At 36.6% G+C, this 68,928-nt stretch overlaps 1 protein-coding gene and 1 non-coding gene across 2 annotated transcripts; one reads left to right on the top strand and one right to left on the bottom strand.

Annotated features, from left to right (window-relative positions):
- The first annotated feature begins 21,176 nt into the window (after positions 1-21,176).
- LOC140182176 (uncharacterized) lies at positions 21,177-50,452 on the top strand. The gene is made up of 4 exons (XM_072228304.1): positions 21,177-21,477; positions 21,585-22,090; positions 50,221-50,294; positions 50,410-50,452. Exons 1-4 carry the CDS (start codon positions 21,177-21,179, stop codon positions 50,450-50,452), a joined length of 924 nt encoding a protein of 307 aa, XP_072084405.1.
- Positions 29,098-29,205, bottom strand: LOC112781390 (small nucleolar RNA R71). The gene has a single exon (XR_003192168.1). It is a non-coding gene; the product is annotated as a small nucleolar RNA R71 (small nucleolar RNA).
- Positions 50,453-68,928: the final 18,476 nt, after the last annotated feature.

Genomic DNA, 68,928 nt, shown 5'->3' with positions numbered 1-68,928 from the left:
CAAAGTCGGTGTACCAGGCCCTCCTCCGTTCTGCCGTTATTGTCCGCAAGGCAGAACCGGTGCTGGCCCAAGTAGGGCTGCTAGACGGGAAGCTTCGCCAATCTCAGGCTGATGTTGGGAAGCTGAAAGAGAAGCTAGAGGCGGCAGAGACGGCTCATTTGAAAGCCATCAAAGACGCCGAGGATGCTGGGACTGAGCTCCTTCGTCTCTTTGAGGTTAAGACTTCGCTACTTACTCAACTAGTAGGCGAACAGAAGCGGGCTTCGGACACTGAGTTGCAGGCCGCCTCCCTGCTTGCCAAGGCAGAGGCTCTTCGGGTAGAGGTGCTAAAGCTGAAGAAAGACAAGGGGACGTTGCTAGAGGATGTTAAGGGCGCGATCTCGGCTACCGGGGAGATGATAAGGGCCCATGCTCTGGTCCTTTCTCTGGGTGTGAATGCATGCATGATGGGAGTGTTCAAGACCATCGAGGATTATCAGATTGTATATCTTGAGTGAATTTTCTTTGTAATTTTTCTTAAGTTTGTAGGCTGTTTCTTGGCATGACACTTTGTTTGTATGTAAGCCGTTTGTTCGGCCGCTACTTTTACTCGTTTATTTTGAAATTAATTAGGCCATTTTTTCAATTTTAAGAGTGTTTTATGGCCTCTTGGTGGGCCGTTTGTGTATTGCTGTCCTCTTGGTGGGCTGTGTTAGACACTTGCTCAGTTATAGATATCCGTGTATTTAGCCTCGGGGGTGATCAGTCCCCAGGGTTAGCCACGTTTGGTTCATGCAACCGGATATGGCAATGTGTTTGGAAGAAAAAAGGTGAATTTTATTTAAAGTGTGGGCCTCGTTAAAACCTCCCGGTGTAGGTAGGAAAGAGTACTCGGTAAAGAAACAATAAGACGGTAACAACTTAAAATGAAGAAAAAGATAAAAATAATAAAAAATAAAAAATGGAAAGAAAATGTGAACAACTTTGATCTCGACGTTTGGGAGGATGCTTCTACGTGTAGTAGCGCTGTAAGTTGGTGGCGTTCCAAGATCTTGGGAGTTTGGTCCTGTCTAATCGCTCGAGTTTGTACGCTCCTTTCTCGATTACCGCTTTGATCCAGTAGGGGCCCTCCCAGTTGGGTGTGAGCTTCCCTTCTCCGGGGGTGGGGGACGATGTCGTTTTGCCGTAAGACGAGTTCTCCTGCCCCAAAGTCCTGTCGCACCGTACTGCGATTGTATCTTAGGCTTATCCTCTGCTTTAGGGCTAGCTCCCATAGATATACTATACTCCTGACCTCGTCTGTGAGGTCTCACTCTGCTCCCTCATCGTGTCCTCCCACGGTTCTTCGTGGGCTGGGTTCCCCGACTTCTACCGGAATGATGGCTTCTAGGTCGTATGTTAGCCGAAAGATGGTCTTTCCGGTCGAGGTTTGGGGGGAGGTCCGGTACGACCAGAGGACGGATCTGAGCTCATTACCCCATAATCCTTTAGCCTCGTCAAGCCACTTCTTGATTCCTTTCACTATTATTTTGTTGGCCGCTTCTACTTGTCCATTTGTCTATGGATGCTTTACCGAACTGAACCATTAGGAGATGCTGAGTCCTTCCACGAATTCTTTGAACCGTTTGTCCATGAATTGGGTCCCGTTGTCCAAGATTACAATCTCTGGGATTCCAAATCGGGTTATAACGTGTCTCCAGAAGAACTTCCGGCATTGGGTGGCCGTGATGGAGGCCAAGGATTCGACCTCGATTCAATTAGTGTAGTAGTCGATGGCAATGATGAGGTATCGAAGCTGCCCGGGAGCCATGCAGAAGGGACCAACGAGGTCGATTTCCCGGGTTTCGAATGGCCGATTTATCGTTATGACGCTCAGTTGATGAGGGGTGACCTAGTGGAAGTCAGCGTGAATTTGGCACTTGTCGCAATTTTTGAGCAGTTAAAGGGAGTCTTTAATAATGGAAGGCCAAAATTACCCTGCTTGGATAACCTTCTGGGCCAGGGTATTTCCCCCCACATGGTGGCTGCAACATCCTTCATGAATTTCACGAAGTACGTAGTCCATGTCGCCAAATTCTATGCATTTAAAGAGGGGTTGTGAGAGTCCGCGCTCGTATAATTGTTCTGCTATTGTGTTGTAGTTTATGGGTTCCCACTATAAGCATTTTGCTTCCTTGGAATCCTCGGGTAATGTTCCGTTCGTGAGGTATTGGAGGATTGGGAAGGTCCAAGAGTGCTGGCTCATGATGGGGAGGTCGACTGAGGTCATGACCGAGACGAATGGTGTCCTAATGACCTCCTGGACTAGTGATCAGTTTCCCAGGACTGGTTTGGTACTTGCTAATTTCGAGAGTAAGTTAACCTTTGCATTCTGTTCCCTGGGAACGTGTTGGACGGTTACTTTGTCAAACTCGACCGTCAGTTCTTTCACCTTGGCTAGGTATTGCTTTAGCAGAGGGTCCCATTTTTGGTAGCCTCCGTTAATTTGGGAGCTGACCACCTGGGAGTCAGTGTAGACTTCTACCACTCTTGCACTGACTTCTTTGGCTAACGTCAGTCTGGCTAGGAGGACTTCATATTCGGCTTAATTGTTGGATATCGAAAACTCATACCGGATAGATTGTTTGATGATGATTCCATTTTCGTTTTCCAGTATTATTCCTGCACTTTCTGAGCTGGTGTTCAATGAGCCGTCCACATGGAGTTTCCAGGTTTCTGTGGGTTTGTTTTCTGGGGTCATTTCGGCTTTGAAGTTTGCCATAGCCTGGGCCTTAATGGCATTCTTGGCCTCGAATCTGATTTGGTATTGTGATAATTTGGCGGACCATGCGAGCATCCGTTCTGCAAGGTCTGGCTTCTTAAGTACTTGCCTAACTGCCTGGTCTATTTGGATTGTAATGGGGTAGGTCTGGAAGTATTGTCAGAGGCGTTGGGAGGCTGTAAGTAGTGCGAAGCCGAGCTTTTTGAGTCAGGAGTAGCGTGTTTCTGCACTCTGGAAGACCTTGCTTATGAAGTATATGAGACTTTGTACTTTTTGCTCGTCTTCTTGGATGAGCGCTGCAGCTAGTGCTTCCTCCGTTATGGACAAGTAAAGGTAAAGTGTCTCTCCCGTTATGGGTTTGGAGAGTATGGGGGTTCTGCCAACACTTTTTTAAAGTGTTGGAAGGCTTTCTCGCATGGATTCCCATTTAAAATTTATACACTTTTTCATGAGTTTGAAGAAAGGGATGGCCTTCTGAGCCGAGGCTCCGAGGAAGCGAGAAAGAGCGACTAATCAACCGGTCAGCCTTTGGACGTCCTTGAGACTTTCCGGGCTGCTCATCTCAAAAATGGCCTTATATTTTTTTGGGTTTGCCTCTACTCCCCGTAGAGTGATCATGAAGCCTAGGAACTTTTCGACTTCCATCCCAAAAGTGTACTTCATCGGGTTAAGGCCCCTTCAGTGCTTCCTTAAGGTGTCCTGTACGAGTTCAAGGTCATTGATGAGCTCCTCGCTGGTTTGGGTTTTGGCAAACATGTCATTGATGTAGATCTCCAACTTGGTTCCAGAGAGGTCTCTAAAGATTTTGGTGACGAACCTCTGGTAGGTGGCCCCGAGCAATACATGCCGTCGGGGGTTACAAAGGCGGTTTTCTTCTCGTCAGGCCGATACATAGGTATTTGAATGTACCCAGAGTAGGCGTGCATGAAGCTGAGGTATTGATGTCCCAAGGCGGTGTCGACTAGTCCATCAATGTTTGGTAGGGTAAAGTGTCTTTAGGACAGGCTTTTTTCACGTCCGTGTAATCAATGCACATTCGCCACTTGCTGTTTGCCTTCTTGACTAGTTCAACGTTGGCCAATCAGGTCGTGTAAGGAAGTTTTCGGATAAAACCTGCTTCGATCAGGACTTTGACTTGTTTTCTGACTTCGGATGCTCGGTCGGGTGACATTTTCCTTCTTCTTTGAGCCACTGGTTTGGCTTTTGGGTCTACGGCCAAATGGTGGGGGCATTAGATTAGGGTCTGTTGAGTTAAGAAATTAATTAACATAATTGATGATGACAAACATTAATTTTATTGGGCTAATTACCCAAATTCATTCACCAAAGAAGAAAGAAAGAGAAGGGTTAAGCAAAAAGGGGTTGAGGTCAAATCACCCAAATCAAACCATATCAAGCTAAATCAGAGGCTAAAGGTGATTCATTTCCTTTTATATGCATCTTACTTTCTCCCCTCCTTCTCCAACTCTCTGTTACTTCATTTTGAGATATATGAAAAAGTGATGTCTGAGACATACTGCTGTGAATCAAAGGCCAAGATTGTTTCTTGGGGATCAAGTAGTATCTCAAGGGCTCAGATGTGGGATTGCCATTGAAAACTTTTCTTCTTTGCTATTCTGAGTCTTTCGGTCAAGAAAAAGAGATCTTTTTCAAAATTCCATATTGGGGATTAATGGAATAAAGTGAACGGCTAAGTTGGTGAAGCACAAAGCTCGAGGGTTGACTTGGAAGAGAGCATCTCAGCAACATGCAAGGAGATACAAAAAGAAAAAAAATTTGTTTCTGGTGAAGCAAGGAGAGAGAACCAGGGTTTGAAGTTCGTATTCTAAGAAGTCTTCTCTGAGAGATTTCATTAACTTGGACAGTGCTTTCTATCAAAGGAGAATTCTGCCAGAATGAGAAACGAAATCAAAGTTAAGCAAATCTGGTTCATCGCATAGTAATAGAGGCTATTGAAGCATCAATCTCCTTCATGTTTTACAGATTGTAATTTCATTTTCAATGTATATATTTCTGTAATTTCTTGAGTGGTAAAAGGCTGAAAGAGAGAGCTTAAGAAAAATCCAAAGAGTGAAAGAGGCTGAATAATACACTTGAGTGAAAAGTCTAAAGTGATTTCAGATTTTTTAGGTTGTTTATTGTGTCTTGTATCTTGTACCTGTGAGGTACCCCTTTCTTAGTTGGGTAAGCACTAAGAGTGAAGAGTTAGGTATTAGCATAGCCAAGTCAAGTTGGGAAAGGATTGTGTCAATCCTGTGGAATTGGTGTATTTAATACTTTAACTATAGTGGAAATTCCATCACTGTTGTGGTGGAGACTGGACGTAGGTTGCAGTGCACAAGGCAACTGAACCAGGATACATGATGGTGTCAGCTTCTCTCTTCCATTCGCTGTTCTGTTTTCTGATATTCATGAGATAAAAAGAAATTGTCTCATAAATTTTCCGTTGCTGAGTTCAAACAGATTCAGATTGAAAGTTTGTGTTTAAAGAGTTAATTCATTAAATTAAAAGAAGGTCATAGATTCAATCCCCCTTCTCTAAGTCTTCTACAACCTTCAATTGGTATCAGAGCGCAGTTAACCCATACTGTTAATTTGGGCAGAGCACTAATGGAAACTCTCGCTTGTGACTGTGTCACCGAAGCAAGACTCTCCGCTCATTGGTGTGGGTGAATCGGTAGAGACGGTTGCCTGCTGGCTTGATATGTGCCAATGATGGGTGACATAATGGAGTGGCTATGATCAGTATCATTGGTATCAAGCGCCAAGATCTCAAGAATCAAGCTTCATTGCTTCGAGCAAAGGTCCAATAGAGAACAACTTGGGTACAACCACAGTTGCCTACACTCTAACTGAAGGCCAGTCAAACAATAGGCCTCCCTTGTTCAACGGGAAGAACTATGCCTACTAAAAAGAAAGGATGAGGATCTTCATCTAATCCATTGACTACAACATATGGAAGATTTTAGTAAGCGGCCCCAAGATTCCAACAAAAATAAGTGCTGATGGAGTGGTGACTCCAAAAGAAGAAACTGAATGGAATGACGACGACAAGAAGAAAGTGGAGCTGAATACCAAATCCATCAACCTTCTTCACTATGCTATCAGCTTTGAAGAGTACCGAAAGGTGTCTAGATACAAGACAGCCAAAGAAATCTGGGAGAAACTCCAGGTTACACACGAAGGGACTAAACAGGTCAAAGAAACAAGGATTGATATGCTGCGAAAGAATACGAGATGTTCAACATGAAGGATGGAGAAAGTATTGATGAAGTGTTTGAGAGATTCTCAATTATAATCAACAACCTCGATGCTATGGGTACAACCTACTCAGAACAAACCCTAGTGAGAAAACTACTTAGAAGCCTCACAAAGGAATGGGAAACAACAGCCACCGTCCTAGCCGAGAGTAACAACCTAAGTCCCATAACCTATGACGAGCTGAGAGAAAAACTCCTTGCCTATGAAGCCACACACACAAACCCAGACTAAAAAAAAAAGGGAATAGCCCTTAAGTCAAAAATAGAATCAAAAGAGAGTGAGTCTAGTGATGGTTTTTCAGATGATGAACTTGTATTTTTTGCTAGGAGATTTAGAAGGCTAATGAGGAACAAAGGCAAGTACAAGGGTTCAAGCTCAAAGGAATACAAGAAGGACTTGAGCAAGGTGATTTGTCATCATTGCAAGGAGGCTGGACATTTTAAGTTCAACTGTCTAAAGCTCAAGAAGGAAGAAAAAGGAAAGAAAGAAAAGAAAAGAGTACTCATGGTATCTTGGGAAGATCTTGAGAATGATTTGGATGAGGAAGAAGACTCCGAATGTGAAGCACAAATCTGCTTCATGGCTGGTGATGATCAACTTGATGAGGTAAATTACTATGACTTGTCCGTAGATGATTTACATGTTATAATTGATGATCTCACACAAAATTCTTCAAAACTGTTAGAAAAATACACTAAATGTAAATCTGAAAAAGAAATGTTGAAAGCTGAAAATGATTTTTTGAGAGAAAAGGTGAAGGAAACTGAATGTGCCTTGGATATTATTGAAGAAAACAGATTTCTAAAATCTGAACTTGAAAAACTAAAAGGAAAGCACATTGTGGATCCTTCTCAAGAGCTTATTGCTGAAAATGAAAGACTAAATGAAATGATTAAAAGATTGAATGGTGACTTAGCAAAATTTGCTCAAAGTTCTAGCAACTTGGACAAATTACTTGCAAGTCAAAGACCATTGTTTGAAAAATCTGGTTTATGATATGTGACAAATGATGATGCTGTTTTTGATAGATCTCCTACAATATTTCTGGCCTCTTCATCGAAAACTAAGTCCAACATGGACAAATCTGTTTTGGGACATGGTCCCTTATATGAAGAAAAATCTAGAAGTTCATTTTCAAATGAAAATGCTTTATCTTCAAGAATCGAAATTGTTTCTAACAAGTCGGGTTTAGGCTATGTTCTAACCAATGAGGTTACATTAAAAAAAACCAACATTTAACAATAGAACCTCTTCTTTTAAAAAGCCAAAATACATTCAACAATTCTGGTTGGAATGCTTTTGCAAAAAGGAACAATCATAACAAAAATTATTTTGTCAAAAGAAATGCACCTCTTCCAAAAACCAGAAAATTTCAGTCCTTTAATCATTTCCAGCATCATAACTTACCTCCTTTTCATCAACATGCATCAGAAAATCATTGTTTTAATTGTAAGAAATTTGGTCATTCATACTCACAATGCTTCATTAAAAAAAAGAATAGCAGGAAACCAAATTTACAATGTTGTCTGTGATTTCAATGTACTTAGGCAACCAAGGTGGATTAACTTCAAAAGATCCAAATTAATTTGGATACCTAAGATTACTTGAAGTTTTAATGCAGATTTTCCTAGCATCCAAGAACAAAAAGGATATATGGTACTTGGACAGTGGATGCTCAAGGCACATGACTGGAAGGTCAACTTTCTTCATCAAACTAAACAAGTATGATGGAGGCTTTGTGACCTTTGGAGATAATAGAAAAGGTAAAATTGTGGCTGTTGGAAAAGTAGGTAATAATCAATCTACTTTCATTGATGATGTCTTCTTGGTTAATGGTTTAAGGCATAACTTGTTAAGCATAAGTCAATTGTGTGATTTGGGCTATTTGGTAATTTTTAAAAGATTGGAATGCTGTGTTGTAAATGAAAAGACCAATGATATGTTGTTCATTGCTAAGCGTTGTGATAATGTATATGGACTTACCCTTGATGAATTAAAGAATCAAAATGTAGCTTGTTTTGATTCTAAAGAATTTGAAAAGTGGATATGGCACAAGAGATTGGGTCATGCTAGTATGTTTCAAATAAACAAGCTTGTCAAGAAAGGATTAGTAAGAGGTATTTCTTTGATAAGGTTTGACAAAGACATCACTTGTGATGCTTGTCAAATGGGAAAATAAACAAAGAGTTAATTTAAATCAAAGGAAGACATCTCTACTAAAAGACCACTTGAATTACTGCATATTGATTTATTTGGTCCAATAAGAACTCAAAGCTTAGGTGGTAAACATTATGGTTTAGTAATTTTGGATGACTACTCTAGGTTTGGTTGAGTTTTATTTCTTGCACACAAAAATGAAGCAATTTCGGCCTTTGAAATTTTTAGCAAGAAAGTTCAAAATAAAAAGGATTTAAAGATATCTTCTATAAGAAGTGATCATGGAACTGAATTTGAAAACCAATTATTTGAATCCTTTTTGTGAGGAATTTGGAATATCTCACAACTTCTCTTGTACAAGGACACCACAACAAAATGGTGTCGTGGAAAAAAGAAATAGAAGTATTCAAGAAATGACAAGAGCCATGCTTTGTGAGAGTAATATTCCAAAATTCCTTTGGGCTGAAGCGGTTAACACAGCTTGCCACATTTTGAATAGAACCATCATAAGAAAATTTTTGAAGAAAACCCCTTATGAACTTTGGAAAGGTTACCCTCCAAACTTAAACTACTTGCATATCTTTGGATGCAAATGTTTTGTTCTTAATAACAAAGATAATTTGGAAAAATTTGAACCAAAGGTATATGAATGCTTATTTGTAGGTTACTCCACAAATAGTAAAGCATATAGAGTTTATCATCAAGATACAAGGATAATTGAGGAGTCCATACATGTTACATTTTGTGACACTAACTTGGTTCAAAGTGTTTTTGAAGATTGTGATGCAGGAAATCAGGTTTAAAAGGATGATGAAAAGGCACAAAATCATGAAAATGAGAATTCTGAACAAATTGAATCAGAAACTGCACCTGCTGAAAATTCTGCAAGAGACAATTCTATTTTTTCTCATAAATCTGGAGAAAATCCTGAAACCACCAGTTTTTTTAATCCCTTAGTGATTGAATCTGCCTCCAAGTCCTCTAGACCTCGTGAATGGAGATTCTTAAAGAATTATCCTGAGGAATTTGCCATTGGGGACGTCTCACATGGTGTCAGAACTCGTTCCTCCACTAGAAAAGCAAATGAAGAAATAAACATTGCTTTTCTCTCTCAATTGGAGTCTCAAAACGTCAAGGAAGCCCTTGATAACCCTTCTTGGGTAAAGGCAATGGAGGATGAGTGATGAGCGGATATTTTATACGCTTTTTGGGGGTATTTTCATATAGTTTTTAGTAGGATCTAGCTACTTTTTAGTATATTTTTATTAGTTTTTATGCAAAATTTATATTTCTAGACTTTACTATGAGTTTGTGTATTTTTCTGTGATTTCAGGTATTTTCTGGCTGAAATTGAGGGACCTGAGCAAAAATCTGATTCAGAGGCTGAAAAAGGACTGCAGATGCTGTTGGATTCTGACCTCCCTGCACTCGAAATGAATTTTCTGGAGCTACAGAAGCCTAATTGACACACTCTCAATTGCGTTGAAAATTAGACATTTAGGGCTTTCTAGAAATATATAATAGTCCATACTTTGCCCAAGTTTTGACGACACAAATTGGTGTTTAACGCCAAGTCTTTACCCTTTGGCGTTAAACGCCAGAAACAGGTTGCAAACCAGAGTTAAATGCCAGAAACAGGCTACAACCTGGCGTTTAACTTCAAATAAAGTCTCTACACATGGAAGCTTCAATGCTCAGCCCAAGCACACACCAAGTGGGCCCCGGAAGTGGATTTTTTCTGCACTATCTATCTTAGTTTACTCAATTCCTCTAAACCTAGGTCACTAGCTTAGTATAAAAACTACTTTTAGAGATTTATTTTGCATCTCATGACATTTTTACACTTTACATTGTATTTCTAACGGCATGAGTCTCTAAACTCCATGGTTGGGGGTGAGGAGCTCTGCTGTGTCTCGATGAATTAATGCAATTACTTATGTTTTCTATTCAATCACGCTTGTTTCTGTTCTAAGATACTCGCTCATATTTAACCGTGATGAATGTGATGATCTGTGACACTCATCACCATTCTCAACCTATGAACGCGTGCCTGACAACCACTTCCGTTCTACCTTAGATTGAGTGTGTATCTCTTTGGTTCCTGGTTCACGAGTTTGATTGCCTCTCCTGACAACAGAGCATTCAAATCTGTGAGATCAGAGTCTTCATGGTATAAGCTAGACTCAATTGGCAGCATTCCTGAAACCCGAAAAGTTTAAACCTTGTCTGTGGTATTCCGAGTAGGATCCAGGAAGGGATGACTGTGACGAACTTCAAACTCATGAATGCTGGGCGCAGTGACAGTGTGCAAAAGGATCAATGGATCCTATTCCAACATTAGTGAGAACCGACAGATGATTAGCCATGTACATGGACCCTTTTCACTGAGAGGACGATTGGTAGCCATTGACAACGGTGATCCACCAACATACAACTTGCCATGGAAGGAGACCTGCGTGCGTGAAGGAGAAGACAGTAGGAAAGCAGAGATTCAGAAGACAGAGCATCTCCAGAACCTCAACCTGTTCTCCATTACTGAATCACAAGTAACCTTTATTTCATGGTTATTTAGTTTTCATAAACAAAAGTAATTTTTATCATTAATCTCCTGACTAAGATTTACAAGGTAACCATAGATTGCTTCAAGTCGACAATCTCCGTGGGATCGACCCTTACTCACGTAAGGTATTACTTGGACGACCCAGTGCACTTGCTGGTTAGTTGTGCAGAGTTGTGAAAAGTATGAATCACAATTTTGTGCACCAATGAGCTTCATGAGTTTGAGAAGAACCTAGTTTGGACATTAGTTTCAAAGCCAAGTGGAAAGAAAATAACAGGAACCAAATGGATATTTCGGAACAAGCTTGGTGAAGATGGAAGCATTGCTAGAAATAAAGCTAGATTGGTGGCGCAAGGATACGACCAAGAAGAGGGAATAGATTTTGATGAATTCTTTGCCCTTGTTGCCCGAATGGAAGCCATAAGACTTCTTCTAGCCTATGCTGCTCATTGTGGTTTCAAAATATATCAAATGGATGTGAAATATACATTCTTGAATGGTGTGATAGATAGAGAAGTGTATGTGGCACAACCACCTGGTTTTGAAAATAAGAAATTTCTTAACCATGTTTTTAAACTATCTAAAGCTCTCTATGGTTTAAGACAAGCTCATAGAGCTTGGTATGAGAGACTTAGCTCTTTTCTTTTGAAAAATGCTTTTCAAAGAGGCACCATTGACACTACTCTATTTATCAAGAACTCTAATGATTCTTTCATTCTAGTCCAAATCTATGTTGATGACATTATTTTGGATCAGCCAATGAATCCCTTTGTACTGAATTTGAAAAACTCATGACAAGTGAATTTGACATGAGCATGATGGGTGAACTTAATTTTTTTCTTGGACTTCAAATTAAGCAAATTAAAAATGGTATTTTTATTCATCAAGAGAAGTATGTCAAGGAACTAGTTAAGAAATTTGGTATGAAAAATGCCAAACCCATGGGAACTCCCATGCACCCCAATTCAAAATTATAAAAGGGAGAAACTGAGAAAGATGTAGATGAGACTAGGTATAGAGTAATGATTGGCTCTCTTATGTACTTAACTTCCGCTAGACCTGATATTGTGCAAAGTGTTGGAATGTGTTTAAGATTTCAATCAAAACCAAAAGAGTCACATCTTTCAGCAATAAAGAGGTTCATTAGATATGTTCATGGCACATCTAATTTTGGTTTATGGTATCCTAAGATTGATGATTTTTCTGTAGTTGGTTATTGTGATGCAGATTTTGCTGGTGATAGAGTTGATAGAAGGAGCACATCAGGCATATGTTGTTTCATTGGAAAATCTCTAAATATTTGGTCAAGTAAGAAGCAATCCACAGTAGCTTTATCCACTGCAGAGGCTGAGTATATAGCTGCTTCTTCTTGTTGTTCTCAGCTTATGTGGTTAAAAACACAGCTTGCTGATTATAAACTAAATGCCAAAAATATTCCCTTGTTTTGTGACAATATGAGTGCCATTAATATTTCAAAGAATCCAGTTTTGCACTCTAGAACTAAACATATTGAAGTGAGATTTCACTCAATAAGAGAACATGTTCAAAAAGGGGATATTAGCATTCAATTTGTTAAATCAGAAGAGCAATTAGTTGATATTTTCACTAAACTACTCGCTGAAGACAGATTTTGCATGCTTAGGACTAGTCTAGGGATTTTAAGTCATGATTCATTGTTTGAAAATTGCTTATGTGTTTGTTGAAGTTTTTGTCTCATAGGTTGGGATGATACAATTCTGGGCTTATGAAGAACCATCTCTCTAAACGGCGTTCTCTGGGCTTTATTGCATGTGCTAAATCATTTAGGCCAACCTTAAAATTCAGATTTTGGGTGGTCCAAATGTGTTTCCTTAAAATAAACCACCTCTGGGCCCAAATGAGTGTTACATCATCCATGTGTTTTATTCTCTTTTATTTTATTCTTTTTGTCCTTTAGTCAAAAGTTTTCAAATTTAAAATTAATTTTTGTTTTAGTTTTTTTATAAATAAAATCAAATCAATTTTTCTTTGTGATGTCAAGTCTTTTCAGTGTCAAGTCACAGTGATGCAGTTGCATGGGTACAAGAAACCTCCTTTATGGCAGTTACTAAACCTCTCTCCTCATAAATCATACCACTAACCCTTCGGTTCCTTCCCCACTACCATCAGTGCATCTCTTCCTTCAAAACCAGGGTTAAAATCAAAATGAGGAAGAAAGATGTTCATCAAAAACCTCCACGAGAAAACCTTCTCATATTCCCTTCGAAGCCAAAACCTTCTACTCGCTCCAGAGATCAAACGTTCACACCCTCACCTTCTCCTCCTACATCTCCTCCTCGCACTAACCTTATGGCGTGGACTAAGACCACACCAAGATATCTTTCCTCTGCCAACCCGACACCACCACCAAAGGAGCCTCCTTCAAAACCCAGTTCTTCGAAACCCAGTTCATTAAAAGGCAAACGCCCTGCTGCTGCTGAAGAACCTATCCCTGAGTCAACTCAACCTAAGCCTAGGTCTATTCCTACTCGTCCTCAAAGAGGTAAACTACGTATCTCTCTCAAATCTGTTAAGGAACCAGATATTGATCCCTTTGCACAAAAATCACACTTCATGGCCTCCCACTCAAACTATAACCCTCACAGATTTTGGTCTGCCATGAATAATGATTTTTATGAAGGAGTTATTCAGTACCGTACCCTGTGTCCCTCTTTTCTTGTTGATTTACCAAATCTGAAAAAGAAAGGTTTTTTTTTGTTGAAAATTTGGAATTTCTAGACTGGAATCATCTTTTTAACATTAAAAAGCCCATGTACCCCCTTTTAGTCAAAGAGTTTTATGCCAATATGACTTACCATAAGAATAGTATTCATTCTTATGTCAAAGGCCGAGACATTGTGTTAAACAATGAAACTATCAGTGATTTCTTAAAATACACTGATGTTGGGGCATGTGCCTATGCATCAGGTAAGTGGGAAGAAGGAGTTGGTATCTTTTTCAATGATGCTCTGGCTTATGTATATGAACACGTTTCTTTGATTGATGGCATCGCACCCACTCACAAGGCTCTGGGTTATAATCGTGCTTAGTTGCAGCGTATAGTGAATCATATCATACTTTCTCAAAGTGGTTCATATCAAAGGATATCTTACACTGACACTTTTATTTTTTATGGGATCCTCACTAAAACAGAAATCTCCTTTGCTTATTTAATGGTAAGATATATGTTTGATTCTGTTAGAAGTTAGAAAGATAAAGCCCTTCCCTATGGCATGTTCTTAACTTGTATCTTTAAACACTTTAGTGTTGATTTGTCTAATGAGTCATATGAGAATAGACACTCTTATCTAAAGGGAGGTGATTCAGTGAAACAGCAGAAAAAAAAGGGACTTACTCGTTCTGAGAGGGTGGTTCTAGATGATGATGATGATGACTTTATTCCTGAGGAATCTCCTCTTCCTTCTATCGAGGGTACTTCAGTCTTAACTGGACAAAAATCTGCCTTATTTGGGGTTGTTAAGGACGTGATACAAGAATTTTTTTTCCAGTCAAACCATATGATTGCTATGAGCAAAGAACATAGGAAGCTATCAAGCAAGCATGAGAACTTCCTTAGAAAATCAAGAGATAGAATGGCTATTTTCATGAAGTTCATTGATAATCTCCAACAGGATGAAGATGCTGCCACTGATGCTGAAGAAGAAGCTGATTCTGAGGAGGATGGTTTAGATGCCTGAAATTGTCTCATGTTGTTGCTGCCTTGTGTTCACTTTTGTCTCATGAAATTGTTGTCTTTTACTTTTGAACTACTCTATGTTTTATTCTGGATGACTGTAATACTTTTAACAACTGTTGCACTTAGTTTTAATTACCTACTGGTTTTGGACTTTGCACTAACATTTTGTTGCAGGTGTTATCTCTTTCGTTCTACCCTTGATGACAAAAGGGAGAGTAGTAGCATAGAATATAGAATATTTAGAGTTTTGAATTTTTGCTGCTGCTGCGATTTCTTTTAGCATGTGAATTTGAAACTGCTTTAAATGATCTGCTACTGTTCTACCTTTGTTAGCCCTAATGCTCTGTTTTGGTTAAGGTTTAAGCTGGATATTTGTCACTATTGATGATTTGTTATGATTCAGTTTTGGGCTAATCAAAACCCCTCAGTCATGTTTCTTGGGATGTTAAAATTGTTTGAAACCTGTTACTGCTTGCTGCATCCATGGATAATATATAGCATTTTATTTATTGTGTTCAAATAAGTATAAGCATACAGGAAAAAAGAGAAGAGCATAAATTTAGGGGGAGCATCTCTTGAAAAGGAAAGGGAGAGCAACACAAAATCAAGTGACATCACTCAAAGGGAAGTTCCTTAACTTTATTCAAATTCAATTCCTTTTGATTAATTTTTCTTTAATTATGTTTGTCATCAAGGGAGAGATTGTTGAGTTAAGAAATTAACTAACATAATGGATGATGACAAACATTAATTTTATTGGGCTAATTACCTAATTAGTTTTGATGATTTTGCTTAAAGTGTTGCAGGCCAAAATTCACCCTTGCAGCAGGCCAAAATAATTGAAATAAAAATCAGAAACCTCAAAGTGTGCAACATTCACAAAAGCGCCCAAATTAATTTAGAACAAAGAAATCAAATGGCTAAATGGACAAAGCCAACCCAAGCCCGAATTGATCCCTCATGCCAATCTCTCCAAAGTGCTTCCACCGAAAGCAATGTTCCTTTTTCATTTTCGGTTAGAACTCAGAGAAGAGAGAGAAAGCTTAGTTCCTAAGTTATTCACCAAAGAAGAAAGACAGAGAAGGGTTAAGCAAAAAGGGGTTAAGGTCTAATCACCCAAATCATACCATATGAAGCTAAATCAGAGGCTAATGATGATTCATTTCCTTTTACATGCATCTTACTTTCTTCCCTCCTTCTCAAACTCTCTGTTACTTCATTTTGAGATATATGAAAAAGTGATGTCTGAGACACACTGCTATGAATCAAAGGCCAAGATTTTTTCTTGGGAACCAAGTAGTATCTCAAAGACTCAGATGTGGGATTGCCATTGAAAACTTTTTTTCTTTGTTGTTCTGAGTCTTTCGGTCAAGAGAAAGAGATCTGTTTCAAAATTCTATATTGGAGATTAATGGAAGAAATTGAACGACTAAGTTGGTGAAGCACAAAGCTCGAGGGTTGACTTGGAAGAGAGCATCTCAATAACATACAGGGAGATACAAAAAGAAAAAAAATTGTTTCTGATGAAGCAAGGAGAGAGAACCAGGGTTTGAAGTTCATGTTACGAGAAGTCTTCTCTGTGAGAGTTTATCAACTTGGACAGTGCTTTCTATCAAAGGAACATTCCGCCAGAATGAGGAGGGAAATCAGAGTTAAGCAAATCTGGTTCATCGCATAGCAATAGAGGTTGTTGAAGCATCAATCTCCTTCATGTTTTACAGATTGTAATTTCATTTTCAATGTATATCTCTCTGTAATTTTTTGAGTGGTAAAAGGCTGAAAGAGAGAGCTTAAGAAAAAGCCAAAGAGTGAAAGAGGCTGAGTGATTTCTTACGGCTAGGACTTTGAGATCCTTTTTTAGTACTGATTTTGACTTTTCTGGCGTGTCCTTTCCAGTGATGATGTTTACGATTATGGTGGGTCGGTTTCCAGACTTTCTTGGGGTGCCTGTCGTATCGCCCTTTGGTTGTGTCCTTCGTATTCTGGTGATCTTTTTCTTTCAGCTCTCCTAGGTTCTCGGATGATTTTGGCGAACTCGGGGAGTTTGTCATCTCGGATGGCTTGTTCGAGGGCGTCCTTCAGGTTAAAGTAGTCTTGGGTTTTATGTTCGTATCCTTGGTGGTAATCACAGTATAGGCTTTTGTTGCCGCCTGTCCGTTCCTTCAGTTGTCATGCCTTCAAAAGGATGCCTCGTTTTGCTATTTGGTGGTAGATTGCTGTGATAGGAGTGGGTAGTGGGTGTAGTTCGTGAACTTCCTTACCCTGGGTGGTCAGTTGGGGGCAGCAGGTCTGGGGTGTTCTTTCGGGGTGTCTTTCGGTAGTAGGTTACTACGAGGTGCCATGTTGTCGTGCTATCATTTATTGGTGGCCATGACTTGGCTTACCTCTTTGTCATTTTTGTATTCTCTCGTGATGCTTTGGATTTCGTGCACGGTCCAGACTGGCTTGGTGGTGAGGCACTTTCGAAAGTCTTCATTCATGAGGCCATTGGTCAGACAAAGACTGGTCACTGAGTCCGTGAGTCCATCGACCGTTAGACACTCATCGTTGAACCTGTCGAGGTATTTTCTCGTAGATTCGTCTTGTCTTTGGGTGATTACGAGTAAACTGATTGGGTACTTTGCTTTGGTGATTCTGGTGGTGAACTAGGCCATAAACTTTTTGGAGACGTCGTCGAAAATGGCTATGGAACCGTTCGGGAGACCGTTGAACCATTTGATCGCAATGCCCGCTACGGTTACCAGAAAGGCCCTCCATCATATCGCATCGGCGGCTCCTTCCAGGTTCATCCTGGCCTCGAAGGCCGTTAGGTGTTCTTTGAGATCCTTGGTGCTATCATACTTCATGTCGATGGCTTTGTCAAAACCCTTAGGGAGTTTGGCTTTCAAGATTTTCTCGGTGAATGGGGTAGTTCCCATTATCACATGATCATTTCTTGTTCGCTTGGCCTCTTGATGGTGCCTTCAGTTATCCTCGTCGCATTGGCATTTCGGATCTCTAGATTCACTCCTATTGCACTGTTTCTCGTGTCGTTCATCGGGCGACCGGTCATTTATGGCCTCACGATGTGACCGGGTTCTAGAGGTTGCATGGCTTACGTGTTTGGGATGGTATCACTCCTTGGAAGTAACTCGGCTCTCGAGGTTTTGCACTCGAAGGCAGAACTTTTGGATTATCTGGATTTCTTTTTCTCCCAGGTCGTCGGGTGCTCAAGCTTCACTGGGCGGCCGATTGTCCTTCTTTGGTTGCCGTTAGACTAGGGTTGGTTGGCGGTGCACGATGCTTGTTATCCTCTCGTGGGTGGAAGGAATGCTATCCCAGAGCTTGGGTGTTGGGCTTCATGGATTTGAGTCGCGGTGATGGCTTGAGGATTGCTCCTCGAGATTCTTCGCCATGCCGTCACGATTTGGCAGTTCCCCACAGACGGCACCAATATACTAAAAGTCTCTGGTACAGGTTGTGAGATGGATCGGGAACTTGCTAATCGACGGTGTTGTCGGATTGTCTGATTAGAGTGACGGGGGGTGGGTACCTGCAAAGACACTCTGACACCCAAGTCAGAATGGATCTAAGAGTAATATGTGAGTGGAATAAATAATGTACCTGAGGGGGCCTCTGGCTCCCCTTTATATAGCTGGTGGTAGTTATCTCATTTTATCTTATCTGGCTAAGATAAGGGAGGTATTTGAATTCGAATGTTGGTTAGAGATTGGAAGGCCAATTTAGGCCATTAAAAGGAGGCCAAACCCCGGATAACCGGGTCGAATGCCGTTCTGGTGTGGGACACAAAAACCAGGTCCGTAACACATATAAGTATTATGATTATGATATGTAACAGTAAAAGATAGTTACTATATGATTATGGATTAAGTTTAAGAACTTGATATTTATTTGGAAAGTGAAAATGGAATGAGTTACCTTCTTACGAAAGAGTGTCATAGGTGTTGGTGGTGGTGGTATCCGTGGTGCAGAGGAAGTTACGGCGTTTGATAAGCTCCTCCTCCTCAAGACGATGGCGCTTAGCTCTAGCAGCAACCTTAATGTCGAACCTCTCACCGACGAGAAGGTCCCAGCAAAAGATCTAAGAGAGATTATTCATCATATCGTTGACTTCATCGGGTTTCATGTCAACAAGAGTCCTCAACGTGAACTCTAGCTCCGCCATCTTCCTCCCTTTAGTTTTTCTGCTCTAGATCAAAATAGTTTTTTGTGGTTTATTTCTCTTCTTTCGTGGTGACTTTTTTGTGGTGATAATAGTTCTTTTATATGGGTGTTATTATTTTGGTAGGATGGTTTTACAGGCCTGGAAGGAAGATCCTACGAGAAAAACTTGTTCATGGAAGTTTTTGCAAATTTGAAAAACATTAAGATTTATTCGAAGAATAAAAAAAAGATATCCTACTATAGCATAGTACATCTGTTAAATTTAGAAATGAAATATATTTTAATTCATTTATGTTTCTGCTTGTTAAGATTTTTTAAAATTGAATGTTGCGCTTCCTATCAGATATTGGTTTAACGTAGAGGATATTTATTTTTTTTAAAATATAAATCTTTTTTTTTGTGATCTATAAGTGTTGTTTGACATTTTTAAGAATAAAAATTTTATTTTCTCTAAAAGAAAAGGTTGCATACATTAACAAACTAGAATGATATTGGAAAAAGTGTAATAATAGTTTGTGTATTAAATATCAGTTTCAAGTGACTTTTATTAATATATAAAAATATACATTTTAAGATAAAAAAATGCTATGTTTAAAATTGAGTTTTACAACTCTTCGAAAACTTTACTAGAGTCTACACTCTACAGAACTTTATTATGCTTGTTTGCATGGGTCCGTATAAGCTACACGTTTTCCACTTGTGCAAAAACCCGCTTAAATAGCATTACAAGTTAAGTGATTAATTTACTAACGTGCCCTTGTTAATTCGAAATCCTAAAGACCTAGACCAACACATGTATGTAGGTTGGTTGTGTCCGTGAGGGGATCGTGTAAGCAATACACTATGAAAAATGTAAAATCATAAGGATCATGTAAGTTTGAGGACAATGAATTATAGAGAAGATACAAGATTATTAATCATGGTTGCGTTTGCTTAGAGAGATATAGACTGAAATATGGATATAATGGTATATATTTGTTGTTTATTTGTTGAGACACAAATTTTTTAAAAACATAATAGTAGACAAATACATACAAAATGCATGTTTTAGCGTTTTTTTTTAAATTGTGACACTGAGATACACTGTATAAAATACAAAATTTGACTCTTTTATCCTAACTATTTTTAAAATTACCCATTTTGTCTTATTTTTTTACTACTTTATGTTCCTCCCTTCTCCCTTTTTCCCTTCCCTCTTCTCTCTACCACTACTCTTCTCTCCTGTTTCTTCTATAGTTCTGAAAACCGAACTGAATTGGCCAATTCAATTGGGTTAACCAAAAACTAGCCACCAAGCCGGTCCGGTTAGGCCTATAAACCGTCTGGTAAAAATTGGTTACAGAACCAGTCGAATCGGCGGTTAACCAGTGAACTGACAAAACCGACAGATTTTTTGGAGGATTTCTGGTTTGAAAATAAACCCTCCAAAATTGTGCCATTTTATCTTTAGAAAAAAATGGGAAAACTGAAAACCATAAATCAATCCCTTTCATGTTTCATCCCCGTAACCCATCGTCACAAACTCATCTCCTCTCCTCTCTTCTCTGAAACTGAACCATAGAAGCCACTGCAGCCCCCAATCGTGCAGCCACCATAGCTCGCAGCCACTGCATCTCGCAGCCCCCACCGCGTCATTGTCATTGTCATCGCCGAGCCCGCCTTCTCTGTGTTCGCCGGTGTCGTGTCCTCTGTCGTCGTAGTCACTCGCCTTCCTCCCCGTCGCTAGTAAGCACTGATTAGCCATCTCCTCGGCGTCTGCTTGTTGGTTTAGTGTTTATGCATTTAGCAATTGATTTTGATAACACTTGTTATTTGTTAGTAATTGATTTGCTGATTAGCTGAATTTTCTGAGGTTATTGTTTGTTGGTTTAGTAATTGTTTACCGAAGTTATTGATTTATTTGTTATTTCTGGTTTTCTGTTCATGATTTTTTTGCTGAGGACATTGTTTGCTGGGTTAGTAATTGTTTGTTGAGGTTATTGATTTTTGCTGGTTTTGTAATTGTTTGTTGATGTTATTGATTTATTTCTTATTTCTGTTCATGATTTTTCTGCTGAGGTTATTGTTTACTGGTTTAGTAATTATTTGCTGAGGTTATTGATTTATTTGTTATTTCTGTTCATGATTTTTTTGCTGAGGTTATTGATTTATTTGTTATTTCTGTTCATAATTCTTTTCACAGATAAAACAATCACAAAGTAATCCATAGTCACAAGACAATGCTGTTCAAGAATCCTAAACTGGTTCTTCTAGAGGTAAATCTGATCCAGCTTGGCAATATTTTATAGTGAAGTATAAAAAAAATAACAAGACTCAATATACATGTATTTTCTGCTTGAATACTTACAATGGAGGGGGATATATAGAATGAAATATCACCTAGCAAAAATTCCTGGATAAATTAAAATTTGTAACAAAGTAACTGAAGATGTTGAACTTCAATTCAAAAGGCTCTTGGAGGAAAACAAAAAAATAAGGCCGAAAAAAGAAAATTTGCAAGTGATTGTTATGATGTAGAAATACATGCGCAAGAAGAGTCTGAATTGCCTAATCTTGTACAACCTCCAACTCCTGCAACAATGGGAGACAAAGAAAAGAGAAGAGCTATTGCTGCTACTCCAATTGGAAGTTATTTTAAGGGAAGGACTACGCTAGGCTCTCAACCAACTTTGAAAAGTGTCTTGGCCAGTAAACAAGTTGTGCACAAGGTTAAGTTGGGGCTTGTAAAATGGATCATTGATGCACGTATTCTATTCAATGCAATTCAATCACCTTACTTTCAACCTGCTTTGGACGGTATTGCTACAATTGGACCTAATTTCAAGGGACCGTCATATGGTGAAATGAGAGTTCATTTGTTGGCCGATCTTAAGAAAGAGTGTCAGTTGCTCGTTGAAAGCTATACGAGCTCATGGAAAAGCACTGGTTGTACACTGATGGCAGATGGCTGGACTGATCAAACGCAATGCATGTTAATTAATTTCTAGTTTATCGTCCTGCTGGTATGTCATTTGTTAAGTCTGTTGATGCTTCTGATATGATAAAAACTACCGATACCTTGTTTAAATTGTTTGCTGAGGTTATTGAGTGGGTTGAGTCTAGTAACATTGTGCATGTGGTTACTGATAATATTGCGAATTATGTATCTGCTGGAAAACTCATTCATAAAAAGTATCTAAACATTTTTTGGTCTTCTTGTGTCATTCATTGCATCGATCTTATTTTGAAAGACATAACAAGTATTCCTCACATAGCTGACCTTGCCTCTCGTGCTTCAAAAGTGACTATATTTGTTTACAATCATATGATTTTCTTGTCATGGCTTAGAAAAAGACCAAGTTGGAAAGAAATTATTCGACCAGGAGTTACACGTTTTGCCACTGTTTTCATTACTTTAAAAAGTATATATGATCATAAAGAAGATTTGCAAACATTGATGGTGGACAAATATTACACTTCTCATAAATTATCCAAGAGTGCCAATGGGAAGATGGTTAGCTCAATTATCTTGGATAGTAAGTTTTGGCAAGAATTTTTACTACTGTGAAAATTGTTGATCCTCTTATTAAGTTATTGAGGGTTGTTGATGCTGATGAGAAACCTTCTCAGAGATATGTGTATGAAGGTGATAAACCACTATTTTATGGTTTATCTTGTGCTTAATTGAGTGGTTTTTATTAAGTTTCTTCGCACTTATTCATACAATTTGCATGATTTTATAATCCCTTCCCGATTTTGTTCTATGGTTGAAAACTTGCTTCCTAAGCCTTTAAATTGTGTATTTTAATTCCCCTTATACCATTTGATGCCGTGATCTGTGTGTTAAGTATTTTCAGGCTTTATAGGGCAGGAATGGCTTAGAGGATGGAAAGGAAGCTTGCAAAAATGGAAGGAACACAAGAAACTAAGGAGACAATGAGCGAGAAGCGACGTGCACGCATGGCTCACGCGTGCGCGTGATTTGGAGATTTTCATGGCGACGCGTGCGTGCACCTGATGCGTACGCATGAGAAGCGAGATTGCACAGTGACACGTGCGTGTACCTGACGCGTACGCGTGACACACAAAGATGACCATTGATGCGTAGGCATGACTGACGCGTACGCGTGACATGCGCCATGTGCAGAAAACACAGAAGACGCTGGGGGCGATTTTGGGCTGAGTTTAGACCCAGTTTTTGGCCCAGAAACACAGACTAGAGCTAGGGGACAAGCAGAGACTCAATAGACATTCTCCTTCACATAGTTTTTAGTTTTAGTTTTGAATCTTAGAGAGAGAATACCACTTCCTCTAGGGATTCTTCACATTCATAGTTTTAGGATTTTTTGCTTTTGATTTGGATATTGAGAAGAGTTACTAGCTCCGTTGAAGTTTCTATTATTCTAGTTTGTTTTCTTATTCCCTTACTCTTTCAATTACTCATTAACCCTGTTCAGATAAGTATGTTAATGGTTTTGGAATTTATTAATGCAAAGAACTCTTTTTACCTTTAATTAATTTTCAGTTATTATTTTATTTAATTTATCATCTCTTCTTTTATTCCCTTTTTATCGTTTATGAAAATGGCATTCATATCAATGGAGTAGACTCCCAACTTGACTTGGGAGTTAATTAAAAGGAGACCCTTGAGTTGGAATACTCAAGTGTTGATTTTAATTGGAATTTGTTGGTCAATTCTCTAGTCACTAACGCTAATCCTTCCATAAGGAGAGGATTAGAACTTGTGAATAAGAGTTAGCTCAATTACTTGACTTTTCTTTATTCGGTAAGGGTTAACTAAGTAAAAACAACAACCTCTTACTATCACATTTGAGAAAGTCCAACAAGGATAGAACTTTCGATTAATCTTCTCTCCGTCAAGGCTTTTATTTTAATTATATAAATTCTCTCATTAATTTTCATTGCTTTTATTTATAATCATTTATTTTTCTGTTCTCCAACTTTAAAAATTCTCAGAAAATTCCTGACTAATAAAATAGCACTCTTTTGTCAACTCGTTGGAAGACGACTTGGGATATTTACTCCCAGTATTTTTATTCTTAACTTGTGACAACCCTTTTAAATTGATAAGCAGAATTTTCGTTGGTTAAGAACTGTACTTGCAACGCTGTTCTTAATATAAATTCTTAATCGGCAATTTTACGCACGTCAATTTTTGGCGCCGTTGCCGGGGAGTTGCAATAGTGTGCTAAATTATTGGTTGGTGTAAATATTTTTTATTTTATGTATTTGCATATTTTATTACCATGAGCTATATGTTTCTTTCATTGAATGACGAGTTCATTGCCTGATCCGAGCTTAGCCGCGTTTGATCCTGAAATTGAAAGAACTATTTCACGTATTAGGCAAGCTCAGTGTCAGTTAGCCTCTGAGGGTGGTGAAGTGGTTACTACCAATCCACCAGTCTCTTTTGAAGGCGAATTTGAAGCGCCATCTGAGGAAGAAATAAGCTCATCTTCTACTGATTTTATTGATTTACGTGCAGGTAATATGGCAGAGCCCAGAAGGATTACTCTCCAGGAGGCAGGAGCTCTAGACTTTACACTGCAACCGTATCAAGCGCATCACCCAAATCTGGCTGCAGATTTTGAACTGAAGACTGCGCTAATCAACTTACTACCCAAGTTTCATGGCTTACCTGCTCAAGAGCCTACCAAGCACCTCAGAGATTTTCAGACAGCCTGCTCAATTACTAGGCGTCATGGTGCAGATGAGACTATAATTTGGCTATATGCCTTCCCGTTCTCTCTTGAGGGAAAGGCAAGGGAGTGGTTCTACACTCAACCTGAAGAAGTTGTTACTAATTGGGATCTGCTCAGAAGGGAGTTCCTGGAAAAAATACTTTCCAGCTGAAGTTACAGACAGACTGAGGAAAAAAATTTCCTGCATTATCCAAGGTGAATCAGAGACTCTTTATGAGTATTGGGAATGCTTCAGGAATCTCCTAGTCTCATGTCCCCACCACAAGATTGACCAGATGGTGTTGATTAGCTACTTTACACAAGGCATGAAGCCTCAGGATAAGACTACATTAGATGCCGCGAGTAATGGTTCTCTGAAGAAGTACAAGACGGCGACAGAAGCTTGGCAACTGATCACCGATCTAGCTGAGTCAACCCAAAATGTCAGGCACAGGAACAACCATCCCAAGGCTATTGCGGAGGTTTCCTCTAGTAGTGAGACTGCTACTCTCACACAGACTCTGGAAGAGATGACCAACATACTGAAGCAGCTACAGCTAAATCAACAACAACCTTAGCCTCCCCCACAACAACAGTGTCAACAGTTGGTTCCTCAGAGAGTGTGCGAAATATGTGCCTATTATACTCATTACACTGATGAGTGTCCGCAGCTCCAACAAGAAGACAACACCTTGGCAGCTACTCATAATTTCTATGACCATCCTTATCAAGGATAATATCAACAAGGCGGTAATTATAACCAATGTGGGAACTACAATCAAGGTTGGCAAGATAACTCTAACCAAGGCTGGAGAGACAATTCCAACCAGGGGTGGAGAGATAATTCCAACCAAGGATGGAGGGACAACTACAACCGAGGAGGCATGGACAACAGTAAAAATCAGAGGTGGAACGACAATAACAACAACAGACAGTAGAACTAAAACCAGCCTTATAGAGCACTGATAAGCGGATAATTTATACACTTTTTGGCATTGCTTTTAGGTAGTTTTTAATATGTTTTAGTCACTTTTTATTATATTTTTATTAGTTTTTAAATAAAAATCACATTTCTGAACTTTACTATGAGTTTGTGTATTTTTCTATGATTTCAGGTATTTTCTGGCTGAAATTGAGGGACCTGAGCAAAAATCTGATTCAGAGGATGAAAAAGGACTACAGATGCTGTTGGATTCTGATCTCCCTGCACTCAAAGTGGATTTTCTGGAGCTACAGAAGCCCAATTAGAGCGCTCTTAATTGCGTTGGAAAGTAGACATCCTGGGCTTTTCATCAATATATAATAGTTTATACTTTGCCCGAGATTTGATGGCCCAAATTGGCGTTCCAAATCAGCATAAAAATTTTGGCGTCAAAACACCAGAACTGGCATAAAAGCTAGAGTTAAACGCCCAAACTGGCACCAAAGCTAGCGTTTAACTCCAAGAAAAGTCTCTACATGTGAAAGCTTCAATTCTCAACCCAAGCACACACCAAGCGGGCCCAGAAGTGGATTTCTGCATCATTTACTCATTTCTGTAAATCCTAGGCTACTAGTTCTCTATAAATAAGACCTTTCGCTATTGTATTTTCATCTATCAATCTTGGAATCTTTAGTTCATCTTTTGATCTCTTGATCACGTTTTGGGGACTGGCCTCATGGCCATGCCTAAACCTTTTGTTCTTATGTATTTTCAACGGTGGAGTTTCTACACCCCATAGATTAAGGTGTGGAGCTCTGCTGTTCCTCATGAATTAATGCAAAGTACTATTGTTTTTCTATTCAACTCAAGCCTATTTCTTCTCCAAGATATTCATTCGCACTCAAGAACATGATGAATGTGATGATTATGTGACACTCATCACCATTCTCACCTATGGACGTGTGCCTGACAACCACTTCCGTTCTACATGCAAATAAGCTTGAATGTGTATCTCTTGGGTTTCTAATCTAAGATTGGAGCCTTCGTGGTATAGGCTAGAATTATTGGCGGCCATTCCTGAGATCCGGAAAGTCTAAACCTTATCTGTGGTATTCCGAGTAGGATCTGGTAAGGGATGACTGTGACGAGCTTCAAACTCGCGAGTGTTAGGCATAGTAACAGACGCAAAAGGATCAATGGATCCTATTCCAATATGATCGAGAACCAACAGCTGATTAGCCGTGCGGTGACAACGCATTTGGACCATTTTCACTGAGAGGACGGGATGTAGCCATTGACAACGGTGATACCCAATATAAAGCTTGCCATGGAAAGGAGTATCAATGATTGGATGAAGACAATAGGAAAATAGAGGTTCAGAAGGAACAAAGCATCTTCATACGCTTATCTGAAATTCTCACCAATGAATTACATAAGTATCTCTATCTTATTTTATGTTTTGTTCATATTTTAATTATCTTAAACTTCATAATCATTTGAATCTGCCTGACTGAGATTTACAAGATGACCATAGCTTGCTTCAAGTCGACAATCTCCGTGGGATCGACCCTTACTCACGTAAGGTTTATTACTTGGACGACCCAGTGCACTTGCTGGTTAGTTGTGCGGAGTTGTGACAAAGAGTTGAGATTACAATTGTGCGTACCAAGTTGTTGGTGCCATTGAAGATCACAATTTTGTGCACCAAGTTTTTGGCGCCGTTGCCGGGAATTGTTCGAGTTCGGACAACTGACGGTTCATCTTGTTGCTCAGATTAGGTGATTTTATTTTAATTTTAAGCTTTTTGTTTTTATTCTTCTTATTTTCGAAAAAATTTTCAAAAAAATAAATTATTCTATGACTTCAGAGTTTTAAGAATGAATTCTAGAGTTTCAGATGATGCTTTTATCATCACATAAGCTAATTGATTCCCATCAATTTGGCTATTGTATGTAATGCCCTGCTGAAGCTTGGCTAGCCATGTCTAATCTTTTTAGATTGAAGCTTTAGACTAACATTGCATGATTCCTAGAATTCTGATTAAAAATTTTGAGTTTAATTATTTTCTCTTTTTCAAAATAATTTTTAAAAAATACAAAAAAATTTATAAAATCATAAAAACAAAAAAATTTTATGTTTCTTGTTTGAATCCAGTGTCAATTTTAAGTTTGGTGTCCTACATGTTTTATTTAATTTCTTGCAATTTTCGAATATAAGCATTATGTTCTTCATTAATCTTCAAGTTACTCTTGATGGTTTCCTTGCTCTGATCTTTAATTTCTCTTGTTTTGTGTGTTTTGTAATTTTTCATATGCATTCTCAATTTGTTAGTGTCTCTAATATAAAAATTTCTAAGTTTGGTGTCTTGCATGCATTGTTTATTTGATCTTAGTTTTCCATGATTAGTTGCATTTTGATTGTTCCTCATCATTAAAAATCCAAAAAAAATTTTAAAATTATATCTTTTCAAGTCAATAATACAGAGAATTGAAGATTCAGAACATGCAGCAGAGGAATTACAAGCGAAAAAGCTGGGCGTTCAAAATGCCCAGTGAGGAAGGAAAACTGGCGTGTTAAACGCTCAAAAAGGTAGTATTTTGGGCGTTAAACGCCAGAATGGTATCCATTCTGGCGTTTAACGCCAGGATGGCACAAGAGGGAAGATTTTGTTTTTAATTCAAATCTTTTTCAAATTTTTATAATTTTTCAAAATAAAATCTTTTTCAAATCATATATTTTCAATCATATCTTTTCAAAATCAAATCCTTTCCATTTTTTTACTATTTTCGAAAATTCTTGCTAACAATTAGAGATGTGATTCAAAAATTTCTTCCTTGTTAAGAAAGGTTCAATAATTGAATTTCAAAATCATATCTTTTAAATTTCTTGTTAGCCAAGATATTTATTTTAAAAATCAAATCTCTTTAATTGTTTTTCAATCATATCTTTCTAAAACCGTATTTTCTCAATCATATCTTCTCAACCACATCTTTTTCAAAAAAAAAATTGATTTTCAATCATATCTTTTTTATTTCTAATTTCAAAATCTTTTTCAAAATCACTTAACTACTTTCTCAATTTTAATTTTCGAAAATCATCAATCAATTTTTCAAAATTTCTTTAATTTTTTAAAAATCTTTTTAAATTTAATTTCAAAAATCCTTCTCCCTTCTCACATTTTTCTATTTAAGGGACTAACATTCCTCCTCAATGTGCAATTCGGAGTCCCTCTCTCTATAAGTTCGAATTCTCTCCTCTCTACCTCCTCCTTCTATTCTTCTTTTCCTCTGACATCTCAAGGAATCTCTATACTATAACATAGAGGATTCTATACTTTCTTCTTCTCTCTTTCATATGAGCAGGAGCAAGGACAAAAGCATTCTTGTTGAAGCTGATCCTGAACCTGAAAGGACCTTGAAGAGAAAGCTAAGAGAAGCTAAAGCACAACTCTCTGGAGAGGACCTAACAGAAATTTTCAAACAAGAAGAAGCCATGGCAGCCCAAAATAACAACAATGCCAACAATGCAAGGAAGGTGCTTGGTGACTTTACTGCACCTACTCCCGACTTCTATGGGAGAAGCATCTCTATCCTTGCCATTGGAGCAAACAACTTTGAGCTTAAGCCTCAATTAGTTTCTCTGATGCAACAGAATTGCAAGTTTCATGGACTTCCATTGGAAGATCCTCATCAGTTCTTGGATGAATTTTTGCAAATCTATGACACTGTCAAGACCAATGGGGTTAATCTCAAGGTCTACAGGCTTATGCTTTTTCCATTTGCTGTAAGAGACAGAGCTAGAATATGGTTGGATTCACAACCTAAGGAAAGCCTGAACTCTTGGGAAAAGATGGTCAGTGCTTTTCTGGCCAAATTCTTTCCACCTCAAAAATTGAGTAAGCTTAGAGTGGAAGTCCAGACCTTCAGACAGAAGGAAGGTGAATCCCTCTATGAAGCTTGGGAAAGATACAAGCAATTGATCAGAAGGTGTCCTTCTGACATGCTTTCAGAATAGAGCATCATAGGTATCTTCTATGATGGTCTATCTGAACTGTCCAAGATGTCATTGGACAGCTCTGCTGGAGGATCTCTTCATCTGAAGAAGACGCCTGTAGAAGCTCAGGAACTCATTGAAATTGTTGCAAATAACCAATTCATGTACACTTCTGAAAGGAATCCTATGAATAATGGGACAAATCAGAAGAAAGGAGTTCTTGAGATTGATACTCTGAATGCCATATTGGCTCAGAACAAAATATTGACTCAGCAAGTCAATATGATTTCTCAGAGTCTGTCTGGCATGCAAGCAGCAACAGGCAGTACCAAAGAAGCTTCATATGAAGAAGAAGCTTTATGATCCTGAGAACCCAGCAATGGAAGAGGTGAATTATATAGGAGAACCCTATGGAAACACCTATAATCCTTCATGGAGAAATCATCCAAATCTCTCATGGAAGGACCAAAAGAGGCCTCAACAAGGCTTCAACAACAGTAATGGTGGAAGAAATAGGTTTAGCAATAGCAAGCCTTTTCCATCATCTTCTCAGCAACAGACAGAGAATTTTAAGCAGAGCCAATCTGACTTAGCAACCATAATCTCTGATTTAACTAAGACCACTCAAAGTTTTATGACTGAAACAAGGTCCTCTATTAGAAATTTGGAGGCACAAATGGGTTAGCTGAGTAAGAGAATTACTGAAACTCCTCCTAGTACTCTCCGAAGCAATACAAAAGAGAACCCAAAGAGATAATGCAAGGCCATAAACACGTCCCACATGGCCAAATGCATAGAGGAGGGAAAGGCAGTGATTCCCACTGAGGAAGACCTCAATGGACGTCCACTGGCCTCCAAGGAGTTCCCTAATGAGGAACCATGGGAATCTGAGGCTCACACTGAGACCATAGAGATTCCATTGAATTTACTTCTGCCATTCATGAGCTCTGACGAGTACTCTTCCTCTGAAGAGGAAGAAGATGTTACTGAAGAGCAAGTTGCTAAGTACCTTGGAGCAATCATGAAGCTAAATGCCAAGTTATTTGGTAATGAGACTTGGGAGGATGAACCCCCTTGCTCACCAAAGAACTGGATGACTTGACTAGGCAGAGATTACCTCAGAAGAGACAGGATCCTGAAAAGTTCTCAATACCTTGTACCATAGGCACCATGACCTTTGAGAAGGCTCTGTGTGACCTGGGGTCAAGTATAAACCGCATGCCTCTCTCTGTGATGGAAAAGCTAGGGATCCTTGAGGTACAAGCTGTAAGAATCTCACTAGAGATGACAGACAATTCAAGAAAACAGGCTTATGGACTTGTAGAGGATGTCTTGGTAAAGGTTGAAGGCCACTACATCCCTGCTGATTTCATAATCCTAGACACTGAGAAGTGTATGGATGAATCAATCATCCTTGGCAGACCCTTCCTAGCCACAGCAAAAGTTGTGATTGATGTTGACAGAGGAGAATTGGTCCTTCACGTGAATGAGGACTCCCTTGTATTTAAAGCTCAAGGATCTCCCTCTGTAACCATGGAGAGAAAGCATGAAAAGCTTCTCTCAATGCAGAGTCAAATAGAGCCCCCACATTCAAACTCTAAATTTGGTATTGGGAGGCCATCATCATGCTCTGAGTATTTGTGAGGCTCCATGAGAGCCCACTGTCAAGCTATTGACATTAAAGAAGCGCTTGTTGGGAGGCAACCCAATTTTATTATATCTATTTATTTTCCATTGTTATTTTCTGTTTTCTGTAGGTTGATGATCATGTGAAGTCACAAAAATAACTGAAAAAGCAAAAATAGAATGAAAGACAGTATTAAAAATAGCACACCCTGGAAGAGAAGCTTGCTGGCGTTTAAACGCCAGTGAGGGTAGCAGAATGGGCGTTAAACGCCCAGTCTGGCACCATTCTGGGCGTTTAACGCCAGAAATGGGCACCAAGCTGGTGTTTAACACCAGAAATAGGCACAGAGCTGGCGTTAAACGCCAAAAAGGGGAGAAAAACTGGTGTTAAACGCCAGAATTGGGCGGCAACCTGGCGTTTAACGCCAGGATTGGCAATCAAGGGGGCATTTACATGCCAACATGGTGCAAGGATGAGAAATCCTTGACACCTCAGGATCTGTGGACCCCACAGGATCCCCACCTACCTCATCTCTCTCTCTTTTTCACACCTTCCCATAACACCCTTTCCCAAATACCCTTCACCAATCACCTCAATACCTCTTCCCCAAAAACCCCTCACCTATCAAATCCTACCCTCTTCTCCATAATCTCTTCACCAATCCACATCCATCCATCATAAAACCCCACCTACCTCACCATTCAAATTCAAACCACTTTCCCTCCCAAACCCACCCATACATGGCCGAACCCTACCCCTCTCTCCACCCCTATATAAACCAATCTTCACTCCTTCATTTTCACACATCATACACACTACTCACCCTCCTTGGCCGAACCACTAAATCCCCCTTCATCTCCTCTATCTCCTCTTCTTCTACTCTCTTCTTTCTTCTTTTGCTCGAGAACGAGCAAACCTTCAAAGTTTGGTGTGGGAAAAGCTAAAGCTTTTTGTTTTTCATAACCATTTATGGCACCAAAGGCCAGAGAAACCTCTAGAAAGAGGAAAGGGAAGGAAAAAGCTTCCACCTTCGAGTCATGGGAGATGGAGAGATTCATCTCAAGGGTGCATTAAGACCACTTCTATGAAGTTGTGGCAAAAAAGAAGGTGATCCCCGAGGTCCCCTTCAAGCTCAAAAATGGTGAATATCCAGAGATCCGACATAAGATTCGAAGAAGAGGTTGAGAAATTCTCACCAACCCCATTCAACAAGTCGGGATCTTAATGGTTCAAGAGTTCTATGCCAATGCATGGATCACCAAGAATCATGATCAAAGTGTGAACCCGGACCCAAAGAATTAGCTCACAATGGTCCGGGGGAAATACTTATATTTCAGTCCAAAAAATATAAGGTTGGCATTCAACTTGCCCATGATGTAAAGAGATGCACGCCCCTACACTAGAAGGGTCAATTTTGATCAAAGGTTGGACCAAGTCCTTATAGACATTTGTGAAGAGGGCGCTCAATGGAAGAGAGATTCAAGAGGGAAGCCGGTTCAACTAAGAAGGCATGACCTCAAGCCCGTGGCTAGGGGATGGTTGGAGTTCATCCAATGCTCAATCATTTCCACTAGCAAGCGGTCTGAAGTTACTATAGACTGGGCTATCATGATCCATAGCATCATGATTAGAGAGGAAGTAGAAGTTCATGAGGTTATATCCTAGAACTCTACAAGGTGGCGGACAAGTCCTCTACTTTGGCAAGATTAGCCTTCCCTCATCTCATTTGTCACCTCTACAATTCAGCTGGAATTGACATAGAGGAAGATATCCTCATTGAAGAGGACAAGCCCATTACTAAGAAAAGGATGGAGCAAACAAGAGAGCCCACTCATGGACCTCAACAAAAGCATGAGGAAATTCCTCATCATGAAATCCCTGAGATGCCTCAAGAGATGCATTTTCCTCCATAAAACTATTGGGAGCAAATCAACACCTCCCTAGGAGAATTGAGTACCAATATGGGACAACTAAGGGTGGAGCACCAAGAGCATTTCATCCTCCTTCATGAAATTAGAGAAGACCAAAGAGTCATGAGGGAGGAGCAACAAAGGCAAGGAAGAGACATTGAGGAGCTCAAACACTCCATAAGATCTTCAAGAGGAAGAACAAGCCGCCATCACTAAGGTGGACCCGTTCTTTAATTTCCTTGTTCTTATTTTTCTGTTTTTCAAAAATTATGCTTTATGTTTTATTTATATTTATGTCTTATTACATGATCATTAGTGTCTTAGTGTCTATGCCTTAAAGCTATGAATGTCCTATGAATCCATCACCTTTCTTAAATAAAAAAATATTTTAATTACAAAAGAACAAGAAGTACATGATTTTGAATTCATCCTTGAAATTAGTTTAATTATTTTGATGTGGTGATAATACTTTTTGTTTTCTGAATGAATGCTTGAACAGTGCATATGTATTTTGAATTTGTTGTTTATGAATGTTAAAATTGTTGGCTCTTGAAAGAATAAAGAAAAAGGAGAAATGTTATTGATAATCTGAAAAATCATAAAATTAATTCTTGAAGCAAGAAAAAGCAGTGAATACAAAAGCTTGCGGAAAAAAAAATTGGCGAAAAGAAAAAGAAAGAAAAAGAACATGCAAGCAGAAAAAGCCAATAACCCTTTAAACCAAAAGGCAAGGGTAAAATAAAAAGGATCCAAGGCTTTGAGCATCAGTGGATAGGAGGGCCTAAAGGAATAAAATCCTGGCCTAAGCGGCTAAACCAAGCTGTCCCTAACCATGTGCTTGTGGCGTGAGGGTGTCAAGTGAAAAGCTTGAGACTGAGCGGTTAAAGTCGTGGTCCAAAGCAAAAAGAGTGTGCTTAAGAGCTCTGGACAACTCTAATTGGGGACTCTAGCAAAGCTGAGTTATAATCTGAAAAGGTTCACCCAGTTATGTGTATGTGGCATTTATGTATCCGGTGGTAATACTGGAAAACAAAATGCTTAGGGTCACGGCCAAGACTCATAAAGTAGCTGTGTTCAAGAATCAACATACTAAACTAGGAGAATCAATAACACTATCTAAATTCTGAGTTCCTATAGATGCCAATCATTCTAAACTTCAAGGGATAAAGTGAGATGCCAAAACTGTTCAGAGGCAAAAAGCTACTAGTCCCGCTCATCTAATTGGAGCTAAGTTTTATTGATATTTTAGAATTTATTGTATATTCTCTTCTTTTTATCCTACTTTGTTTTTAGTTGCTTGGGGACAAGCAACAATTTAAGTTTGGTGTTGTGATGAGTGGATAATTTATACGCTTTTTGACATTATTTTTAGGTAGTTTTTAATATATTTTAGTCACATTTTATTATATTTTTATTAGTTTTTAAATAAAAATCACATTTCTGGACTTTACTATGAGTTTGTGTATTTTTCTGTGATTTCAGGTATTTTCTGGCTGAAATTGAGGGACCTGAGCAAAAATCTTATTCAGAGGCTGAAAAAGGACTGCAGATGCTGTTGGATTCTGACCTCCTTGCACTCGAAGTGGATTTTCTGGAGCTACAGAAGCCCAATTGGCGCTCTCAAAATTGCGTTGAAAAGTAGACATCCTGGGCTTTCCAGAAATATATAATAGTCCATACTTTGCCCAAGATTTGATGGCCCAAATCGGCATTCCATGTCAGTATAAAAATTCTCATGTCAAAACGCCAGAACTGGCATAAAAGCTGGAGTTAAATGGCCAAACTGGCATCAAAGCTGGCGTTTAACTCCAAGAAAAGTCTCTACATGTGAAAGCTTCAATTCTCAGCCCAAGCACACACCAAGTGGGCCCAGAAGTGGATTTCTGCATCATTTACTCATTTCTGTAAACCCTAGGCTACTAGTTCTCTATAAATAAGACCTTTTGCTATTGTATTTTCATCTATCAATCTTGGAATCTTTAGTTCATCTTTTGATCTCTTGATCACGTTTTGGGGACTGGCCTCATGGCCATGCCTGAACCTTTTTTTCTTATGTATTTTCAACGGTGGAGTTTCTACACCCCATAGATTAAGGTGTGGAGCTCTGTTGTTCCTCATGAATTAATGCAAAGTACTATTATTTTTCTATTCAACTCAAGCCTATTTCTTCTCCAAGATATTCATTCGCACTCAAGAACATGATGAATGTGATGATTATGTGACACTCATCACCATTCTCACCTATGGACGCGTGCCTGACAACCACTTCCGTTCTACATGCAAATAAGCTTGAATGTGTATCTCTTGGGTTTCTAATCTAAGATTGGAGCCTTCGTGGTATAGGCTAGAATTATTGGCGGCCATTCCTGAGATCCGGAAAGTCTAAACCTTGTCTGTGGTATTCCGAGTAGGATCTGGTAAGGGATGACTGTGACGAGCTTCAAACTCGCGAGTGTTGGGCGTAGTGACAGACGCAAAAGGATCAATGGATCCTATTCCAACATGATCGAGAACCAACAGCTGATTAGCCGTGCGGTGACAACGCATTTGGACCATTTTCACTGAGAGGACGGGAGGTAGCCATTGACAACGGTGATACCCAACATAAAGCTTGCCATGGAAAGGAATATGAATGATTGGATGAAGACAATAGGAAAGCAGAGGTTCAGAAAGAACAAAACATCTTCATACGCTTGTCTGAAATTCTCACCAATGAATTACATAAGTATCTCTATCTTATTTTATGTTTTGTTCATATTTTAATTATCTTAAACTTCATAACCATTTGAATCTGCCTGACTGAGATTTACAAGATGACCATAGCTTGCTTCAAGCCGACAATCTCCGTGGGATTGACCCTAACTCACGTAAGGTTTATTACTTGGACGACCCATTGCACTTGCTGGTTAGTTGTGTGTAGTTGTGACAAAGAGTTGAGATTACAATTGTACGTACCAAGTTGTTGGCGCCATTGAAGATCACAATTTCGTGCACCAAGCACCTCACCAAAGGCAATCCCAAGCCCCTCAGAACAACCAACAGCAGGCCCCTCAAATCAATTACCCCCTTTCTTCTTCTAATGACGAGATGTTTCGCTCTCTTGCGCAAGGACAACAAGACATTCAAAATACAATCAGCTCTTCCATAAATGGTCTTAGCTCCACCATACAAGCTCTCCTCTCCCGGATGGAATCATTAGCTACCCCCAACAATCAACCTTCAAGCTCCAGTGCACTTCCTTCTCAACCTTTACCCAACCCCAAAGGTGGAATCAATGCCATTACTTTGAGGTCGAGAACTACACTACAAGAGAAGAGTCATGAGGAGCCAAGCTCAAAGGAAGACATTCAAGTTGAAGATATTGTCGAGGTAGAGGATGTTGAGGAAGAGGAGGATGAAGTACAAGACATGGTTGAAGAAGAAGCAGCTCAACCAGGGAATGGAGCACCAAAGGAAGATGAAGCTACAAGAGAAGCCATTCCCATTCTATTTCCACACCTTGCTAGGAAATCCAGAAAGCAGATGGAGCTCGACCCCAAGATGGTGGAGATCTTCAAAAAGGTTGAGGTAACCATTCCCCTTTTTGATGCCATTCGCCAGGTACCTAAGTATGCTAAGTTTCTAAAAGATTTATGCATGAATAAAGATAAAATACAGGATTTAGAAACTATTCTTCTAGGTAGCTCTATTTCTGCTTTAATGGATGATATACTAGAAAAATGTAGTGTCCAAGTCCATGCATGATTACTATTACTATAGATGGTGTGAAATTTTTTTACTGCATGTGTGATTTAGGTGCGTGTGTGAGTATTATTCCATTATCTGTATATGATGCCTTGAGGCTCCCTCCCTTAAAAAGGTCGACAGCACATTTTATTTTGGCAAATAAAAGCATAATCTTGGTGGTAAGAATTGCTGAGGACGTGTTGGTGACCATTAAGGTGCTCACATTCCCTATTGACTTCTACATCTTGGAGATGCCCCCTAATGACTCAAGAAGACCATCTTCAATCCTCCTTGGAAGGCCATTTCTGAAGACTTCAAAGTTCAAATTAGACACCTTCTCAAGAACTTACTCTTTTGAGATAGAGGACAGAGCAGTGAGTTTCAACTTGGATGAAGCCATGAAGCACCCTCTGGAAGATCATTCCGTCTTTCAGTGCGACATCATTGATAAAACTGTAGCTGCAGTTCACCAAGAAGAAGTAGAAGATATTCACATGGAGCAAGGTGCAAGTGTGGGGAAGCCCCCTGAACAAGATGAAGACACCTTGCCACCATCACTAGCTCCAGATGATCAAGTGCCTAGCCATGAGCAGAAAATGGAGTTAAAGCTCCTTCCACCCCACCTCAAGTATGCTTACCTTGAGGATAATCAGAAGCTCCCAGTTATTATTGCAAGGGAACTCACTTTCCAACAGGAGGAGCAGCTACTTGGTGTGCTGAGAAGACACAAGAAAGCAATTGGGTGGAGCTTGGCAGATATAGTAGGAATTAGCCCCCCAAGTTTGTGAGCACCGGATATTTTTAGAAGAGGGAGCAAGGCCTGTCCGTCAACCCCAAAGGCGGCTGAACCACACCATCTTAGAAGTTGTCAAGAAGGAAGTGACCAGAATTGGTGCCCAAGAAGTCTGGAGTCACAACAGTGAAGAATGAGCATGGAGAGCTCCTGACAACTAGAGTGCAGAATTCCTGGAGAGTGTGCATTGATTACAGGTACCTCAACTAGGCTACTCACAAAGATCACTACCCCCTGCCCTTTATCGATTAGATGCTTGATCGTTTGTCAGGTAAATCACACTACTACTTTTTAGATGGTTACACTGACTATTTTCAAATTCATATATAGCTCCTGAAGATCAAGAGAAAACTACTTTTACTTGTCCCTTTGAAACGTATGCATACAAGAGGATGCCTTTTGGCTTATGTAATGCACCAGCTACTTTCCAAAGGTGCATGATGAGTATTTTCTCATATCTTATTGAGGACTATATGGAAGTTTTCATGGATGACTTTAGTGTGTACGGTGATTCTTTTAACCTTTGCTTGGATAGTTTAGCTAGAGTATTAAACAAGTGTGTTAGTTCAAACCTTGTATTAAATTTTGAAAAATATCATTTTATGGTACAACAAGGTATTGTTCTAGGACACGTTTCTAATACTGGTATTTCTGTAGATCCAGCAAAGATAGATGTCATTTCTAGTTTACCTTACCCCCTCCTCCGTGAGGGAAGTCCGTTCGTTCTTTGGTCATGCAGGTTTCTACCGGAGATTTATCAAGGACTTCAGTAAAGTAGCATTGCCTTTATCCAGACTGCTGCAGAAGGATGTTGAGTTTGAGCTGAATGAGGACTGCATGGAAGCATTTGATAAGCTGAAGATCGCCCTGACTCAAGCTCGAATTGTGAGAGGACCAGACTGGAGCCAGCCATTCAAGATTATGTGTGATGCCTCCAACCATACAGTAGGAGCGGCAATGGCTCAGCGCAAAGGTAAGGACCCTTTTATAATTGCTTATGCTTCTAAGACCTTAGACGCTGCTCAGTCTAATTATACTACCACTGAAAAAGAGCTTCTGGCTATTGTTTTTGCTCTGGATAAATTCCGAGCCTACTTACTTGGTACTAAAGTGGTGGTATACTCAGACCATGCAGCTCTAAATTATTTATTAGCTAAAAAAGAGTCCAAACCAAGGTTAATACGTTGGATATTGTTGCTGCAAGAATTTGATTTAGAAATCAAAGATAGGAGTGGTTCCCAGAATTTAGTGGCGGACCATTTGAGTCACCTAGAGCACATTAGAACTAACTCCACTCCTATCAATGATGCTTATCCATTTGATAGCTTGCATGCAATATCTGAAGTAGTTCCTTGGTATGCACCTGTAGCTAATTATCTAGTTAGTCATACATTTCCTCCTAATTTTATTAAGCATCAAAGGGACAAGCTAAAAAGCAAGTCCAAATATTATATATGGGATGACCCATATTTATGGTGGTATGGTGCTGACCAGATAATTAGAAGGTGTATGCCTCAATCAGAATTCCAGACAATTTTAGAGGCCTGCCACTCCTCTGAGAGTGGTGGACATTTTGGCCCTCAAAGGGCAGCTAGAAAAATTTTAGACTGTGGATTCTGGTGGCCAACTCTTTTTAAGGATGCCACTGCCTTCTGTAAATCTTGTTCCCCATGCCAAAGGTTTGGAAATATATCCAAGAGGGATGAGATGCCCCAACAGCTTATGCTATTCTGGGAAATTTTTTATGTTTGGGGCATTGACTTCATGGGTCCATTTCCAAACTCTAGTGGTTTCTTATACATATTGTTAGCTGTAGATTATGTTTCTAAATGGGTGAAAGCAATTCCTACCCGTACTGATGATGCTAATGTTGTTGTCTCCTTTGTTAGAAATCATATTATCTGTCGCTTTGGATCACCACGAGCAATCGTGAGTGATCAAGGCACTCACTTTTATAACAGGAGATTAGCAGGTCTACTGAAGAAGTATGGGATTGTTCACAAGGTAGCAACAACTTACCATCCCCAGACCAATGGACAAGCCGAGGTGTCTAACAGAGAGATAAAGCGCATACTGGAAAAGATAGTCAAGCCTCATAGGAAGGACTGGAGCACCAGACTTGTAGACGCGCTTTGGGCTTATCGGACAGCGTACAAGACACCCATTGGGATGAGCCCATTTTGCCTAGTATATGAAAAGGCTTGTCACCTCCCAGTGGAGGTGGAACACAAGGCTTTCTGGTCTGTAAGGGAATGCACATAGGATTTGAGAAGGCTGGTGTTGAGAGGAAGCTGCAACTAGCAGAACTGGAGACCCTTCGACTCGAAGCATATGACAACTCCAGGCTATACAAAGAGAAGGTGAAGGCTGTGCATGACAAGCATATCAAGAGACGAGAGTTTAGACCTGGGGAGCTAGTTTTCCTTTACAACTCAAGGCTGAGGCTCATGCCAGGCAAGCTGAGATCAAGATGGGAAGGCCCCTATAGAGTAGAGAAGGCAGAGCCATATGGAGTCTTTCACCTGAGTCATCCTTCAAGCCCCAAATGCATCAAGGTCAATGGACATCGCTTAAAGCTGTATCATAGTGAGAAGATGAAGGACAATAAAGAGCTAAAGGTCTTCCTCTTGGAGGATCCACCAACAGAAGCAGACTGAGCTTGTTGACTGTCCAACTTAAGGACGTAAAAGCAAAGTGCTAGGTGGGAGACAACCCACCATGGTATGATCGTCCATTTCCATTCTTAGTTTTATTTTATTTTGTTTTTCACAATATTCATTCATAATTTCTGCATAAAATTATGCATTCTTCATATAAAAAAAAAAAAAGAAAAAAGCGCATTCGACGCGTACGCGTCATATATGAATGCAAGGATAATAAGAATTGACCCGAGAGTTGGGCAGGTGTGGCACTGGAAGTGTGCTTTGCGCACAAGCAAGACCACGCGTACGCGTACCTCACGCGTGCGCGTCGCTTGCGTTTTCGCCCACCCACATGTAAGCGTCCCTGACGCGTACACGTGACCCTAGAAATCGGCGTAAATAGGGGTAGGGCCAGAGAGTTATGTTGGAGTGGGCTGGAACTGTGCTAGAAGCACAAACCCCATCATGCGTACACGTCCCTGATTCGTGCGCGTCATTTGCGCTTCATGGCCATCCACGCGTGCGCGTGCTTGACGCGCACGCGTCATATGAAATTTTTGGCCTCAACCCAGAACAAACAGAGAGTTGTGCGTGCACGTTACTGGCTTCGCGCGATTCGCACAATCAAAGGCACACGTACGCGTCACTATCAAAATTGCGCGACTCACGCGTACGCGTGACGTACGCGTACGCGTCGCATGCGACGCCCAATTACTCCAGTACGCCGCCAGATTTCCAATCTTCCCTCCCCCAATCCTAATTAGCTTTCCATCATAATTCTTTCTTCTTTCTTCTCCCCCCTTTCTTCCTTGTTCCTTCTTACTTTCTACTACTTTATTCTTCCCTTTTTCATCTTCTACCTCAGGTTCTTTCTTCCTCCCATCTACTCTTTTCTTCTTCTTCTTTTAATTATTGTATTTATTTACTTTTCTTTCTTCTTGATTTTTCTTTTGATTGGTTTTTTATGGTTTCTTTTTCTTTCTTTTATCATGCATTATTTTTATGTCGGTGTTGGAGTTTTATTTGGGTCGTACCTTATTTTCACTGAGCTTGTGGATATTATGAGGAGTGATTTGACAATTGACATTTAAATTTGGCTCTCATATACATTTGAATTATATTATTTTCATTTCTATTTTAACTTGCACACCACGTGTTTGTGAAAAAGATTTTATGGCATTTTGAATCCTATTTTCTTTTACTCTTTTACTTGAATGCCTCTTTTTCCCAACACTTGTACTCCACAATTTGGGATTATCATTCACAATTGTCATCATACACGTGCTCTTTAATTTGGCACATTTATTCATTGATGCTTGCGTTATGCTTCTCATGCCTACTACTTGCATGCTTTTACCCTCTTGCATCTTATTATTCTGAATTGCCTACTTGATCTTAATTGCTGTCTTACCTACATGTTGTAGCTACCATGTATTTAAGCTATTATTTTTTCTTTGGCATTCATTATCACTTAGAATTTTCACCTTCTGGTTTTAGTTATCTATATTTCACATTCTTTCTCTTTCCTTCTTCCTTAGGCATGGGTACCAAGAAAGGAAAAGAAAAGTCTACTGACAAGACACCAGTAAGGAGAGGAACCAAGAGAGCATCAGCTAAGGCGCTCCCTTCTACCAGCGTCAAGCCAGCAACAAAGCGGGTAAAGAGGATCATTAAAGTTGATGAAACAGAGAAAGCTTTTCCCGCACGGGACTCCACATGATTCACTAACCGTTACTGCAAACAGATGTTCCCCATCCTAGCCGAGAGAAACTACAACAATGAGTATCTCCTCATTATTCTAACACACTTTGTTGATTTTGTGGAGCCCCGCATAGAGAGGAGACAGTGGAGATTTTTGAGGAGGCAGCCGCGGGTGGCCAACTTATCATTGGTTGTTGAATTCTACTCCAACTTCTACTCGCCTACCCTGCAGACTGTCTATGTTCGTTAGCACCAAGTCCCTGTCTCCGAGAGTGCCATACAGTAAGCACTAGATCTTCAACCTAGTCCAGATGGATTGGATGCATATCAAGACGCCTCTCTTAAGTACCAGATGTATCAGTTTAACTGGGATAGCGTCCTTGGAGTTATAGCCAACCTGGCAGCACCTGGATCTATGGGCCGCATCGGTCAAAATCCAAGAGCATCTCAGCCCAGTTACTTACCTTGGAGGCTCGTGTATGGGGACAGATTATGTCCCATTATATCTTTTCGAGTACTCACAAGTCGACCTTCACAGCAGACATGGCTATTCTCATCTGGTGCATCCTGACAGAGCAACCCCTCAACCCGCCCCGACACATCCGGCAAGCAATGGGACACATACAGATTGCGGGTAACCTACCTTTTCCCACCTTAGTTTTAGATTTAGTCTCTGCAGCAGGTGTGTCCTATCGGGCAGGAGACACGAAGGTTATGATCCCTAGAGCCGACCAGTATGTCCCGAATGGGAAGTACATCAGGCCACCAGTTTCCTCTGCGAGCCGGCCAACAGGCCCACCCTTGGATACTCCTCCTTCTTCTACTCCACCATCTTCTACACCACAAGCACCATCCACCCATCAGATGTTCCTTCAGATCCTTGAGAGGCTCGACCGGCAAGACCGGCAGATGGAGCAAATGGAGCACCGTAACAAGCACCGATACAACCACCTGAAGGAACTCATTGTTGGTACCCACCCACCTCCGGAACGGACGGACACCCCGGACTCCCCTTCATTCAGTAGCACAAGGAGCCATGGCGAACCAGACAACGGAGGCGATACTTCCAGCCCTACCTTGCTCCTTACTGATGGCACGGAGGACCGTGCCAAGCCTTAAGTGTGAGGAGGTCAGTCCTTGACTTCCGGAGGTAACTTCTCTCTCTTAACACCAACATTTGACTTTTTCTTTTGTTAGATAGGATAGATTGCATGATAATAATTGTTTGCATGTATGTTTTGCTTGGTTAAAGTAATGAGTTTCTTTTCAAGACCCTGTTTTACAATATTTCACTAATTTAAATTGAAAATTTGTGTTAAACTTGTTTGAGGATTGTAATTTGGAACATGAATTAAGGATAAGAACACACAACCTATGAGATTTTGAGCTAATTGAGTGGTTACATTATTTAACCATAATTTTTATTCTTGTGTGTTTTCTTCTCTATAATTGCAATCTATAGTTTATTCCATTCTATATGTCCATTGTTTAGTGTATTTGCATGCATACATATGATTGAGGCCATCATTTGTTATTAGCTTACTTATCCCAAATAGCTTACCATTTCAATTACCTTTGTTCGTTTACCACATCACTAGCCTTAAGCGGAAAAATAATTAATTACTTGATTTGAATCTTTGGTTAGCTTAAGATAGTGTGTTAACTAAGTGTGGAGAATTGTGGAAAACCTGGGTTAATGGGAATATGTTGTGTTTCTACTTTATCTAAATATTGGAAATTTGGGTGCATACTCATATGAGATCAGAAAAACCATATGCATTGATATGTTATGTTTGCTTTCATGTTCATAAAAATAAAAATAAAAAAAATAAAAAAATAAAAAAAATTACAGCATAAATAAATAAATAAATAGGAGACAAAATTACCTCAATGTTAAGTTTAATAAAAAGATCAATGCATATGTGGTAAAATTAAAGAAAAATTTGATACATGAGTATGTGATGCAAAAGTAGGAATTCTGGGTAGCTATGCATGATTCTAGAAATGGGTTAACCACCAAAAATGCTCCCGAATTATTCAAACGCTGACAAAAATGCACCCAAATTTTACTATTGACAAAAATACCTTCAAATAATTTAAAAACACAACAAAAATACCTAATAGTAAATATATATTTTCAAAAAATGCCTTAGAAATTAAATTTTGATGTAATTTTTTACAAGCATGATTATAAAATTGAGATATTATTATCCTTAAAATTTGGTGATTTTTCGTTAAGTATATATTTTTCTTATAATTTTTTTGTTAACAACCAATAATAATTTTAAAAAATTATAAAAAACATATATACTTAACAAAAAATATCAAATTTTAAGAAGAATAATATTTCATTTGTTTAATCATTCTTGCAAAAAAATGTATCAAAATTCAATCTCTAATGTATTTTTGGAGAAATACATATTTAATGTTAGTTTTTTTGCAAGATTATCTAACATTAAATATGTATTTCTCAAAAAATATATTAGAGATTGAATTTTGATGCGATTTTTATCAAGCATGATTAGAAAAATGAGATATTATTATCCTTAAAATTTGGTGATTTTTTGTTAAGTATATAATTTTTTTGTAATTTTTTATTAACAACCAATAATACTTTTAAAAAATCACAAAAAAATACATACTCAGCAAAAAATTACCAAATTTTAAGAATAATAATATATCATTTTTCTAATTATGCTTACAAAAAATTGCATCAAAATTCAATCTCTAAGGTAATTTTTGAAAATACATACTTACTGTTGGGTATTTTTGTTATATTTTAAAATTATTTAAAGGTATTTTTGTCGATAGTAAAATTTGGGTGCATTTTTGTCAGCGTTTGAATAATTCGGGGGCATTTTTGGTAGTTAACCCTTCTAGAAATACATAGAGTGTGTGTGTGTTAGGTGAAGGCTTAGGTTAGTCCAAGATTTATATCATAGCTCACTTGGCCATACATATATCATCACCCTTACCTTAGCCCCATTACAACTTTGAAAAGACCTCATGATGTTTGCATTGGTACACTAAATATTTGTTGATTGGTTAGACGAAGAATAAAGTTTTAGAAAGCATGACTAGAGAAGAGTAGAGTGATTAACCCTAGACACTTGAGCAATTAGAGTGCATATACACTACCAGTGAGGGTTCAATGCTTGATTCTATGTTCCCTGCTTTCATGAGCTGTCTTCTTTCGAGTTTACTTGTCTTTTGTTGTATGATTTGAATTAGTGGAATCTAATTTATGTTGTCTTGGAGAACTTGTTTACTTTTAACCAAGTAGCTAGATAGAAACATCTTAGCATATAGTTGCATTCACATACATAGGTTGCATCTCATGAGTCTTACTTATCCCCATTCATTGATTTGTCTCTTTGAGCTTAGCATGAGGACATGCTAATGTTTAAGTATGGGGAGATTGATAAACCACTATTTTATGGTTTATCTTGTGCTTAATTGAGTGATTTTTATTAAGTCTCTGCGCACTTATTCATACAATTTGCATGATTTTACAATCCCTTCCCAATTTTGTTCTATGGTTAAAAACTTGCTTCCTAAGCCTTTAAATTGTGTATTTTAATTCTCCTTATACCATTCAATGCCGTGATCTGTGTGTTAAGTATTTTCAGGCTTTATAGGGCAGGAATGGCCTAGAGGATGGAAAGATTGAAAAAATGGAAGAAACACAAGAAACTAAGGAGACAACCAGTGAGGAGCGACGCGCATGCATGGCTTACGTGTGCGCGTGATTTGGAGATTTTCATGGCGACGCGTGTGCGCACCTGACGCGTACGCGTGAGAAGCGAGATTGCACAGTGACGGGTGCGCTACCTGATGCGTACACGTGACACGCAAAAATGACCATCGATGCGTACGCATGACTGACGCGTACGCGTGACATTCGCTACGTGCAGAAAACGCAGAAGACACTGGGGGCGATTTTGGGCTGAGTTTGGACCCAGTTTTTTGCCCAGAAACACAGACTAGAGCCAGGGGACAAGCAGAGACTCAACAGACATTCTCATTCACATAGTTTTTAGTTTTAGTTTTGAATCTTAGAGAAAGAATACCACTTCCTCTAGGGATTCTTTACATTCATAGTTTTAGGATTTTTTGCTTTTGATTTGGATATTGAGAAGAGTTACTACCTCCGTTGATGTTTCCATTATTCTAGTTTGTTTCCTTATTCCCTTACACTTTCAATTACTCATTAACCCTGTTCAGATAAGTATGTTTATGGTTTTGGAATTTATTAATGCAAAGAACTCTTTTTACCTTTAATTAATTTTCAGTTATTATTTTATTTAATTTATCATTTCTTCTTCTTATTCCCTCTTATCATTTATGAAAATGGTATTCATATCAATGGAGTAGACTCCCAACTTGACTTGGGAGTTGATTAAAAGGAGACCCTTGAGTTGGAATACTCAAGTGTTGATTTTAATTGGAATTTGTTGGCCAATTCTCTAGTAACTAACGCTAACCCTTCCATAAGGAAAGGATTAGGACTTGTGAATAAGAGTTAGCTCAATTACTTGACTTTTCTTTATTCGGTAAGGGTTAACTAAGTAAAAATAACAACCTCTTACTATCACATTTGAGAAATTCCAACAAGGATAGAAATTCCGATTAATCTTCTCCCGGTCAAGGCTTTTATTTTAATTATATAAATTCTCTCGTTAATTTTCATTACTTTAATTTATAATCATTTATTTTTCTGTTCTCCAACTCTAAAAATTCTCAGAAAATTCCTGACTAATAAAATAGCACTCTTTTGTCAACTCGTTGGGAGACGACCTGGGATTTCTACTCCCAATATTTTTATTCTTAACTTGTGAAAACCCTTTTAAATTGATAAGCAAAATTTTCGTCGGTTAAGAACTGTACTTGCAATGCTGTTCTTAATATAAATTCTTAATCGGTAATTTTACGCACGTCATAAGGCATGCAAAGAGCCAAAAGTGCTATCAAGACAATGTTTAAAAATAGAAAAGCTGCATACACACCTTATACAAGTATCTTGAAAATGCGGTGGGATAAGCATTTGAAGCGTGATCTACTGATCTCCATGCAACAGCTTAATTTTTAAATCTATCTTTCTTCTATAGTGAGGGTTTTGTTGAGAAGGTAAATGTCTTGAGGTCTTTACTTAATTTATTTGATATTGACACACTTTGCGATGACTCAGTTACCGCAATGCAAGAGATACAGTTGTATCGAGATCGAAAAGAAAGTTTTGGAAGGGAAAGTGCTTTGAGTGTAAACCCCGCTAAAATCGGTAAATAATTAGTCAATAAATCAAATTTTAATTAGGAAAATTAAAAACGTAAATCTAACATCAAAATAGGATAGAGATCTTCAAAACGAGAATTTTGACATCAATTTTGAAAAATTTAGCCCAAAATTGGACTGAATAGACCGAACCGGTTGAATCGGGCCCAAAACCGGGCCCGTGGGTCCAACCGGACCCATAACTTAAAAAAGGCAGGGGCTTCTCCTTCCCCATTCATCAACAAGAATGCTGAATAGCTTTGGGGAAGAGGAGAGCTTCCCTAACCCTTATCAATCCTTCTATCCACCATAACTTTCCCGTTTGAGCTTCGATCGCCGCACCGTTTACGGCCACGCGTCCAGCGCGTCGAGCTCTACATTTCTGTCGGATCAATTTCACCGATAATCTCCAATTCCATCTCAGATTTTCTACCCCCCTTTTATATTCTTGAAATTGAACCCTTAAAGTGAGATTTTGCCAATTTGGTGTTCTAGGTTCGATTTAACTTACGGAGCTTATCAGGTTTGAGTTGCTACGCGTGTGGGTGCGGTAAGGATCACCTAAACCTTAATCCAATTTTGATTTTATTATGTGAAATCTGAATTTGAAGTATACATGTGTATTAGGTGTGAATTAAGTATATAAATAAGCATTGGGATTGAATTGTGGGCATTTGGAGGCTTGGTGGATGTTTGGTACTAAAATTTTGGTTCATGTCTCAAGCTTGAGGGGCTGTGTATATGACTAGTGTGGCTACCATGGACTAAACATGGTGATTGGCCAAAATATGGTTTAGGTTTCGCGCATTTAATATGTAAAGCTCTCTGAAAACTTAGGCTAGGGAACCATAGAATAAGTTGAAATGGTTAAATGCATTAAATAATTAGTTTTGTGATGTTGATGGATAAATTGATGATTGGACTTGTGTTGGAATTAATGGATATGAGATGTTGGAATTAATGAGAATGAGTTATTGATGTTAATGAATATGTGTTATTGGAATTTATAATGGTGAGTTGATGATGTTGTTAGTATATGTTAATGAAATTTTGTGATTATGGCTTGTTGATTGGTTAATGATGATTTATGGGTTGTTATTGATGAATTGAGGAAGTAAGTTAATGAATTTTAAAGTTGTAGCTTGTGATTGGAATGGTGGATTTTGGAGTTATTGTATGAGTTTTATGGGATGGTATGAGCATTAATGTATTAGTCGTTGGTGTTAATGAAAAGGGGCTTGTTATGTTGCAAATGTGCAGGTTTTATTAGTAAAGGAATGTGAATTTGGTAAAATGGGAGTTTAGTATAATTTGGTTAAAACTGATTTTTGATGAACTTGGGTAGTCCATAACTTGCTCCTCAAATTTTGGATGGAAATGCAGTTTGTTTCAAATGAAAGATGGTTTTGCAAGCTTTTGAACGATATAATTTTTGTGAAAAACAGAATTTTGTAGAGAAAGTTATGGACGACAGAAGTTTGGTGTGAAAAATGTGTATGCAGGTGGCTAAATTCTGATTTTGCAGCTTTCTGGGCAATCTGTTATTTTTTTTTGGAAAAACGTACATCCACGCGTATGCCTGTCTCACGCGCATGTGTGGCATGGCATTTTAAACTACGCATGCGCGAGTAGCCCATGCGTGCACGCGATGAGCCAACATGCATGACCACGCGTACGCATGGTAAGGGAATGCGCGCGCGTGCTACCTTTTCATACTACCACGCGTATGCGTGGCCCACGCACACGCGTGGCCCCTACTTCTTGCAAAACTGAATTTTTGTGTTTTAAACCAAATTTTTTACTTCTAAACCTCCATTTTCATCCTTTTAAACATAAGGTATAGTACTAAGTCCAGTAGCTAGTTGAAGCTAGGAAAATAAGGTAACTTGGGAATGAAGAAAAGGGAAAACATGAGGATTTATAAGAAAAAGAGATGGATATTAAATGAAGTTATGATGCCATGGGTTTGATGAATGATTAAATAATGATTATGAACATGAAATGGCTTATGAATGATGTTATTTGAGATACGAGTTTTCCTGGGTAACAGAACCGTGGCTTGCCACCACGTGTTCCAGGTTGAATCTCGATACTCTGTTGACCCTATGTCGTAAGGGTGACCGAGCACGTATAAATTCCCGGGTATAGATATCCCCCATTGATTGATATATAAATGAATGTTTGAATGATGAATGAATGTGGAATCTATGCATAGACTCATGGGGATGCGCGACGGGGGACAGTCCAAGGTTTTCGGACTTGTCGGGTTGGCTGGATAACTTACAGATGAGCCTCATCAGCCATAGGACAGACATGCATCATGTGCATTTGTTTGTTTCCTCTGCTATGCATTATTTGGGATTGCCTAACTGAATATATACCCTGCTAATTGCTATATTTGCTATTTGCACTACCTGTTTCCTACTTGTGCGTGAAACTATTTGTTTGTTTATCTCTGCTGATTCATGGATGATGGAGGATCGGGGGAAGGGTGGAATGGTTTGGTGTTTATGTTAGGTTTAAAAGTGAGTAAGTTTAGGGTACTTAGATCACCTACCCCCTTTTATGGCTTCTGCTTAGAAATTAAGTTTTATAATTGTATGATGGAGTTCTAGGATTGCCTCTGGCATTCCCACAACCTTATTTATTGTATGTGTGGCACCTTTACCATGCTGAGAACCTCCAGTTCTCACCCCATACTGTGTTGTTGTTTTCAGATGCAGGTCGAGAGGCTCCTCACTAGGCATCTAAATTTCCCTGAAGCAGAGTAGTCCCTGGGTTATTTTGGGTTTTCAGTTTGTATATGTATGTATATATGTACTAGCTTACTCTCCAAAAAACTTCATTATTTTGTTCCTCATAGAGGTTACCGAAGAGTTAGGGACTTGTTTCTGTATTTTGGGTATTTGGGATACTTATGTATATATATGTAAAAATTCTCCAGCCAGCCTTGGCTTCGCAAGATAAGTCAGGAGCTAGTTTCACTGTATTCTTGGCGTTCTTGTGACTCTATCGTTTATTCTTATCTTTAACCTTTAGGTTTCTTAGCACGCAAGTAATTCCGTTCTTTGAGTGTTGCGCTTTTTATTTTACGATTTTGCTTTACCCATTTTTCAAGACTCCTAGTATATTATATCTTTCCACTATTATATGTAAATATTTTCTGATTAGAGGTCCGTAACACCACACTACCTCTGTTCTACGATTTAAGCGTAAAACTTTATGTAGTAGGGTGTTACATTGAGAGCAATAAAGAGACTCGAACATAATAAGTTATTTTATTTCTATGTTCAATTTACTTTAAAGGTTTTTTAAATATTGGATGATAACTGATGTTTGACTATTATATCCTGGTAGGTAAATGCTGGAGGCTACACGGTGGGAGTACTCCTAATTTGTAAAAAATGGCAATTCGTCTTCTTCATCTGGATGTGAGAGGAATTGGAGACTCTTTGAACAAATCCATTCAAAAAGGAGGAACCGATTAAAGCATCAAAGGCTAAGTGACATTGTTTATGTGACTTATAATCTACGCCTTCAATCTAGGTTGTATCACAAGAAGAAGAATTATGATCCAATTGATATTTAAAGCATTGACACGGTAGATTTTTGGGTAATGGCGGACGAAGATGATCCTGAGTTTACTAATGGAGACATTAAATGCATTGAAAGTTTAATTTACACAGATAATGTTATGCATTCATATCCTAAAGGTGAGTGAAATAGCAAAACTTATTTCATTCACTAAAGATATATATTGTAAAGTTATAACATTGATTTTTTTCTTGGTTTTTTATTTTATTTTATTAGATGGAGGAGATTTGGAAGTTGATGTGAATATGCCTGATGTTGTCGCTGATTCTTCAAATACGGCTTCTTTTGGTGGTACTTCTGAAGATGGTGGCTTTGGATTACCTGTTTATGATGGAGATATTAGAACACTTAATGATGATTATGATTTGTGATGAGTTGCATCTTTGATTAGTTGAAAACTTGTTTGTTAATGTTTCTTTTGAGAGTAGAACATTATGTGTTTGTTATTATGTGTGTTTTGGTTGTTTTTAGTTATGAACTTTAATGTTTGAAGTTGTTTGTGAACTTCTAATATTAAATTATGGATAATTTATTATGTGAAATTGTGAAATTTTGAATTTTATTAAGTTAGAAATTATTAAATTTATATATTTAAAATTATATATAGGTTTTTTAATAATTTTATTTAATATTTAATTAAACCGGTCGAACCCCGTTCAAACCATTGAACTAGTGACCTTACCAGTTTATTAACCAGTCTATTTCTCGCAACCTTGGTTTCTTCTGCCAACATCAACGCCACTGCGTCCTATTCTCTTCGTTATCCCTGTCTTACTTGTCCAAATCTATCACTTTGCTCCACCGTTGTCCAGATCTAACTCCATTGCCAACTCAGTCACCAAGCACAATGTGTAGAAGGAGAAAGAGTCGCTGGCAGCAGGGACATCAACTGGGAGGGGGAACTCTGCAAACTCATATTTGCAAACTCAGATATGCAAACTCAGTCGCCAAGCATTGAGTTTACGACCAATTGTCATTGTGTTGCTTACTGTCATCGTGTTCCCAACTCTACGCCGCCTCCACTTCGTCCTTCCACCTCTGCTGGCTCAACATTCGCCTGTCCCTTTCACCTTTTTTTTCCTTTTTCAATGTTTCTTTCATTTTTTCTTTTTTGAAAAAAATTTGTTAAATTGATTATTGAAATTGAGTTCTTGCTGGAAGTAATTTGGTTTGATGTTGAAATATCAGTGATGGTGATGATAGAAAGCAATGGTGATGGTGGTGATGAAGTAGATGTTATTCTAAAGAGAGTAAAATTGACATCTAGATTGTGCCAATGTGTCTTGTGTATTATCACCAAACACATTAAAAAATTTGTCTATATTTATATGTCTATGTCTCGTTGTGTATTTATATTTGTTCCTATAACCAAATGCAGTAATATTTAAATATTTTTTTGCCCTTCATTATCGTTGAATTTTTTGACGGAAAAAACTCCGACAGAAATATTTTTTTGATGACAAATTTAATGTTGTAATCGTCAGTAAAATCCACTAGTAAATCAGTCAATAAAGGTCAATGATAAAACCAACGATACTTAGCATATTTTTTTATAAGGTGAATTCTACTCTACCCTCTCTAAAGTACTATAATTTATCCTCTATGATCTGTCACTTTCTAATTGGATGTTATTTTAACTTGATAACCATATTTACAACTTGAGTTATTTTAATTTAATGAGAGTTAATATCTTAACCACAATTGAACCATTTTATAATTAAATTATTATTTAAAATGAATAATTATATAATTTATTAAAATATTAATAACTAAATTTATTTTTATTTTTCCAAAACCCAAATCAGTCTTCTTGAAAGAACACTTCTAGTTTTCCTTACTTGAACATTCAAGTGATTAGCACTCCTTACTTATTATGGGACTAATAGTCTTGGGAGAGTCAAATATCACAAACGGTTACATCTTTTGGACAAGAAAACAGGCAAGGCCACGAATTTCACCACACATTTCACCTTATCTATCAACACACCAAACAAAAGCTACAATTCGGACGGCATCACTTTCTATCTTGCTCAACCCAACTTTTCTCTTCAAACTCCAAGATTTGGCAGCGGCATCGGTCTCCTGCCACGGACTCAGATGCAATTATTATTCCAATTATCTATCAAAATGGAAGTTTAGATTCTTATCTATTCAAAATTGAAGCAATTATTATTCCACTTTGACAAAATCAAATTTCATATAGCAAAAAGAAAATATAGAACAAAAACTTAATCTCGAAAATAAGGAGGTTGCAGGAGAGCGATGATAACAATAACAACTACTGTGACGATGTTTGAATGGCATCGTTATGGTATGAGAAAAGGAAGAAACAGAAACCCAGTGAGAGGGAAGGAGACCGTGAGGACGGCGGCGCTGCTTGTGACGACGGCGATAGTCATGTTTTGAAGGATGACAATGGCACGACAGGCGAAGAAAACGGAACACTCGGTGAGGTAATGATATTTGGGAGGCGCGGAGATGATGAAAAAAAGGGGAGGAGTGAAAGTCATTACGAAGAGAGAGTTAAGGTACCTTATTTAAAGAAAAAGTTTTTCAATTTTTTACTTTTTTCTACTATGTTTGGGAAAGAATAAATTGAAAAAAAATAATATTTAGTTATTAAAATTCTAATAAATTATATAATTACCCATTTTAAATAATAACTTAATTATAAAATAGTCCAACTATAGTTAAGATATTAATTCTCATTAGATTAAAATAACTCAAGTTACAAATATAGTTAGTTATCAAGTTAGGATAATATCCAATTAAAAAGTGACTCATTATAGAGGATAAATTACATGTTACTTTAGTCTGCATTTAGTTAGTGTCTTTGAGACACATAGACACATACACAAATACACAAAGATACATAGACATAAAGATACACAAATTTTGTAATGTGTTAAGTAATAATATACAATACACACATATATAAACCAAATGTAAATTTTACCCTCTTTAATATACTTCATCATTGCCACAATCAGTAAGGGATAAAAATTGGTAATTTTAAAAATAATTAGGGATTAAAAGGTCAAATTTTATGTTTTATGCATTGTGTTTTTGTGTCTCAACTTTAAAGGGGTATACTAAATACATATATTTGTGTGTATCTATGTATCTCCTTGTCCATCTAAATCTATATTTCATCAAATAAACGGTAAACGTGTACCACTATATCTAACAATTAGTGTTTACGGCTCAACAAACAAATACAACCTTAGAGAAAATTTGATATAATTTACCTTTTTATAATGCACTGAAGTCGACTCTTTCTGAAATATAATTCATTCGAAGTGAGATGGAATTTGTCTCTACTATTTAGAATGAGGTATATGTTGTAACACAAAAAATATGGAGGAATTTTTTTCTACTATAAATTTAAAAGAATTATTATTTCTCCAAAAAAATTAAACAAATTTTAATTTTTGATATCGCTTTTTTTTTAAGATGAGTTCCCGCACACTCCGACAAATCTTATTAAATATTATAAAAAATTCAAAAATATTTTTACAATAAAATAAGACTAAAATAAAAATTTTAAAAAAATTAAACTAAAATTTGTATATAATTTATATGGAAAAAATTAAATTTAGAAAAATTATTGTCCACCTTCTTTATTAAGAGACTCATAGACTAAATATTGACCTAAAATAATACTGATCATGTAATATTTTTAAATTAATTAATATTTAAAATAAGAGAGTTGTTTGGAGTTGAAGTGGTGTCTATATATGCTCTAGACTATATGAATGGAATGTCAAAATGCTCCATTTATTAATTAAACTCTCAGCCTCGTTTAACTCTTAGGATAGTTGTTGCATGAGGTTCATCACTTTATTGATTATTCGGTAGTGTTAAAATTTTTAAACTATTTAAAAAATAACATATTTTTAGACATACAAATTTACAAAGTCAGAGTAATTATAGTTGGTAGAGAAGAATTGAAACGTGTTTAAAATAAAAATTAAAATAACAAAAAAAATCTCTATTGTGATTTTCAATTTGAATAAATACAAATATTAAATTTTCAATTGATTTATATTCAAGAAATTTTTTTATCTAAATATCTTTATTGTAATATGAACTAGTAGATGAGTATATTAAAAAAAATCTACCAGCAAATTATTATTTTTATCAAAACAAAAAAAAATCAAGATATGGAATATCTTCTTAGATCACTAAATCATCAAGGCACTCTAGTAAGTCATTTGAGTCTTCCTTTTTCTATTGATAAAAAATTTCTAAAGTAGTAAAATTGAAACCTTTGCAATATGATGAATAACTTCTTGCTATTCTTAGATTTTTAGTCCTCGACTTTTTTATTATCTTTTGTGAATATAAGGTGGCCAAAGCTTGCAATAGAGTATTTTTGTTTCTAGTACTGTAACGAGCCTTGATCTCATTGTTCAATCTTTTTTTAATTATTGTCTAATTGATAAATTTAAATTTCTGATAAAAAAATGAACAATTTGTAATCGATTAATTCTCGATCTGTCGAATTAGAGATATCGTGAAAAAAAAAACGAATAATTTGTGAACATATTCAATCAATTTAAGTAAAAATAATAATGTAAAGTTGATTTTATTGTAATTTTGTTGTCTCATCTTATTTTAAAAATAAAAAATTTCAACTAATCTAATTTGGATATTTTTATTATTAATAATTCTTATTTATATTAACTAAAACCAAATCAGTCTAGTATCGTTATTCAAATTTCAGTTTATCTTGAGAATATTAGATATTCATATTATCTTGCTAATTAATTTAAACTAAGATTACTTTTTTATTCATGGATGTTTAGTGGAGATTTTGCTTGTAATTTTATTTAAATTTAATTCAAAAAATAATTTTAAATAAATAAAATAAATTAAAATAATTTTTTGATATCCACTTGAAAAAGAGATTTTGTTTAAAAAATAAAGTCTTAACTCAAAATTTTAAAGAAATCTAAATCTCTGTACGTGAAAACTCTAGTAATTCTTAATCTTCTATTAAAAGCTATATGTTAATGGTTTTTAAAGTTTAATAGAATATTAAAAATTTTTACATACTAATTACGTTAAAATTTTAAAAATAAAAAAGAAGTGCAGAAATTTAATTATTTTAAACAAATACAGCAAGTGAATAAGTATTAGTTTGGATTGGTTTTTTTAATAAAAAATATTTTTTTTAAACAAAATATTTTTATTTAATTTAAAATTTATTTGGATACATCTAAAAAATTATTTTTTTGTTAAAAAAATATTTATTTTTTTAAAAGTTAGCAATACCTTACTTTAAAAAAAAAACAAAAAGCGAAAGACATTTTTGATATTTAAAAACTATTTTTAAAAAGTCTATCTAAATGTAAAATAATTATTATCTATTATAAAAAATTTTCTTCAAAAAAATAAAAAAAAATAAGTACTTTTTTTAAAGCTAATCCAAACGGACCTAAAAAATGTAAAATAAAAAATAATTAGATTATGTCTTTTTGTCTTTAAAATTAAATTTGATTTCTTTTTCCTTTTTAATAAATACCTTCAGGCTGATTTATGAATAAAAATTTTTTTCTACGTCAAAAAAGAGCATGTCTTTTTACACATACCAATTAAAATAAAATCACATATCAATCAATTTATGTTAAGATAATAATGTAGACTATTATTATACCTTTGAAAAGATGATATTTGTTTTTTGCCCTTGAGAAAATTACCAACAAACAAAAAACAATAATGTAGTCATACAAAAATAATTTTTGGTGGGAAAAGAATAATTTAATTTTTAAAAGATCATACAAAAATATCCTAAATGAATGGCTTAGATTACATTCATACTGAATTTGATAGAAATATTAGTTTTAAATTAAAATTAAATATGCTTACAAATCGAACTCAACATGATATGATTGAACCAATCCTGTAATGAAAAGTCTTTTTGGACAAATTAATGAATAATTTTTTTTTAGACTTTGTTATATGGGCCAGGGCCACACCCACAATCCATCCAAACAAAAAGTTTAAATTTAATTACTATCCACTGTTCAATGACATTACCTATGTTTTCTGCAACTTCATCTTCTACCTTTTCATATTCATAAATTCTAAAAAAGCTAAGACAAAAAAAAAATAAAACAAAAATTCTGAAAAAACTTCAAAAACATAAAAATATTAATAATAAAGGAGATTAATTTAAAAAATTAAATTATTTTTTGTATAATAATAATAATAATAATAATAATAATAATAAGATCCAATAATATTTTTTTGGAAAATTAAATTACAAATTTCATATAATAATAATAATAATAATAATAATAATAATAATAATAAGCGTAATAATAATAACAAAAATAATAATGAGGGTGCATCTAATAATAATAATAATAATAATAATAATAAATAAATAAATAATAAATAAATAACAGTAAAAAGATGTAATCATATTTTTTAAAAAATTAAATTAAAAAAAACATATAATAATAATAATAAGTATAATAATAATAACAAAAATAATAATGAAAATGACATCTAACAACAACAATAATAACAACAGTAAAAAGATTCATTATGTAGTATAATTCTAAAAAAGTATAGGAGGTGTTGTGATAAGAATGGGACGTGAATGCCCATTTTCTATATGAAACTCACATTCTCAAGAGAGAATGTATTTAATAGAGGTTGAAAAATGGTGATAATTTATGTGATAGGGAATGCATCTATCTGAATACACACACAATAATAATAAAAACACTCTTTCTTTTCTTTATATATTATAATTCTCTCTTTCTCTATCTATAAAAATTCTCTTTCTTTCCTTTATATATTATAATTCTCTCTTTTTCTATCTATCCGAAAGTCTTAAGTTTATGTATATTAGTAATATAATAATTATCTCGATTATATTAAAATAGTAATTGTGGTACTAGAGTTCTATATTTATATTTTCCTATTTTATATTTACATCTTCCTTATTTATTTATTTGTTTTACAACACATTATCAGCACGACACTCTGATCAAATTTTTAGGAAGACTCAGGTAACAAATTTTCATTATGTTGAAGCTCTCTCATCTTGAATTCAATGCTCTTGATATATTTGAAAACAATTATTTATCATGGATATTAGATGCTGAAATCCATCTTGATTCAATGGATCTTAGAGATACCATTAAAGTTGAAAATAATGCATCCCAGAAGGATAAAGCCAAAGCCATGATTTTTCTTCGTCGTCATCTTGACGAAGGATTGAAAAATGAATATCTCACATTAAAAGATCATGCAGATCTTTGGAAAGACCTTGAAGAAAGGTACAATCATAAAAAAAACGGTGATACTTCCTCAAACCCGATATGAATGGACGCACTTGCATCTACAGGATTTTAAATCCATAAATGAATATAATTCTGCAATGTTTCGAATCACCTCACGAATGAAATTATGTGAGGAAAAGATAACTGACCATGATATGTTGGAGAAAACTTTCTCAACCTTCCATGCCTCGAATGTGCTCTTGCAGTAGCAGAATCGAGAAAAAGGATTTAAAAAATATTTTGAGTTAATTTCTTGCCTTCTTGTTGGCTTGTTGCTGCACGCAACAATGAGTTGCTTTTGAAAAATCACGAAGCGCGCCCAACTGGCGCCGTCCCATTTTCTGAATTAAATGCGGCAAATTACTCCAGAAGAGGTAAATGGCAAGGTTTTAATAACAAGAAAAATTATGAAAAGAAAATGAATTATATTCAAAAGAGATGATCTCACCAGAAGTGGGATAAAAAAAGAAATATCGGATAGAATAAATCAACAGAGGATAAGTGTTTCCGTTGTGGTGGAAAGGGCCATTGGTCACATACCTGCCGTACCCCAAGGCACCTATAGTCGATCTTTACTAGGCATCTTTGAAAAGAGACGACAAGGAAAAAGAATCGAATTTCGTTTTAAATGATGCTGAAAATTCTACCACTCATTATGATGTATCTGATTTCTTTGAGGACCCTGAAGGAAATATTGGTCATTTGATCAACGATGGAATAGTTTAATATGTAGGATTGTTAAGTATCCATGTAAATAAATAATGTAAAGAACTTATTGTTAAGTTTTTTTTTTCTATGTATTTAAGTTTCAAATATGATGTATATAAATAATGAAATATTAATGTTTATGTTTTGAAATCATTAAATGTGTCAAGATTTAAAATAAAATTTTAGTATATGACATTATTTTTATGTATAGCGTTTCTTAGAAAAATAATTCCGATCAAGTATTCAATTTAACTGTGCATACTACTTATATTATTATTATTATTATTATTATTATTATTATTATTATTTGTCTTTGAAGAGAATGGCAAGGATATGTAATGAAGATGTATGCCTTGTGGATAGTGCAAGTTCGCACACTATTCTCAAAAGTGATATATATTTTACCCATCTTGTGCCAAAAGAAGAATATGTTAATACTATTATTGGCTCAGGCAATGTGATTGAAGGCTCCGGAAGAGCTATAATTTTGTTTCCCGGAGGAACAAAATTCATAATAAATAATGCACTGTTGTCTACCAAGTCTCGAAGAAACTTGTTGAGTTTTAAAGATATTCACCAAAATGGATATCATATTGAGACTATGAATGAGAGAAGTCACGAGTACTTATGTATCACAACTCATGATTCAAATAAAAGGGTTATATTAGAAAAGTTGCCCTCACTTTCATATGGGTTATATTATACCAAGATTAGTGCAATTGAATCACATGCCACTGTAAACCAGAAGTTTACTAGCCCAAATAAATTCATAACTTTGCACGACTGATTGGGTCATCCGGAAACAACCATGATGAGGAGAATTATTGAAAAATTCCATGAACATTCATTAAAGAACCAGAAGATTCTTAAAACTAGTGAATTTTGTTGTGCTGCATGTTCTCAAGAAAAGTTAATTTTAAGGCCATCACCAGTAAAGATTGGATTTGAGTCCCCTGAATTCCTAGAAAAGATTCAAGGTGATATATGTGGACCTATTCATCCACTATGTGGATCTTTTAGATATTTTATAGTCCTGATAGACGCATCTTTGAGATGGTCACATGTGTGCTTATTGTCCTCTCGTAACCTGGCGTTTGCGAGATTACTGGCTCAAATTATTCTATTAAAAGCACAATTTCCAGAAAATCCAATCAAAGCAATTCGTCTTGATAATGCTGGTGAATTTACTTCCCAAGTTTTTGATGCTTATTGTATGGCTAATGGAATAAGTGTTGAACATCCAATAGCTTATGTTCACACACAAAATGGGTTAGCAGAATCGCTTATTAAACGCCTCCAATTAATTGCTAGACCATTGCTTATGAGAACAAATCTCCCAACCTCGATTTGGGAGCATGCTATTTTACATGCCTCAGCACTTATTCGTTTGATTTAAGAATATTTGGGTGTGCGATATATGTTCTCATTGCACCACCTAATCGCACCAAAATGGAACCCCAAAGAAAATTGGGGATATATGTTAGATATGATTCTCCCTCTATAGTGAGGTATCCTGAGATACAAACTGGAGATGTATTTAAAGTCCGGTTTGTGAATTGTCATTTTGATGAATCAAAATTTCCAACATTAGGGGGAGAAAATAAGCTTCCTGAAAAGGAACTTAATTGGAATGCATCATCGTTGATGCATTTAGATCCTCGATCAGAGCAATGTGAACTAGAAGTTCAAAAGATTATACATTTGCAAAGAATAGTAAATGAATTGCCTGATGCATTTTCCGATACAAAGAGGATAACCAAATCTTATATCCCAGCGGAAAATGCCCCAATTCGAATTGATGTCCCAGTTGGACAAATTACCACCGAAGCAAATACACGCCAGAAGCGTGGCAGGCCTGTCGGTTCCAAAGACAAAAATTCTCGAAAAAGAAAAGAGGTAAATACGATTCCTGTTGAAAAAGGCATAGTAGAGACACCTGCAGTTGTCCAAAATTCTGATATAGTTTTAACGCCAGAAGACGTTCAAGTACCTGAAAATTGTGAAAATGACGAGATCTCGATAAATTATGTCTTTACAGGAGAGAAATGGGACCGAAATAAGACAAATGAAATATTTGCATATAATGTGGCATTAAATATCATGCATGAAAGTAAGGATCTTGAGCCAAGATCAGTCGAAAAATATCGACAAAAAAATTATTGGCCAAAATGGGAAGCAGCCATGAAGGCTGAATTAGACTCACTTGCAAAACGTGAAGTCTTTGGACCTGTAGTCCGTACACCTAAAGATGTAAAACCTGTTGGATACCAATGGGTGTTTGTGAGAAAACGAAATGAGAAAAATGAAGTTGTGCGCTACAAAGTCCGACTTGTGGTACAAGGTTTTCACAAAGGCCCGGTATAGATTATGAAGAAACGTATTCCCCTGTAGTGGATGCGATAACATTGCGTTATTTGGTCAGTTTATCAGCATATCATAAACTGCATATGCATTTAATGGATGTAGTAACAGCCTACTTATACGGCTCATTAGATTGTGATATCTATATGAAAGTCCGTGAAGGACTAAAGATATCTAAACCATTCAATGAATATTCACAAGGGTTGTACTCAGTCAAATTGCAAAGATCTTTATATGGTCTAAAGCAATTTGGACGAATGTGGTATAATCGTCTTACTGAGTATCTGGCCAAAAACGGATTCAAGAATGATGATATCTGTCCCTGTATTTTCATAAAGAAAATTGCATCTGGATTCATTATTATTGCTGTGTACGTTGATGATTTAAATATCATTGGGACTCCTGAAGAGATTCCAACAATTATAAAAACTCTAAAAGAAGAGTTTGATATTAAAGATCTTGGAAAGACTAAATTTTGTCTCGGCCTGCAGATCGAGCATACAAAAAATGGGATCTTTATTCATCAAACAACATACACAGAAAAGATCTTGAAAAGATTTTATATGGATAAGTCACATCCCTTGAGTACCCCAATGATCGTAAGATCTTTGGATGTGGAAAATGATCAATTCCGTCCTAAAGAAGAAAATGAAGATATCCTTGGTCCTGAAGTACCATATCTTAGTGCCATTGGAGCGCTAATGTATCTTGCTAATAATACACGACTTGATATATCATTTGCTGTGAATTTACTAGCAAGATATAGTTCCTCTCCAACCAGAAGACATTGGAGTGGAATCAAACAAATCTTTCGATATCTTCATGGAACGGTTGATATGGGATTATTTTATCCATATGGATCCAAGTCACAACTAGTTGGCTATGTAAATGCTGGATACTTGTCTGATCCACATAAAGGGAGATCTCAAACAGGATACCTGTTCACATATGGTGGAACAGCTATATCTTGGAAGTCCATGAAACAGACGATTGCTGCAACATCTTCTAATCATGCCAAAATACTAGCGATTCATGAAGCAAGTCACGAATATTTTTGACTCAGAAATTTGATCCAATATATTCTGTCATCATGTGGACTGATTGATCATAAGATAGCTCCAATTGTCCTGTTTGAAGATAATACAGCATGCATTGCTCAACTTAAAGGCAGATACATCAAAGGCGATAGAACAAAGCATATTTCTTCCAAATTCTTCTTCACTCATGATTTTCAAAATCAAGGGATAATTGATATCCAACAGATCCACTCAAGTGACAATCTGGTAGATTTATTCAAAAAGTCACTCCCAAAATCCTCCTTTGAAAGATTGGTACATGAGATTGGGATGCGCTGATTTCGAGATATTAAATGATGTCGACAAGAGGGGGAGACTGTACTCTTTTTTCCTTGGTCAGGTTTTTTTCCCATTGGGTTTTTCTTGACAAGGTTTTTAATGAGGCAGTCCCCATCACTAAAGGATATTGTACTCTTTTTCTTTAACTAAGGTTTTTCCCACATGGTTTTCCTTTAGTAAGGTTTTAACGAGGCAATAATTTTAAATGGTCATCCAAGGGGGAGTGTTGTGATAAGAAGGGACGTGGATGCCCATTTTCTATGTGAAGCTCACATTCTCAAGAGAGAATGTATTTAATAGAGGTCAAAAAATGGTGATAATTTATGTGTATAAATAGGGGATGCATCCATCTGAATACATACAATAATAATAAAAACACTTTCTTTCCTTCATATATTATAATTCTCTCTTTCTCTATCTATCCGAAGGTCTTAAATTTATATATATTAGTAATATAATAATCATCTCGATTATATTAAAATAGTAATTATGGTACTAGAGTTCTATATTTATATTTTCCAATTTTATATTTACATCTTCCTTATTTATTTAGTTGTTTTACAACGGGAGAGACGGTCTTGGAAGATGTAGTATGATTTTCAAAAAATTCTATATATCATTAATTCATAATCGGTTTTTTTATTTTTTATTAATTTATTTTATTATTTGATCTTTTAAAGTTTAAAAAATACTTTTTCTATAAAAAAACATCTTATTACGATTGTAACGTTGATTGTTAATGTGAAATTATTTGTACCAATTTATTCAAGTTTTAAGTACTAAAAAATAAATTACCAAAAGTATTTATATATAACAACTAAAACTAAGCCATGATAATTTATTTCGTGTTAAGAATTTTCTTAAATAATATAGTTAATCAGATATAAATAAATAATTAAAAAAGTTTTGGTTACTAAAAGAAAATTATTTGTATTGTATATATATCTATGTATTCATAATAGGTACTATCGATTACTATTAACACGAAAGGTGCTTCAATTTAACGCTGATGAAAAGAGAAGTTCAAGTTAATTATTTTTATTTTTCAAGTGCGTATGTTTGTTATCTTATTTAAAAATAGGAGATTTGAACTATTCAAATTGAGATAATAATCTTATTATTAAGGATTCTTATTTATATTAAGTTATTAACTAAAAACAGTCACATTAGTATTTTGATTTTAAATTTCAGTATATCTTGAAAACATTAGATATCCCTATGATCTTACTAATTAATTTAAATTAATACAACAGTCAATATCTCTTTTGTTCACCGATGGTTTGAGATTTTTTTGTAATTTTAATTAAGTTGAAATAAAAAATCATTATAAGTAAACAAATAAATTGAAATAAGTTTTTGATATCTACTCAAAAATAGATTTGGTCTCAAAATAATCCCTATATGAAAACCCTCCACAATCTTTAATGATCTATTATTAGAATTAGAGATGATAGGACAGATACCTTCTTCCATCCCATTTACATTAAAAAATACCCTATAACAATTATAAATTAAATCAATTTAACATAATATAACACAATTCATCATAATCTAATATGATTCAACATAATCTAACTTTCAAACTAAATATATATAACATATTTACTATAAAAGAAACAATAATTCAAAAGAAAATAATATAAATTAAAAATTAAAAAATTATATTTAACAATGATTTTTTAAATTATAAATTAAAAAAATTATTATTTCTCCTAAAAAATTATTATTTTTTCAAAAAAAAAATACAGCTTATTTTTTAATATTTTTGTGTACTCTTTTATATATTCTGAAAATGACGATGATAACTGTTATTATTCACTGTAAAACTTAAGAACTTGAGTCAGCCAATTATTTATGAAAAAAATCAAGTGAAATTTTTTAGGAATATAACAAATCTTATAAAATTAATAAAGTTCGTTAGGGTGTGCAAGAAGGTCATCCTAAATAAAAAAAGAAAAATTTTTACTTGTACAATAAAATTCAGCATTTATTCAGTCTTTAAATTTAATATTTTATTATTTTAATTTTTTAATTAATTATATTTTCTATTTTTAAGGATTTTTATTTTGAATATTTATCACCGTAAAATTTGTAAGCACTTGCAATACATTAATTTTTTACAAATCAAACCATAGTAACAACTTTTTGTGTACTAATTTTAAAAAAATTTGTGAAGTTTTCAAAATCAATTAAACTCACTTCAATTATTTTTTTTATTCAAAACTCATGTCAAAAACACATTTAAAATTAAATAAACAACATAAAGACATTCAAAATTATGTATTAACACATCTAAATTATTGTCATTGTGGTTCTAAATTATATATTGAATACAGAAAAAATTAAACTCAAATACACATCCAAAATTATAAGAATGCATTCTAAATATTTTATCAACACATCCAAAACTCATGTAAAAAAACTTATATATGTACATAAGAACATAATGAACAATATAAACACATCCAAAATTAAGTATTGACACATCCAAATTAGGTTAACATTATAACTCCCAAATCAAACATATAAGTGCAAAAAAAAATTATAATCACAAATACATTTTAAAAAAAAAAGAAAAAAAACACAAACACTTCCAATATTATACATAAATTTAAAAAAATAGAACTTTTTATCAAGCGAAAAAAGGGATAACATATCTTCATGAATGAACTCAACCAAATTTTTTCTGAATTTTGCAAGCAGAACTACCAGAGACAGAAGGAGTGTGACGTAAGAGAGGAGACAGGGGGAGGCGCGGGAGAAGGGGGTGGTTGTGCGTGGCGCAAAGGAGGAGACCAGGGACGGGGAGGAGCCCATCGATGGAGGAGGCGCAGGAGTGTGCACAGGGGAAGTGCACGTCGCGGGGAGGAGTGCGTCGCCGAAGGAGGAGATCGTCGGCAGCAGAGGAGTGCGCAACACGGGAGAAGACAAAAGCGGCCACAGATGAGGAGGGGGAGGCGCTGTAGCTCTGGATCTTTACGGAGCGAAGATTTTACTTGTGATTTAGGATAGTTTAAAATTTATTTTAGAATTTTAAATTCGAAATTTTGAATTCTAACTAATTTGATTTTTAGATGTATATTTAAATTGTAATATATTAAATCTGAAATAGAAATTTAAAATTTAAATTTAAATTTTAAATTTCAGTTTTATTTAGTTTGTATTTTGAATGTGTATTTTTAATTTTAAAAAGACACTTATTTATCATTTTTAGATGCATTTGTTTTAATTTTTTTAAATTATTATAATAAAAGACTTAATATTATACAATTTTTAAAGAATATCTAGTTGAATGAATAAAAACAACACATTTTAAAGATTAAAGTTCATTTAATTTTTTTACTATTTTTTTAGGGTCTCTGGTTTCTAAAAAAAGAGAGCATGATGTGGATCTGTTGTGGTCTTGTGGACTTGTGGTTTGCTATAAATGTGTATTAATTCATAATGATGAGAATGATTACCATAATAATAACTGGTTTATAGTGTTAAAATTTTTGTTTGGAGTCCGAATGCAAATAATATTCAAACTATAATGGACGTATCCATTACATAAATTTACAAGTTAGCAGTTTTTAGTAATTTTCATAATTATTTAGTTATTATAAATATTAAATTGTCTTTAACCGATAAATTTTATTAATTTATTTGTATAAATTTAAAATATATATATAAATATAAATTATAATTTATATATATAAATTATAGTAAATATAAATATAAATTATATATTTTTTGCATATAAATACCTGTATATATAAATACAAATTCTTAACGACTAAATCAAGGATGAAATTAGACAAAATATTAGAAAAAAGCTAAAAATATTTTTACCATAAAATAAGATTAAAATAAAAATTTTAGAAAAAAACTAAAATTTGTATAAATATGAAAAAACTCAAATTTAAGGTATTATTATCCACGTTCTTCGTTATAAAGTTTATGGAGTAAATATTGACCTAAAATAATAATATTTTATGTAATATTTTTAAATCAATTAATATTTAAGATAAGATAGTTGTTTGGAGTTAGAGTGGTGTCTATATATGTGCTACAATGCTAGACTATATGTCTTTTTTTTTTTGGTGACTTAAAAGAAAATAAACAAAAACTAAGAAAGAAAAAAAAAACAAGAAACTGCTTAAGAAAGGCAGTCCCGCTGAATACTACTCTCAAACTCCTTCCAAGGCAATGGAAGCTCCACTTGGGGAGAAATAGTCCTCATTGCAGTCTTTGCCATGATGTCTGCTACTGTATTTGCATCTCTCAAGATCAACCGAAGATTAGCACGCCATTTCCAAGACATGATATCTCGGATTTTTAACACCAAAGGATCAATAAACCCAGAGCAATCTTGTAAATTATTGACAATAGTAAAAGCCTCCACACAGTCTGTCTCACATATAATGTCTCTTTGTCCCGAGTCCAATGCTAAAAGAAAGCCTCTCCAAATAGCAAACAACTCTCCTTGCAAAATGCTACGACTCTCAATTGTTCCCAGACAGCCTCGTTGCCACCTTCCCTTCCAATCTCTGCTAACACAAGCAAAACCAACTCGAGCACCACTGCCAGGATAGCTAGCATCACAATTAATCTTAAAGGTACCCACTGAGGGGGGAATCCAAGAGCCACTAATGGTTGAGGGGATAGATAGTCGTTGCAACTCAAAAATATTTCGGAGCTCCTTTTCTAAGGACAAAGCCATACCAATCACCTTGTCTGTGGTCCAATGCTCGTGAGGATGAAAGATCTCGTTATTTCTCGAACACCAAATCCACCAGAGACCAGAAAAGAATCTAAAGGGGCGCTGTTTGCTATTATGTAAGAACCAACTCATCAAATCCACTGGTTGATCGGAGATCCCTAAAGCTTGCCAAACAAGTTGGGCTTTTGGACAATCCCGAATACAATGTAAAACCGACTCCTGACTTGAGAAACATCGTGGACAGCTATCCGTGTGCGAAATGCCCCTTCTAAAACGAAATGCAGCAGTAGGAAGAGCCTCCCGAAGACATAGCCAAGCCAAAAATTTGTGCTTTTCCGGAACATGTTGACGCCAAAGCCAAAGCCAATTACCCCTATCCTCCCAACTAAACATCTTCTTACTGAGCCATAAATAACCACTATGAGCATCATAAACCTTTGAGGCCGCACCAGTCCAACCCCAACCGACCTCTGAACCAGCTTGAACATCTGGGTTGTAAGAGTTAATGTTGCTCTGCAGAGACTGATTCAGAGGAGAATAGATATTCTCAAGGTTCCACTGTCCAGATGACCAAAGGTCCAAGATCCTGAGATCCGAATCAGAAATGTGAACATAATCCATCTCCTGACACAGTTGCCCCTCTCTTCTCCATTTAGAAAACCAAAAGTTCTGTTCCAAATCCCCAATGCACCAACTAAAACCTTCCTTTAGGATATCCCAAGCTCGACATATACTCTTCCAAACATAAGATCCCCTTCCTCGAGACTGACTAAAACAATCATCCTTAGAAGAATGGTATTTTTCCGTCAACAGTTGAACCCATAGCTTGTTGGGATGGTGAAAAAGTTGCCAAACTAGTTTTCCAAGAAGAGCAATATTGGCACAAAAAGGATCTCTAATTCCTAGACCTCCAAACTTCTTAGGAGTGACCAACACTTTCCAGTTAACTAGATTCAGGCCTCTACCATCAGCTTGACCCTTCCATAGAAAGTTTCGCATCATGGATTCTATCTTATTAGTTACCCCTTTAGGGAAGAGAGATACTTGCATGCGATAAGTAGGAATCGCAGTCACTACCGAGTTGAGCAAACAGAGTCTGCCTGCCTTATTAAGCAATCTTCCTTTCCAGCTGGCTAGCCTTCCCCGAATCTTGTCCAAAACATCGTTGAAAGTTGCGCGTGTCACCCGAGAGTGATTAAGGTTCACCCCTAAATACTTGCCCAAGTTCTGAACGAATCTGATGGAGGAGACTCCAGTGAAAATCTCTTTTCTTATCGCTGAAACATTCCTGGAGCATAGCGCTTTAGATTTTTCCACATTAACCTTCATCCCAGAGGCTCTGCAGAAATTTTCCAAAGCTACCATTACAGTTTGAACTTGCTGTTTTTCAGCTTTACAGAAAAGAAGCAAATCATCGGCAAACATCAAATGAGAAATTCTTGGACCCCCTCTAGAAACCGCAACTGGCTTCCACAAGCCCTTATCAACTTGCTGATTAATAGAACAGGACAATCTCTCCATACACAACACAAACAGATACGGTGATATAGGATCTCCTTGCCTAAGACCCCTGCTCGGAGTAAAGCTATTTAATCTATCCCCATTCCAGAGGATAGACAGTGAGGAAGCAGTGACACAACGCATAATCAGATTGACTGTCGGAGGAGGAAAGCCAAAACTCACCAGGGTTTGTTTCAGAAATCCCCAATCCACTCTATCGTACGCTTTCTCCAAATCAATCTTAAAGGCCATGGTGCCTTTCTTTGACTTTGTCTTCTTCATGAAATGGAGAACCTCTTGTGCTACAATGATTTTGTCAGGGGTTCCTCTCCCCGGGATAAACCCTCCTTGAAGGGGCCCAATAATCTCTTTGAGATGGGGACGAAGTCTATTGACCAGGACCTTCGTTATAACTTTGTAAACCACATTACAGAGACTAATTGGTCGGAAATCCTTCATGGAAACCGGGTTTTCTACCTTCGGAATAAGAACCACAAGAGTTTCCATCATCCTTGGATCCATATCCAAACCAGAGAACGCATGACGA

This window comes from Arachis hypogaea, chromosome 19 (genome assembly GCF_003086295.3).
Source record: "Arachis hypogaea cultivar Tifrunner chromosome 19, arahy.Tifrunner.gnm2.J5K5, whole genome shotgun sequence".
NCBI lineage: Eukaryota > Viridiplantae > Streptophyta > Magnoliopsida > Fabales > Fabaceae > Arachis > Arachis hypogaea.
The sequence above is the reverse complement of the archived record's forward strand: the minus strand, read 5'-3'. Positions and strand labels throughout refer to the sequence as shown.

Bases quoted from the DNA above. Each gene is read 5' to 3' on its own strand.
- LOC140182176 (XM_072228304.1), top strand. From the start codon at position 21,177: ATGGGAGACAAAGAAAAGAGAAGAGCTATTGCTGCTACTCCAATTGGA. The intron at 21,478-21,584 runs GTCAGTTGCTCG...ATTAATTTCTAG, and splicing joins GGCCGATCTTAAGAAAGAGT to TTTATCGTCCTGCTGGTATG. The intron at 22,091-50,220 runs GTTAGCTCAATT...ATATCCTGGTAG, and splicing joins AGAGTGCCAATGGGAAGATG to GTAAATGCTGGAGGCTACAC.